This window comes from Clarias gariepinus, chromosome 26, assembly GCF_024256425.1.
Source record: "Clarias gariepinus isolate MV-2021 ecotype Netherlands chromosome 26, CGAR_prim_01v2, whole genome shotgun sequence".
In the NCBI taxonomy this organism is placed as follows: domain Eukaryota; kingdom Metazoa; phylum Chordata; class Actinopteri; order Siluriformes; family Clariidae; genus Clarias; species Clarias gariepinus.
The window spans coordinates 23,789,997-23,844,146 of NC_071125.1; the positions used below are offsets into that span (position 1 = coordinate 23,789,997).

At 40.2% G+C, this 54,150-nt stretch overlaps 3 protein-coding genes across 3 annotated transcripts; 1 reads left to right on the plus strand and 2 right to left on the minus strand.

Annotated features, from left to right (window-relative positions):
- Positions 1-5,552: 5,552 nt before the first annotated feature.
- On the minus strand, positions 5,553-9,015 carry LOC128514436 (uncharacterized). Its single transcript, XM_053488289.1, has 5 exons — positions 8,910-9,015; positions 8,401-8,625; positions 7,020-7,095; positions 6,673-6,825; positions 5,553-6,204 (listed from the first exon to the last, which is right to left on the minus strand). The coding sequence occupies exons 1-5, from the start codon at positions 9,006-9,008 to the stop codon at positions 5,930-5,932; spliced, it is 828 nt and encodes a 275-aa protein (XP_053344264.1). The 5' UTR covers positions 9,009-9,015; the 3' UTR covers positions 5,553-5,929.
- Positions 9,016-16,762: 7,747 nt separating this feature from the next.
- On the plus strand, positions 16,763-34,581 carry dap (death-associated protein). Its single transcript, XM_053488167.1, has 4 exons — positions 16,763-16,970; positions 19,040-19,142; positions 28,041-28,083; positions 33,493-34,581. The coding sequence occupies exons 1-4, from the start codon at positions 16,916-16,918 to the stop codon at positions 33,610-33,612; spliced, it is 321 nt and encodes a 106-aa protein (XP_053344142.1). The 5' UTR covers positions 16,763-16,915; the 3' UTR covers positions 33,613-34,581.
- Positions 34,582-37,032: 2,451 nt separating this feature from the next.
- ankrd33ba (ankyrin repeat domain 33ba) lies at positions 37,033-52,721 on the minus strand. Its single transcript, XM_053487992.1, has 4 exons — positions 51,751-52,721; positions 41,179-41,308; positions 40,146-40,286; positions 37,033-39,864 (listed from the first exon to the last, which is right to left on the minus strand). The coding sequence occupies exons 1-4, from the start codon at positions 52,111-52,113 to the stop codon at positions 39,026-39,028; spliced, it is 1,473 nt and encodes a 490-aa protein (XP_053343967.1). The 5' UTR covers positions 52,114-52,721; the 3' UTR covers positions 37,033-39,025.
- Between the last annotated feature and the right edge of the window lie 1,429 nt (positions 52,722-54,150).

A 54,150-nucleotide genomic window follows, 5' to 3' on the forward strand; every position in this document is an offset into this window, starting at 1 on the left:
AAATTTTACACAAATTCCAACAAACCTTATATCACATTGTTCCGCCACGCATAGCACAGGCCTCTTCAGCTCCAATCCTGGAGAGCCGTCGTCCAGCGCGGTTCGCAATTCTCCAACACCTAAACACACACTAAAACACACATTTAATTATTTAATGAACATTAATTCTACTTTTAGTGATTTATTTAGTAAAGTTTTTTTATATTGTTATAATTTACTGTACAGATACTGCACCAATGAAAATGCTGTAAAATTTTGGCACATTTTTAAAAAAACATATATAACTGGGTTTTAAACAGTGTTTTGCTAAGTAGAGGCTTTTTTAATGAGCTACTGGTATACAACAGGGAGACTTTTAAGAATTAAGGTGCATTTTTGACTTACCATGACTTCAGCTGGTACAGAAACTCTTCCACATCATGATTCGGCTCTGAATCGACTCGTCTGTAAAAAGTGATGCTGGCCTTTGTGTTCTTGAGCGTTACACCTTGTTGTTCAGCATCTCTTGACTTTGGCAATGACACGCCTACCTCCTCAAGATTGTTCTTCACTTGGCTAGATGTTAGAAAAGACTTCTTCTTCACCACGGACAGAAAATGCAGTCATCCACTTTAGTTTTCTTCCGAGGTTTTCCAAGCTTTTTGCTGTTGTTGCGCTCGCCAGTTAATTCCTTCTTGTTCAGAATGTTCCAAACTATTCTACTTGCCATTCTGTAATGTTTTTGCTCACTTTCTGATTTTTTTCAGCCTAATAATGGACACCTTCACTTGGATACACACCTCTTTGGACATTCTTCTGATAGACTCAGAACCACCTCCAGGTCTTTTAAGCAGCATGGTAGTGAGCCTTACTCTTGCCTCCAGGAGCCTCCACCTCCATTTCCCCGCATGTTGTGCCGGGAATGCCGCTCAGACACTCTCCTATGCTCGTTGCTGCCGTTCTGCCCTTTTCCATCTCTCGGTTGTCTTAAAGAGTTGATATCTGACGGCTAACCTTGTGCCTGCACAGCTCCGCACAGCTCTGCACACCAGAGCGAAACCCCATGCAAGATCTCGTCTCACATTCTCCTGCGTGTTTCTCACTGCCACCAGCTCGTAGCCGGGTGCCCTCAAAGTTAGATCGCCTCTTGTTGTCAGAGCACCCTGAAAATTAATTTCCTGCTACACCACAAGAACACATTCACTGAAAGGAGGCTCAAATCAGAATCTGAGGTTTCCTTGCTTTACCTAATCATTAGATTTCTTGGCTCTGTCTGGGGAAAGACCAGCTGGATCTTTCCTAGGCCTCTTCGAGAGAGGTTTCGCAGGCAACTGGTCACTCGGGTTTACGACTGGGACGTGGTACATGCTATATCTTTCTGATACCTACAATGAAAATGAGACTAATTTTAGTAATTCCAAATCTCAGCACGTAGAGTACACTTAGGAACTTAAAGGAGGCCAAAACCAGTAACTGTGGTTTGCTGGATTTTATGTCTTACTTGATCAGTTGCCTCTTGCTCAAGTTTCTTGGCTTTTTTTGAGGAATGACCAACCGGGTCTTTACTGGTCCCCTTTGGGAGATGTTTAGCAGGCAAGTGGTCACTCGGGACTGCCAGCGCATCTTGGTACATGCTATATCTTTCTGATACCTACAATGAAAATGAGACAAATTTAAGAACTGTTGAAAACTCAGAATGCAGAGACTATTCAACTCTATTATGATTTGTGGAATTTTAAAAATTAATAAGGATTTTTGTCTGTCTGTAGTTAGATCTGACATCTACTGTACAGATGTAAGCATTTACTGTATTAACTTTTTACTATATGTTTACATTTACAGCAATTGGCAGACACCCTTATCCAGGGTGACTTACATTTATCCTATTACACATTTAACCTGTGGCAGCATGGTGGTGCTGGAGTTTGAACCTACAGTAGGGCGTTCAACTCAGTAGTCCAGCACCTTAACCACTGAGCTACCACTGCTGGGTTAAGAGCCAAGCTCTGAACACAACCCATTAGTGCACATGACCTTACGATTTTATTTTTATTAGATCATGTCTGTCTCACTTTGATTTTTCCAAGATGGTTAACTTGATCAGAAATTTGTTCAGTGGTCTAATAGTCTATTACCAAATCAATATCTAAGCAATACACATAAAACATACAAAATAACTCAAAAATACCAGATAAAACACGAATTAACTTTTAACAATCTTTAATGATCTGCCTACCAGGACGTCCTCGTGTGTAGATTTCGATCCTGCAGTTTGCTGCCCAGAATCTTGCTGTTCAGGCTTGCTGCCGCTCGATTCGGGAGCGCTTGTGGTCACTATTTCTTCTGTTGGTCTTTAAGAAGCAAATACAGACACATAGTTTAAATCCGGCTTTAGATAAAATACTCCCTCATACAACTCTACTCTTAACTGATGTCGTTAGGTCAGGGAGTTTAGCATCGCTATACTGCCATTGGCCGTTTCTCAGAGTCTAATCTCTGGTAGGAAGGAAACGCACTCATCGTTCTGATTCTCCGGCGGTTCGGGTTCTGTAGCTTCTTGCATCTGTAATATTTCAATAAAAACACGAGCACATAATATTTGCACACTGCTCTGCATTCATGCATTTCAAAAATTTTAAGTGTTTAGAGGGCAGAAGCTTTCTCACAGTTTGATCCTGGGGCGTCTCCTCGAGGTCAGTACTACTGTCCATGGTTAAAACCCGTCCGTTTCCACACACAAGAGAAAAACAAAGTCTGTGAAAAGTAGTACATAGGATACCAATGTAAATGTAAAGTGACTTTCACCATTTCAGTTGCATTTTAAAGGCACGTCAGACCTTTAAATTAGAGTTTCAGTTAATTGGTAAAAAAATAAGCATCATTAAGTATCACTTAGCACAGTACTGCTTAGTGTATGAACTTATTTAGTTAAGCCATGTTCAATAAGTCTGATCCATCGTCCATATTGTTTATCCTGTGTAGGGTGAAGGGGGACCTGGGGCGTCTCCCAGGAGCTTAGGGCACAAGGCAGGGTACAACCTGGGTGGTAGGGTACAGACACACACATTCAGGGGTACAACCACAGGCAATTTGGAACCGTCAACCACCCTACACTTCATGTCTCCATGGGCGGAAACCCATAAAGCACAGGGAGAACATGTAAACTCCTTACACACGAGATTCGAACCCCAGCCCTGGAGGTGAGAGTGACCTTGCTAACCGCTAAGCCACTGTACTGTTCAATAAACTGATCATTAAATTTCCCTTGAGTTTGTGCCATGACTCAGCACACTGTTAATAACATACCAGTAATTAAGGAGTTATTTATTAAACGACTGATTTGTTCATTGGTGGGAATCTGTTATAAAGAGACAGCTGTACCAGGAGTTTATAGTGATGACTTTACCTCTCTGTCCCTCTAGTGTTTTATAGGATGAAGAGCAATCAGAGCTGCACGCTGCGTTTACGTCCTCGCTCCCGTCTCAGTGATTGTGACGCCGCGCGCCGCCGATGCGCGCTCCCTGAGCAGCGTCCAGCACCTGTGACGAGCGCGCGCAGCGAGGAGCACACCTTCATTAAACTGCTTCACTTTAACGCTCAGAAACCCACAGACTCACAGGGAAAGGAGGAGAACATGAGGGCCGAATCATAGACACGATTACATTCAGACATTTTACATCAAATCCAGACGCGAGAAAACATAACGCGGTAAAACTTTCCAAACTGATTCACTCACTTTCTACTGAAGAGTCGATTCAGAGCCGAATCACTTTCCACAGACGAGTCGATTCAGTTCGTGTGTAAAGCTTGTATGAAATCTTGGCGTGTTCTGTTTCCTCCTAAACTTAACAATTCCATTCAGGTGCCAGAGTTCACTCCCCCGCTCCCTTACTCACTCTCACTCACTTCTTTGCTCCCTCACTCTCCCTCTCAGTCACTCCCTCGCTCCCTCACTCTCCCTCTCAGTCACTCTCTCGCTCTTACTCTCACTCACCCCTTCGCTACCTTACTCTCACTCTCAGTCACTCCCTTACTCTCACTCCCTCAATCCCTCACTCTCAATCACTCCCCCGCTCCCTTACTCACTATCAATCACTCCCTCACTCTCAATCACTCCCCCGCTCCCTCACTCACTCTTACTCACTCCCTCGCTCCCTCACTCTCAATCACTCATTCTTACTCACTCCTTTGCTCCCTTACTCTCACTCACTCCCTTACTCCCACCCCCCCTCACTTCCTTGCTCCCTTACTCTCCCTCACTCCCTCACTCCGTTACTCTTCCTCTCAGTCAGTCCCTCACTCTCACTCCATTACTCCTCACTCTCCCTCTCAGTCACTCCCTCACTCTCACTCTCCCTTACCCCCTCGCTCCCTCACTCTCACTCCCTCATTCACAAACTTACCCTCTCACTCACTCATCGTCTATGCCACTTTATAATGTATTCAGGGGCCTGGAGCTTATCCTAGGAGACTTAGGACACAAGGTGGGGTACACCCTGGACAGGGTGCCAATCCATCACAGGGCACACATATACACTCACACACACATTCCCACGCTACAGGCAACAACAATTAGGCTTTGCATATTGCAAATTTGACATGTTAATGTGGCTATTGATTGTGTATTTTGCATTATCACAATAATATCGGTTTATGTGATTATCAGTTGAGAGACAACCAATCTGTAAAAATTAGTTGATAAATTAGACCACCCCAGGCCTCCGAGTGGTGCAGTGGTAAAGTGCTCGCCCTATCATCCGGAGATCGCTGGGTTGATTCCCGGGTGATGCTGTAACCTCTCGCAGCCGGAGGTCTAGAGAGAGCTGATTGGCCGAGCTCTCACAGAGGGGAGGAATGAGAGGTACTTAGTGCTCCCACATTAATCACGGTTCTACAGCCAATCAGGGGCGTCTGTGAGCTCGCGCAAGCGGAAGGAGCTTCTAGCGCTTTCCTCCGAGTGTGTTACTCCGCTCCTAACGGTGCGTGAGCATACAGTTCGAAAAGATGCGGTCCGCTGGCGTCACACGGTTTCGAGGAAACACGGGATAGTCTTCGGCCCTCCCGGCTGAATGCTAGTAGTAGCCTTAATGTGGGAGCCCCCTAGTGACGGGGAGGAATTGGCTACAACTAATATTGTGGAGAAAATCTGAAAAAAAAAATCCAAAAAAAAAAGAAATAATCAATAAGACCACCACAGTACTGTATCAGTACTATGGACTAACATATCTAAAATGCTAGACTTACCTCGGTAAGATGCCACCCTGGGTTGTGAGTCATGACCAATAAGAAGCGCATTCTCTGTTCTCAGTTTTGGGAGAGCCCTGACAAACAGTCCAAGGGAGAGGAGGGTTTTCCTTTGTCTGTTAACTGAATGCTTCTTACACAAATCACCCTGTCTCAGTAGTCTAACCTGTAATATTTTTTTTCCTTAAAAAAAATTTCTTTACTTTGGTGGTTATTATTCGAGTGTTCTTTGACTTATAGCTGTCTGTGGTAAAGGCTAGATAGGCTGTGGTTCTCAAAATTCTTAAGGCACAATGAACAGAAGAATTTTTTATGTGCATATGCTTTTCTTTATTGACAAATAAAGATCATCCACTCAAAACGCACAAAACGAAAGGGTTCATTAATACATGTAAATTTAAATATCAGTTATGTTATGTAATATAATCAGTTAGGGGACAGACATTTTAAAAATCATGTCGGCATGCCAATAGTGGGGATGAATTTGTTACATTGATCATAAAAAAGCAAGCGATTCAGCTCCTTAGTTTCCACTGTTATGTTGATGTTGTACAGTTGTACAGTTTGTTTCAGCAAAGCCAGATGAGAGACACCAGCTTAATAAAGTTTAGAAATGTGTAAATCACTTTAAACTGGATGCTTACTAACTTCTAACTCAGCTTCTACTTAGAACTCTCTAATATTCTTTGACAGATATTTTATACATTCATGTCACACACTCTCCATTCAGGGCCATTGAGAGTAACAAGTTGAGTTTTTGGGATTTAGTTGGGAACATGGCTTGTAACTTCTCCTTATCTAAGCTTAGAACTTTTCTCATGTGACTCTGCAAAAGAGTACGCTTGAGTAAATCATGTTTCCTCCCCGCTCTGGTCCTTTCTTTCCTCTGAGGTTTGGTATGAATGGAAAATGTAATGTTCCTTAATGGTCTGGCCATTACTGCATGATACAGCCTTTTTCTGCCAGGTTCTCTTGGGTAGTCTACAATTTGGATACAAAAAAGAACAGTGTGAAAAGCCTGTGAATAGAAGGTTCGACCTTTGCCAAGCTTAAAAATCAAATAAAAATGTAACCCAACACTAAATAGTTAGCACTGCCACCTTGCACCTCCAGGGAGCAGTTTGATTCCTGCCTCTGTGTGCATGGAATTTGCATGTTCTCCCAATGCTTGGTGGGTTTCCTCTGGGTATACCAGTTTCCTTCCACAGTCCAAAGACATGCGGATTAGGCTATCTGGCGTTCCCAAATTGCCTGTAGTGCAGTGTGTGTGATGAGTGTATGTGAGTGTGCCTTGCCATGGACTGGCACCCTGTCCAGAGTGTACCCCGCCTCATGCCCAAAGTCTCCTGGGATAGGATCCAGGTCCCGCGAGACTGAGAGTGACATATCCATAATCTAATGTTCTAATGTTATACATAATTGTGCTTAATTAAATGAAGATTTCTTTACCTGGCTTTGCACTAGCAAGGGATGGAGGGACAAGGTTAGTAGATTCCAGGTGTCCATCAACGGAAAAAGAAGGAGCTCCAGAAGAAGCTTCTTCGTCATCCAGAGGAACCATGTTTTTCTTGTACATGTCAGGAGAGGGACTCGCAAGGCTTTCTGTAGTTTGATGAAAAGAATGTGTCTGACGATCTGCTTTTTGCTCTGGCTAACAGTACTTGTTTGGATCTTTGCTGAAGATCCTTTAAACAACACATACAATTAGCTTGTATAAATTATTTGAAAACACACAACAGTTAGTTTATAAATCATTAAACTTTTAGTCTAATAAAAGATACTATTTCAGCTTATACCAGCTACTTCCTTAGTGGGCACGTGGTCACTCGGGTTCGCCATCGCTTCAGGGTGCATGCTGTATTTATCTGATACCTGAAATAAAAGTAAAACAAGTTTTAGATTTACAGTATCACAAACTCAGCCTGTAAAAAAAGATATCCAGATTTGTAGAATTAATTAAACAACTTCAGTGTTATTGGTAAGATTTTTTTTTTTTTATGAAAAGGATTATGGTCTTGATTATTTCACTTGTTCGTCGTTACATTTTGATAAGTTAATCTATTTAAAGCCTGTGTTTGGGTTTGGCTTTTGTCTTGACAGTTGTGTTCATGCCACTGCTAATCTATGCTAATCCTGATACTTAATCCTAGCCCCAGTTCCTGTTTTTTAAGCCGAGTCCAGCTTTTCTTTTTTGTTCACTTTTCATTATGTTTAGAAAAAGTTTATCTGCATATTACACATTACCTATTCAACCCTGACAATAACTAAATATACACTGATTAGCTATGACAATAAAACCATTAACTTGCTGTGTAGGACGACTTTCACACACACACACACACACACACACACACACAAATTTACCAAATAGAGAATTACCCTCACACAAGTGGGCGGGTGAGTCTTTTTCGGTAAACTGGTGTGTGTGTGTGTGTGTGTGTGTGTGTGTGTGAAAGTCATCCAACACAGCAGCTTCTTCAAGCCACACACATAAAAACACAAAATTAAAGATGCTTTATGCACACGCACCCATGTGATCAGTGTTATAGCGGGTCAGTTGCAGCAAGTTGCTGCTAAACATCAGTCTGTGATTAATTGGTCATTAGCAGGTGTGCAGATCTCTATAAAAGCAGTTGTTTTGGACATTCAGGTGTGTTTTAACGCAATGCCAAGAGGGAAAGCCATAAGCAATAGTCTTAGAAAAGCAATTGTGCTGCACATCTCTCTGGAAAGGGTTGGAAATCCATTTCCAAACAAGTTAAAGTTGAAAGATTATTATCTAGATAACTGGCTGTACCACCCTTGGCTGAAACAATCACAATCAAACATTTGCGATAACTTTTGGCCCACTCGTCTTTGCAGAATTGTTTTAATTCAGCCACATTGGAAGTTTTTCGAGCATGAACGGCCTGTTTAAGGTCACAGCATTAAGTGCGGACTTTGACTAGGCCACTACAAAAACGTAATGTTGGCATGATGTTCTTTTCATGAAACACAGTTATTTTTACACCAGATGTAACGGGACACACACCTTCTAAAAAGTTCAACTTTTGTTTACCTCTCATCAGTGCACCCAAGGGTAGGATAATTAAGATGTTTTGTTTTTTGGCAAATGTGAGCCTTTGTGTTCATTTTGGCCCCCAGTTTCTTTCTTAGTATTGACTCATGGACACTGACCTTAACTGTGGCGAGTGAGGCCTGCAGTTCTACAGATGTTGTTCCGGGGTCTTTTTTGAGCTCCTGGTTGGGTTGTAGTTGTGCTCCTGGAGTAATTCCGGTAGGGTTGTCACTCCTGGAAAGTTTCACCACTGTTCCAAGGTTTTTCCACTTGTGGATGATGGCACTCACCATTTGCTGGCATCCCAAAGCCTTAGAAAGGCTTAGTTTGGACAGCTTTTTTCCCTTAATAAATTAGATTATAATTTAAAAACTGCATTTTGTATTTATTTTGATTATCTTTGTGGAATATTAAAATAATTTTGATGATCTTATAATTTACGTGTGACAGATATGTAATAAAATTTACCCATAAGGAAGGGAAAAATATTTTTTTACTTTTTTACTTCTGCACTGTAAGATTAATGAATACAATGAGTTATATCCCAATTAGAATTGAACATGCCTGTTTCTTTATGGACAATTGTATATATTTTTGCGCAAAGCATTAATTACTAAGATCAGCTGACCCGGACATCCTCAGGTGTAGGTTTACATCCTGCTGTTTGCTGCCCAGAATCTTGCAGTCGAGGCTTGCTACTCGATCCGGGAGCGCTGCTCCTCACCATTGTTATTATTATTCTTTAATAAACAATTACATTCATGTAAATTATAACAAACTTCAGATAAAAGACTTTCCAGACATTTCACTTCTGCTCTTAAATGATGTCATTAGGTCAGAGAGTTAACGATGCTAAACTGCGGATCTCTACGTAATGTGTGTGTAATGCTCGTCATTGCACTACTGTATATTCCACCCATATTTATTCTGTATATACTGTCCAATTTAGAACTCACACAAATACATTTGTATATCCCTTAACTTTGTGCATGTAATCTTCCAGACATGCCAATATACTGCACATTACCATATCACTATATACCAAAACTGTATTACCTACTGCATCTGCATTATATTGTTATTTATTGTAAATAGGCCACTTATGCACTTCTGGTTAGATGCTAACTGCATTTCATTGGCTCTGTATTTTGCACAATGACAATAAAATCTGATCTAATCTAATGATGCTACCTGATTACTGGTCGCAGTTCGGTTCCAGTTGCTCCATGTATCTGTAATATTACAATAAAAACATGATCACATGATATTTGAACAGTGATTGCTCTACAGTCATCCATTTCAAATATTAAAAGTGTTTAGAGGGCAGAAAACATCGACTTTCTTACAGTTTGGTGCTGTGGCGTCTCTTCGAGGTGAGTACTTCTAATCATGGTTAAAATATGCTGGTTTGCACCAAAAACAATAAAAAGTCTGTAAAAAGGAGTACATAAGAAACCAATGTAAATGTCAAACGACTGTTTCACAGTGTCATTTACATTTTAAAGACTTTTAAATTTAAGTTTCAATTATTTGGTAAATAAAAAAGCGTCATCACGCACACTACCTCTTGCTGTATTAACTTACAGTATTCAGTAACTCACGTTGCTGCTCACGTTACCTGCGGATGGAGTGTGAGGGCAACTCGCTGGTGCTCCTCACACTGCTCCAATGTTTCGGCTGCTCTTATTCCGCCTGTCGTACTGTACTTTTGACACATTGCAGTCTGATTCAGGGTTGCAGCAGCTATGAGCTCACCCTGACATACCCGGTTTTGATACTGTTACAACGCCGGTGACACGCTCACAGACTGGAGTAAAAGTTGACGGGGACGCTGACTACTGTTCCTCATCTTATTCTTATATTTCCTATACACTTTTGTTGGCTTCTGTAACGTCACAGAATGACATCACAAACTGATGTTACTGTTACCGGTCAACTGTTACATTCAGTAAGGAACGTATTTGTGACACGCCTGCGGCGGAACGACCTGTGCAAACACACAATTAAGTCACAAAATCTCGTATCTCAACATTGAGTGACATCACAGTTTGATGCTTTTATCCCGCATCCAGGGCTTTTTGGAGGTCTAGTATATTGACATCAGCCCTATGTCATCGTGGTGCGTGAAGGACCCTCGTATTCTTCTGAGGATATTTTTTACCCGCATCCAGGGCTTTAAGATGCCTGAGAGTTTGGGCCCAGTGCGTGGCACACACAAGCTTTTGCTGCATAGCTCATACACACTTGCACATATGCAGGCCAAACCCGGTACACAGTTATGGGCTCTACTAAACAGGTCCGTTTTTTGGGGTCATTTGCAAAACGCACCCAATGGATTAGGATGTACTCTTTTTAAAAGGTTTATATGATCTCCAGGAAACCAGGCTGATGTGATCTCAAACTCTTAGGCATCCTAATGGCAGCAGATTCCAACCTCTCTGCCAATTTTCAGGAATTTTGAGCATGTTAAGACCCCCAAAAAGCCCTGGATGCTGGAAAAAAAAACTCTTAGAAGAACAAGATGTTAAGGTGCTTGGACTCTAATAGCAAGTGGTTTTTTTCAAAATCAACACAAAACTTAATGACTACCACTACAGTATAAAAATTATTCAACCCTCTAATGAAAAACACCTTCAGTACATATTATAGCTCACCTAAGATCTTATGATCTGCTGCAAATGTAATGTATAGCCAGACACTAGCTTCTTTTCTGATGGATCTTCGTCCATTCCTCTTGGACAATAGCCTTTATTTCAGTAAGATTCTTGGTTTTGCGTGCTGCAACTGCTTTTTCTATTATCTATTTGGATTCAAGCAAGGCGACTGTGATGGCCCTCTTTAACCCTCAAGTACATCTGAAACCAAACCTAGGTGTTGACTGAAGTATGCTTGGGGTCATTGACCTGTTGGAAGGTCCAACAGCACCGAAGTTTTAGCTTTCTCACTGATGAGATGACATTTGTTTTAAAGCTACTTGACTGACCCCGTCTTGCCCTCTTGTCCCAGAGCAACACCATTCACATTTTGTTTCATCAGCCCATCAAACAGAATTCCTAAACTTCTGTATCTTTTTTAATAAGGTTTTCAGCATATTGGAGCTGAGTTTTTCTTTCAGTGGTGGGGTATGTCTGGGCTGACTAAGTCAAACTTCAGTGCTGCTGATATTAAATCTTTCTGTAGGTCCTTCTGCAGTCAATCGAGGGCTTTTTAACACTTGCCTCCTCATGAATCTGGTAGCAGCAGGTGATTGAAGAGTTTTCTCTTTCTGCTACGTCCAGGTAGTGTAAGCCACTGTTCCTTTAACCTTAAACTTACAAAATAGGCTTTTTACTTTATTTCTAGGAATATTTAATACCCTTGTCAAACATCCTGTCAAACATCACCATTAACAAATCTCCAGGTATTTAATGTATTCTTAATCAAGTCCGAAGCTGAACGCTGCGTTTACATCCTCGCTTCTGTCTCAGTGACTGTGACACCGATCGCGCATCACAATCACTGAGACGGGAGCGAGGACGTAAACGCAGCGTGCAGCTCTGATTGCTCTTCATCCTATAAAACACTAGAGGGACAGAGAGGTAAAGTCATCACTATAAACTCCTGGTACAGCTGTCTCTTTATAACAGATTCCCACCAATGAACAAATCAGTCGTTTAATAAATAACTCTTTAATTACTGGTATGTTATTAACAGTGTGCTGAGTCATGGCACAAACTCAAGGGAAATTTGATCAGCAGTTTATTGAGCAGCACAGTGGCTTAGCAGTTAGCAAGGTCACTCTCACCTCCAGGGCTGGGGTTCGAATCTCGTGTGTGAGGAGTTTACATGTTCTTCCTGTGCTTTATGGGTTTCCTCCGGATACTCAGGTTTCCTCCCATGGAGACATGAAGTGTAGGGTGGTTGACGGTTCCCAATTGCCTGTAGTTGTACCAATGAATGTGTGTGTGTTTGTACCCTACCACCCAGGTCGTACCCTGCCTTGTGCCCTAAGCTCCTGGGAGACGCCCCAGGTCCCCCTGCACCCTACACAGGATAAACAATATAGACAATGGATCAGACTTATTGAACATGGCTGTTTTTTTAACTACTAAAGAAGTTAATACACAAAGCAGTACTTTACTAAGTAATACGTAATGACATTATTTACCAATTAACTGAAACTCCTAAAGGTCTTACGTGTCTTCAAAATACAAGTGAAACTGTAAAACAGTCACTTTACATTTAGATTGGCTTTACATTGGTCTCCTATGTAATTCTTTTTACAGAATGTTTTTCTATCATGCGTGCAAACAAATACCTTGATTTGAAGTACTCACCTCAAAGAGACGCCCCAGCAATATTACAGATGCCTGGAGCAACAGAAACCAAACTGCGACCACTACTCAGGTAGAGTCATTACACCACACACACACACACACACACACACATACACACAGGAGAATCAGTACGGTGGGTGTTTCATTCCTATCAGACATTCGACACAGAAACAGCCAATGGCGGTGTAGTGATGTTAAACACTGTGATCTAATTATAGGACACAATTTAATAACAGAAGTGAAAAAGGTTTTTTTTTAAAGTTTTCTGAAAAATGATATTTTAAGTGCATATTAATTTAAGTTAATGACTAAAGATTTTTCTTCTTAAAGAACAAGAGTTGGAGTGGTGAGAAGGAAAGCTCTACACCCTATGAAGGTCTTAGATAAGGAAGGACCCTGTGTTGGTAAGATATAAAATATTACCTTTTATCAGATGTAAATTCAAAGCATTAACACAAAGCTAATTTCATTTGTGCAGCAAATATCGAAACGAGGCCCATTAGCCAGTGCAAAGAAGACGTCCTCAAACATCTTTCACTAAGTGACAAGGTCCACGGTTCTGCTGAAGGTTTTTGTGTAACCCTTGATGGGCCACAAGAAATTATCATCCTTGTCCCTAGACCACCCACTACCGAAAAGCCAGGTGAAATAAATCATGTTACTTAGTGTTTATAACATTTACAATATATATCAATGACTGACAGAAACCATTTAGTGTTGTCCTACCAATGTGTTAAATACTTATTTATTTTTTGATAAATTTTTGAACAAATTTGACCATTCCATTTACAGTTTTTTTTTCCATCCTGTTCTCTCTTCGTTCTAAATAGTAGACTACCCAAGAGGACTTGCTCGGAGAAGGACTCATCGACCGGCTTGTTAATAGACATGCCCCTATCCATTCCCAAAAAAGAAAGAAACAAGAACCATTAGCCGGAGGAAAGAGGACATGCTCATGCATAAGCTTTCGCTAAGTGACAAGAACCAACGCTCTTCTGGGGGATATTCTGTAACCCTTGGTGGAACATCAGTAGTTTTAGCCCTGTCCCTACAGCCACTACTGAGAGCCCAGGTAAAATTAATATTCATATCACATAGTTCAATTCTGTACGATTTTGGAATATTTAATTATAATGTGTGACTTATAGAGTCAAGTCAGGGCTGAAACGAGGAGCTTGAGTGTCAAAGGAAGAGAACTAATATTCAAGTTAACAACATTCACGGGGTGTGGTTCATAACCAGTCACAAGTTTAAAAAAGTGCTGTGTGCTGGTCGTTGAAAACATTCAGAATGGCTGAATCAGAGATGGGATGTGATCAGAATGGGATGTGATCAGATCCAACACTTGTATTTGTGAAACAATGCAAAAGATCGAAAATGGCTGGGAACTAGTCGTCTGATCTGTGAAACATAAAAGGTGGGATTTATCCAGCATATAGCTGCAGGCTGACGCAACCTAACCTAGGTGATGGTGAGTAAGCCAGTAAACCTACAGTGGGGATCACGATGCACCCATCATGCATAGTGGCCACTGCACAAGCCTCTGGAAGCAGCGTTACGATCTCTTTAAAGTCTTCAGTGCTCAAGATTTTTGCAGTTTGGTTTGAGAGAATGTAGCCTAGTGACGTTCAGCACTAAAATTAATTACAATTTTTGACACAAAGATCCTCAGATGAATTTGGACGAATAAACCTGATTATATGAAAACATTAGGCTATATTTAAAAGTATATCAGTTAATATTTTTATGTGACCCTTTCTTCATATTGTAATGTAAATGTATCTCTGATTCATACAAAGACATTGGATGATTACATGCTTCCAACATTGCGGGAACAGTTTGATGGGAATGTCCCCTTCCTGTTCCAACATGACCGCGCACCAGTGGTCCATAAAGACATGGGCGAGCGAGTTTGGTGTGAAAGAACTTGACTGGCCTGCACAGAGTCCTGACTTTAACCTGATAGAACACACACACACACACACACACACACACACACACACTGGCAATACAGTTTAGAAAGAGAGGTTTGAGAGATATTATGTGTCAGTTGTACCAACAGGATGTGTGTGTTTGGGTCATAGATTTAAGAAAAAGATAAAAGTAGAATATATTTAAGCTATCAGATTATAACAAACTATAACATCTAGTACTGTAGTGTGCACTATGTTTTATTTTAAACATTATATGGAACTTACAGTAGATATGAAACTACTATGGAACTTCTTAAAATTTTTAAATATACTTTATGTTGTTTTATAAAATCTTACTTTATACCATATTACACAGAGGAGGAAAGAGTAATAAACTTTTGTACTCAAGTACAAGTACTGTACTGTTACTTCAGTGAAATTTTACTGACGTACAAGTTACCATTATAAAAATATACTCAAGTAAAATTAAAAAGTAGCTTATTAAATAAGTAAAAGTTACCGAGTTACTTCTTATAACAGCTCGGGTGGGATGGGAGATTCTAGTGTAGTTTAAAATAGACAAGCAGATATAAATCTCAAACTAGTTGTATTTAATTAAAAAAAAAAAGTTAAATGACAAAAATCAGTTTTATAAAAAAAAAATGTATAGGGAGGTCATTCTACAGAAAAGGTGGAATTTGGGTCATAAAAATCTCCTGAAATGTATCTCTTCTTTCACATCTAGAACTTTTTAAAAAGCAATAACTTTTTTTTTTTTTTTTTTTACATATTTAATAACTGATTTTATTTTATAACACCAATGATGGTAACACCAATGACAATTGGTGACAATACAGAAAAATCATAATTATTTACAAAATGGCATCTATGGATCTATCCTTCCTCTATAACTAAATAGCTTTCAATTATGCGCACACAGTCACACACACCAGTTTGCCAACAGAGACTCTTACTCACACAAGCACGCGTGAACACACAAAGCGTAAAAAATAAAAAATGCTTTACGCACACACACGTGGTCACAGTGTTATAGTGAACAGTATATGCACACACTGATTGAGCATGGGAGACGATTACCCACAATACTGCGCGCATTTTAAAACTTTGCTTGTTTACTGAGTAAAGATTTTACTCAGTAATTAGCTGACAAACCAAATTTACACCATAAATTATGAAAAACTATTTTAAATTACTATACAAAAGACAACACAAGAAGACATAAAGTGCATGTACAAATTTGCAGCAACACGACAACGTGACACAACAAACTGTGATATATATACACTACCGTTCAAAAGTTTGGGGTGACTTTCTAACTCCATGATGGTTCCTGATTTTTATTTCTTTCTACATTGTAAAGGAATGCTGAAGGCGTCCAAAAAATGCATTAATCTCCTTTGAACAGTTAATGGTGAGATGTTTCTGCTACTTCTGCTCTGTAAAGACTTCATAACGCCTCTAATCTGAGGTGCTGTTAATTAGTCATTTTTCAGGCTGATAACTCTAAATGAACTTCTCGTCTGCGGCAGAGGTAGGTTTTGGTCTCGCCCTCCTGGGACGGCCTTCATGAGAGCCAGTTTCATTATGGTGCTTAACGGATTTTGCGAATGCACTTGACAATACTGTTCAAGTCTGACCTCTGTGTCTTATAATAACAACTAACTGTTGTTTTTGTTGTTGTTACATAATTACCTAATCCCATATGTGCTATTTGGAAGAAATAAGAACGAAATTTGCAAGTGACCCCAAACTTTTGAACGGTAGTGTGTATATACTGTGTAGTATACTGAGATCGTAAGTTGAGGTAAGTGCAGTTAGTTAATGCACTACCTCAACTAAAGTTAATGACATGATATATTAGATTAAAATTATGATGTGACATAATCTGGGTGCACAAACATACAGACAGACAGGGATTTTTTTTTGGCTTCTGGTCCTCCAGTGTATGAAACGTACTATATTTTTAGTTGTGTTAATTTAAATGCTGTGGCATCATCTAAACTTAGTGACAGCACTTTCCCTCAGCTTTGTAAAGTGACTCGTCTCGACCTGTGTTAACCCAGGAAACAGGAAACAGGCCTGCCAGCGCCAAAATGGCGGCCGCATAGGCGTCTCACAGCAACGGGCGGTTGTCTATGGAAGCGCTGACTCTACGAACGTGCCCACGTACATACGTCAGCACGTAAAGCCCGAGGCGTGCTCCTATTGGCTGTAGCCCCTGTTACGTCACTTCGCAGCCTTGCCAAACAATGGGCAGGAAAAAGCCACGTTGACGAGCTCGGGTTGAAGTCTTAGGGATTTAGTCGCTGTGGATAGATTTTTCCCCAAACACGGTTGAAGGTTATCTTTTTTTTTTTTTTGGCATTTTTTGTTCGAGATCCGTCATGTCATCGCCACCGAAAGAGAGAAACGAAACCCGAGCTGGACATCCCCCTGCTGGTATTAAACCGTCTTGTTTTTATTGTAATGTAAACACTGTGTCCGTGCATTAGGCCAGTTATTCACAGAGTCCTGCCTGAGGGGCAGATCCACAACAAAATATAATACAATACTGCAGTGATTTAACTGTTAGAAAGTTCTCCTGTTGTAGCCAGCCTGTGTGTTTTGTTTTATTCTGTTGTTAGAATTGTAAAACTGAAGGTGGCAGTGCAATGTGTGTGTGTGTGTGTGTGTGTGTGAGAGAGAGAGAAAGAGAGAGAGAGAGAGAGAGCTGGTGCAGTGTAAAGTACACAGACAATCAGATAACCTGAGTGCAAAGATCAAACAACACAATGTAACATTTTACAACCGAGTTTCTTAAAATGCCTGTTTCTGAGATCATTACTCAGATTCGACTCAGAGAGTCCTGAGTCAGTGTTTAACTCAGGGGAGACCGGGGCGGTGTTTAACTCGAGGAAGACCGGGGCGGTGTTTAACTGAGGAAAGACCGGGTCGGTGTTTAACTGAGGAAAGACCGGGGCGGTGTTTAACTGAGGGAAGACCGGGGCGGTGTTTAACTCGGGGAGGACCGGGGCGGTGTTTAACTGAGGGAAGACCGGGGCGGTGTTTAACTCAGGGAGGACCGGGGCGGTGTTTAACTCGGGGAGGACCGGGGCGGTGTTTAACTCGGGGAGGACCGGGGCGGTGTTTAACTCGGGGAGGACCGGGGCGGTGTTTAACTCGGGGGGGACCGGGGCGGTGTTTAACTCGGGGGGGACCGGGGCGGTGTTTAACTCGGGGGGGACCGGGGCGGTGTTTAACTCGGGGAGGACCGGGGCGGTGTTTAACTCGGGGAGGACCGGGGCGGTGTTTAACTCGGGGGAGACCGGGGCGGTGTTTAACTCGGGGGAGACCGGGGCGGTGTTTAACTCGGGGGAGACCGGGGCGGTGTTTAACTCGGGGGAGACCGGGGCGGTGTTTAACTCGGGGAAGACCGGGGCGGTGTTTAACCCGGGGAGGACCGGGGCGGTGTTTAACCCGGGGAGGACCGGGGCGGTGTTTAACCCGGGGAGGACCGGGGCGGTGTTTAACTCGGGGAGGACCGGGCGGCGTTTATCTGGGGGAAGACCGGGCGGTGTTTAACTCAGCATGTAACTCAATGTTATCACGATACCTAGATGCCGATTTGATTTGTATTGCAATTTTGCAAATATAATTATTTTATAAATATCTCATTTTGATATTAATTAAAATATATATTTTTTTAATTCTAAACAAACTTTGAAAAATAATTTGCTCCACACAGGACGCTGTACTGTTTAAAAGCACACCACCGTAGGATTACAGAAGAACAGCAACAGTTTACTACCTCAAACACTAACATGTATAAATTAAAAGTTAATTTCTAAAAATGTATATTGGTTGCTACATGAATTGCCACAAGAATGAATTGCGATATATAACTGAGATGATTTCCATCTCATTTATTTCCATATTTCATATATTTTCATGTAAAAATTCACTTCTTAAGTGTGTTTCTTATATGGTTTGTAGAGGACTGATTCAGACACGTCTGAATCATAAAACCAGTTTATCTGAAATCATTTATTTTCAAAACCTCACTCTGCGTGTTTGTTCGAGTCTCTCACAGTGCGAGCCTAACGCTTTTTGCAGTCGTCCTTAGAATTTACAATTTGTAGAAAACCTGCCCTCTCTCCTAAACATGTGCATTTATCCCATCTGTAACGCGCTCTCTCGCTCTCAGCGTTATGGGACGATCACATCTGTATGTTTTCAGGATGTAAACTCTTATAAGAACTTTTAGGTTTTGATTCTTTTTAGCTGAAGAGATCACATTAGGTTATGCAAACCAATTCCCTGATACTGATCTTGTCTGTGCTCTGAGGAAGAACAATGTGATGTAAAGTTTATTAAAGTAACATCATAAGCAGCTTTGTACATGACCCTGCATGACTCTGTGACTTCTCTTTATGTGTCATACAGTAGACGTGTCAAAGGGCGTTAAGTGTGTTGAATTATCGTTCCCCTCATTTATAACTGAGGTTTTTTGTTTTGTCGTTTGCGATCAGTGAAAGCAGGAGGGATGAGGATAGTCCAGAAGCACCAATCTGCTGGAGACTCCACAATGGACAGGAAGGAAGACAAGGACAGTAAAGAATTTGAGAGCTGCAGGTGAGATGAATATTTCTTTTTTTCTCTTTCTCACATGAATCACTTACTTTCCTGCCTTTAGCCTATACTCTGCTCCATACGCACAGACTGCGTGCACCGTTACTGTTACAGTGATACTGAGGGAGGGAGAGCATTGCAGGGTGAGATTATGGGTAAGCATGGCACAGACAGCTCACGTCTTCGAATCAGTATCGGTTATCAGACAGTGTTTAAGGTGCTTATGGTCTAGTCTTTTGGAAAAAAAGTCCTAAAAGTAGAGATTGATGCATTACTACTGTTCATAAAAGTTTATCAACTAAACAATACAACACTCTCAATTATACATTTTTACAAATAATGCATTCCTATTAAAGTTTATTTTCATTCTGAAGTCACTTTTATACAAATATGAACCACTGAGTGTTAGAGGTACGGTACGATAATCAAATAACAAATGCGGCTCCTACATCCACGAAAGACTGAGACCAAGGTGAAGTTTTGAGCGCACGTGCATGTTTAAAAATGTTTATTATAAATGAGCAATAAAATTAAACAAGTATATCCTCAGAAGTATTGATTTTGTTTGTTTGTTTCGATTTTTGTTTCCTCAAGACATATATAATATATTGGTGTCTGTAACACTAAAGGACATTTCTGCCAAGATCTGAAGGCTTTAGAGATTCCATGTTGTGTATGGTCACTGAATGTTTAAAAAAAAAATGTTTTCATTTTCAAAGTTAAAAAGTCCCTGACTTGTAGTCCCTGACTTGTAAACAAGTTTAGTTCCGGGAGCACGTTCGTAAGTTGGATTTGTTCTTAAGTCTGACAAAGTGGGTTTCGTATGCTTTTGACAAAACCATACAGTGTAAAGCTTACTCCACTTCACAAAATATGAGTGGTGCATTTGTCCCCTTTCCCGACACTGCCAGCATGTGGTCAAATACCATAACTGTACGTAAGCCTTTATAAACATTCCTAACGAGTCAGCGGACCTTGTTTAAGTTCAATCCAGGAGGAAGGACAACGCTACATGGTGTTTACACTGAGAATGAGACAATGAGAATATTGTATTTAATTGTAAATATTAGTACCGAGTGCACAAAAAAAACGGTCCAAAAAACTCCTCTTTCGTAAAGATGTTGGAAAATTTATAGTTGAGACTGGAGACTCGTTCCGTAAAGACAGTTATTATGAAAACAGTAACATACTTTAAGGATTGTCTTAGCGCAGTCTTTGTAACTTATTCGATTTGAGAATCATAATCTCAAGTTTTAGCCAGTAAAAACTGGATAACTCTGTCACAGGTGAACAGTTCTCATCAAGTTGCCTGTGTGTGTGTGTGTGTGTGTGTGTGTGTTTCCAAAAAAAAAAAATCCACCTGCTGTTATTTGTCATTTTGCTCTCTAAGCTGCAGGGCAGATAAGATAAGCTTTCCACACGTCTACGTTCCGAACGTTTCTCTCCGAGGCAGCTCCGTATACATTTCCGTCGCTCTCGGGACGGGGCCTGGCTTTCCTGGTGGAGCGCACATGTGGCCCAGCTTTTGGGTGCGCTCTCTTTCTGCCCACACGACCACAACTTCTTTTTCCTTTCTGGTGAAGCGTTTAGTCGGGTTTGTGCTTTGAGAAGGCAGTGAGTCACATTCCGCTATTTAGAGCCGCCTTTGTTACATCATTAACGATGTTTGCCAGCTCTGTGTGTGTGTGTGTTCACTTTCTCCTTTTCCATTAGCGCTGAACTAAGTGTAGTGCCAGCTCACCTTCCTGCCCCGTTTGCCCTTCGGCCCAGCACCTGATTGCTGATCCTCATCTCCTTCGGAGCGGTGCTTTCGGGTCGGGCCTTATCAGTTCCTCGAAGCTATTTGCCCTCTCCGCTTGCAGGAGAGTCCTGATTACTCTACCACAGTGAAAAGATACCGAGGTGACCTTTACCTGCCTCTTACCGCGCTCTCCCAGGATCTGAGATTCATAGTTGAAATGCCAAAACTGTGCCAAATATGTCCCGACACACTCGCTGTTTTTGGTGTTGGCAAGCGGAGCGGGAAGTTCCTGTGTATTGTGTGGTTTTTTTTTTTTTTTCTTTCCCTCGTAGGCCTTTTGTGGTTGGGTGTGTCATCATAGCTTGGTGTTTAGTTTAGCTTGTGTTGAGAGTGTGTGTGGTGTGTCTGTCTGACATGCTGTACGCTGATCCTCCAAAAACGTTGGTATGTTCAAAAATAGCAGGTCGGCATTACCATGGAAACCTGGTCATGCTCAACTCCAGGATCAGTCATGCGGTTTAGACTGGTGGAACAGCTAACAGAGGGGGGAATGAAGCCAAACCCAACTTGTGTTGGCTGTTTTAAAGCAAACTCACATGATGACGTGGATTCATGTGCTCAGTTCCTGGTCTATGACTCGTGCGCTCTCTCTCTCTCTCTCTCTCTATGAAGTAGGATTTCTTCCTCAGAATGTCAGGAACTTCTGAACTTCTCCACTCTTCCGTCAGACTACAATATCATTTACTGTAAATCGATCCACACGCAGCCACAGAAGCTGCTCAGAGCTCAGATATATAACTTTTTACCTGTTAATATGATATAAACGCATCATTGATTAATCCGAAGACATGCTTTAAAGGAAGAGACTAGTTTTTTACTCTGACTTTCGTTGCTCAGAGTCATGACTTCCTGCGACTGATGGTCGATGTGAACTCGAGCTGTGAGTCAGACAATTCAATCTGATTCAGTAGCGCTGATTTGTCTCTTCTTATAGGATTTGAATTTTCTTTTAAAAAAAACAACAACACAGAATGTATTTAACAAACACTTTAATGTTCATAATTTTACCAAAATTTATAATAAAACTATACCATAAAATAAAATAAAAAGAATCAAATACCGACCCAACAATTGAATGAATATTAAAGGATTGATTAAATTGCATAATCAGTTTTATCACAATAAACTGCTATCAATATTGTGACTTTTTTTTTTAAATGAAATTAATATTTATAAATAAATAATAATTATTTGTAATCAACTCCTAAAACGTATCATCGGTTTACTCGTGTCCACTCATAAGAAAAAGTTGTAAAAGTTCATAAGCAAGTAAGTTAGAACTTGTGAGTCATGTGACTGTGGTGGGCGGGTCAGTGTGACATCAGGGGTTTTAGGGGCGGAGCTCCTGTGAGATGTCTCTCTGTGAGATCTTCTTTCTCCTGACGAAAGCTGGTACCCGATGTGAGAACAGCGAACAGGTGGGAGAAATTGCGCGTTTGTCGCAGCTAGTGGAGCGAGGTGGCCTGGGGAGAACCTGCCACGTGCAATCTGGCTTCTTCAGACAGGCAGCAGGGTGAAGTGCAGTCGCCCCAAACGCATGCTGATGTGATGAGCCACGCACCCGCTGAGCAGGAACCGCGCTCCACCACGCTACCTGAGACGAGGGACCGAGCGTTTAACCCGGAGTGATTTGTTTGAGGCTTCGTGCTGAGCCGGAACAGCCAGACCTCTTTAATCGCTTTTCAGGGGTCACAGACTCCCCGAGAGACGTCGCTGTGAAGTACAGCAGAACATTTCCCCCTTGCTTTCAGGTTCTCTTTATCTGATCACTAATGTAGGACGATGTCTGATTAGCAGAAATCGGAGTAACGCTGACGCTAGAGGACACATCCCGCTTAGGTTGTATTTTTAAACAAAATTATGTTACAATGATATAAACATTAAGGTGTTATTAATGTAGTAATGCGGTCTCTCTGGGATATAAAAAAAAAATATACCGACAGTGAAATAAATCTGCTGTGTAACGTGCTGTTTAAAACGCGCCCATGAATGTCCTGGAAGAGTCATGAAAAAGCAGGTTAATCCAAAACTACACGCATGTTATTAAGGGTGCGACTTCTGCACACTATGATTATGATCATCCGTGAGCTTCTACACAAGCGTAGCATTTTAGCATTGTACAAAACGCAATTAAATCAAAGTATCGGAGCACACAGGCTCAGTAATCCCCATATTGTTTCTGATTTTATTTCGGTATTTTTACCCCAAATAATAACTTTTGATATCTAATTTTTCCTTTTAGTTTTGTCTGATTGTTAAGTCTTTGTGTCTGTTTATTTGTTTATTTTGACGTCAATCAAGCCGTCTACCTGTCTGTTAGTTTAGTTGTTTACCAGTCAGTCAGTCTGTCTGTCTGTCGTGCCGTCTGAGCCAACCTGTGATAAACGATGCTTCTCAGTAATTGTACCAGTCGGAGGCGTGCTGTTGGTTTTTATCAAACAGATCATTCGAGCATGTCCTGCTCCGTGAGGGAATTAAACAGTGCGGCGCGAGCGTGACGAGACTCGGAGAGGAGCGCGCACTGACGGCCTGATCGTTATTTTCATGCTAGTTTCCTCCCAGTGTGAGAAGCGCGCCAGAATAGTCACGTGTCAGGTTTGTTGATGGTTTTAATGGAACAATGAGTGTCAGGTCACTGTAGCAGGAGTGTGTGTATAGTGTGTAATGTGCTGTGTGAAGTAACGTGCATGTGTGGTGGGTAGAGCGTAATGTGTGTAACGACTACAAAGATTTAATATATATAGTGTGTGTGTCGGTGTGGGAGTGTAGTATATAAAGTGTAATGTGCAGTGTGTGTGTGTGTGTGTGTATAAAGTGTTTGTGTGTGTGTGTGCAGGTAGTCCCCGATTCACGAATGAGTTCTGTTCCGGAAACACGTTTGTAAGTCTGATTTGTTCTTAAGTCCGCCAAAGTAAGTCTTGTACGCCTTTGACACGAATATACAATGTAAAACACACTGATCCACTAAATCTGTGTTGTCTCTGCGCCTTTAAACCGCGAGAGGAATTCCGGACGCCATTTTATTTCAGAGCTGTTTTTCACTGTATTAGACTGTGAACTATGTTCCGTTGAAGATTTTCTAAAATTAGGATTATTTATTACAGCTTTACAGGACAGACATTTTCTATCATCATGCTTCCGGACTGATTTACTCACAATATAGTGGATTTTATACATTTGCTTACACACTGAAAATATTGTATAGAATTGTAAATATTGGTATCTGGTGCACTGCAGTGTTTTTTTGTTGTTGTTGTTGTTGTACAATACACGTTAACTAGGTCTGTGATTGAATCGAAAATAGAACCGCGGTCCATTAGTATCTGCGGAAAATCGTAACAGTGTGTAATTTATGAAGTGTAATGTGTGTGTATAGTGTGCAAAGTGTGTATAGGGTGTAGTGTATTGTGTGATTGTGTATCACATTGTCACCTTATGTCGTCTCGTTGTCACCTTGTCACGTCACCGTCATAAGACACCCAAAGCAAAAAAAAATGGTTTCTATGGCGATGCAGGGTTGCCGGGGTCAGCGATAGCTTTTAATAGTGGATTACATCACTTTCCAAAAATGAACACCCAGCCAGTCTCTCTCTCTCTCTCTCTCTCTCTCTCTCTCTCATGTGTTTCCTACATCTATTTTTCTGTTGAATTTTGTCTGTCTGTCTCTATCGGTCTCATTCTCACACTCTGTCTATCAGTCGATCTCTCTCTCTCTCTCTCTCTCTCTCTCTCTCTTTCTTTCTCTCTCTCTCTTTATCTACACACACAATCTCCTCCCTGCGTGTTTTTTCCTCCGTGTTATCTCCCCAGTGCGTGAGGTTAAATATGTAAATTGTGTCATCATTATGCAGAATGCTTTCTTTCTCATTAGAGTCGTTTAGGGAGGTTCAGCTCCATCCCTTCTTCCCTCGTCCGCTCCATCCCTCCGTCTCTCAGAGCTGTGAGATTTCCCACTCTCCACCGTGCGTCACTTCAAAGACAAAAAAAAAAAAAAAAAAGCCCTCCCATGTAGCCCAGAGCTAGTTGTCCTGGTTATTAACCTTGGCACTGGCTTTATTTTTGGGGTTCTTCAGCTTGCTCTTGTCCTCTGCTGAGTGTCGGTGCTCAGGCAGAGAGGATGTTTCTCAGCCAGTACACTGCTGCCCCCTGCAGGAACAATGTGGTATCGCTTATGTCTGATTGAGTAACTTTGTTACAAAATAAACTGATTAGTATCAGATAAATTTAAACATGTTCTGAAGTGTGTGTGAGTGTACTGAAGTGTGTGAGCATGAGATTATAGACTGACATGTGGAGCAACATAATGAGCCGTTTTGAAAAGCGAACAGTCTAATCCAGAGATCAGAATGAAATGATTAACGGAATTCAATATATTATCGAGGATTAGCTCAAAGTTAATCCAGTTTATTCGAGTGATTTCTTTTTTTTTTGCGACTGATTGGCCAGGGAATAAAAAAATATACAAAATAAAAATTCTATGTCATTCCCAGCTTACCTTAAATCATTTTGTTAATTCCAGAAGCTTAACTGTAAAACCAAAAAACACAGACAGCAGCACTTTTTAAAATAATCCACTTCCTGTAGGATCACATTTAAAAGCCGTACTGAAATGATGTCACCTCTAGAAGAGCCGAATTATAAACATGACTGATCAAAACAGATTAAAGAACTAAAATTAAGCAGCTGTGTCTAATCTTCATCATCTAATCCTTCTACTTCGGCCATGGACTTCCTTTGCGTCCTTAAAACCCGCGTAAGCGTCTTCCGCGCTCGGGACGCTCCTCCGCTAGAGCCACCGGCGGCGCAGAGAAATAAGGTCTTTGAGATCTTTTCCCTCGACTGATAGATTTAGTAATTTCATTCTGTACGGAGACGGGATCATTTTTCACACCGAGGTCAATCATGACACCTGACCCTCTCCCGTGTGCTGCTGTGACGCCGTGGCGTGCTCGCCGCGCCAGAAACAAATGAGAGTCATTTCAGGAAGTGACAGCGGCCGAGGCCTGGAGTCACAGTTACACCACACAGCACTCACATGGAGCTACGCTGCTTCTTTTATAGGTCACACACACACACACACCTTGTACAAAAACGGTCAATTATGAGGGGCGTTCAAGTCAAAGCGAGACTTTTAATTGTGTAGAATCGAAGTAAAAACTCCCTTTATTTGTCTCTATAATCCCCTGCTACACTAATGCACTCATCTCAGTGTCCATCAATGTAGAACGGTTTCTCAGCCATCATCTGAATCCCCCGGCCTCCCAGGAACTCCTTTAGCGGCCCATGTCATCTCAAGTCCCGGTTTGACTGATAATTTTTCTAATGTTCTGAACAACTGAAAAAAAATGTGTTTCTGATCTGTTGCTGATCAAATTTTTTTGTTTGTTTTATAATGTTTGTTAAAAGTCAAAATTTGGTTGAACAGTTCTCACACACACACACACACACACACACATACACACACAATGTAGTTAATAGACATCTGATTGGCGTATTGGTTTAATGTGTGAAGGTCATGTGACCTCTGTCCTCCCGTAAATGTGACGTTCTGTGTTGATTAACGCCGATGTTGGAAGTGGATTCGATTATTCGGCCGTGCGTGTTGACCTTCAGCTAATCAGGAGCGTATCTGTGTGATTAGCCTGAGCTCCGCCTCCTCGCTGATGAAGGAGAGGAAATGAAACCCAGAGTCACTTAACATCTCATTCCAGTTTACGTATTTATTAATACTCAATGCCTATTTGTGCGGTTTATAGAGTGTGTGTGTGTGTGTGTGTGTGTGTGTGTGTGTGTGTGTGTGTGTGTGTGAGAGAGAGATGTGGTGCTGGAGTGGTTTTATACCTCTGTGGTGTTTGAGAGCTTCACAGAGCTTCACTTTTCTCTTTTACTGCTGTGAAAATCTATCATGTAGTGTTTCGTCCCGAAGTTTTTCATTTCCTCGTCAGTGTCTCAGAGTGAGCGCATTCGGGTGTGCTGTGGAGCCAAATTATTACTTTTTTTTTTTTTTTTTTTTTTTTTTTTTATATTTATGTTTTTATACATATAGGGTTTAAAAGTTTATTTATTTTTACATTTTTCATAACTAATAATTGAACGTGTTTATAGTCAATAATTGATTAGTGATTAATAAGGAAACACTGGCAATAAAAATACGGAGCTTTGCCTGGATAGCAAGTGCGTCCTCTGGTGGTGATTAAGTTCTCTGCGAGCAACAGAGAAATATTGTGCAAAACATCGTCTGTAAATAGTGTCATTTGTTAAAGCGTTAATTACAATCCAGAATCCAGATTCACATCACATGTAAATTATAATGCAAATATTTAACCTTTTACTTTTTTTTGTTAAAGATTTATGTTAAACAACTTAATTATCACTTTTATTTATTTTATTATCTAGTTTCATAATATTAGTTAGTTTGTTGGTTGTAGCTCAATTTTACCCTACGTCAGTGTTCAATTGTGTATATGTTATGCTAAACAAACTATTTTTTAAATAAATTCTTAAATGCGTAATCATTAATTATTAATGTTTCTATTGAATATACATGAGTTTCAAAAACTACACAGTTAGATTGTGGACCACAGGTGAGTCAGCCTTATATATTTATTTGTGTGTGTGTGTGCAGGTGTGTGTTTGTGTGTTTATTGGCTAAAAGATGTGTGTACGGTGTTCAGATTGTAAATCACTTTACTTTTTCTGGATAACACGACTTTTTTCGGACGTTGTTGAAATAAGTCTTAGTATCTTATACATTAGTTTTTCTTGTTTTGTGCTCATTATTAAAGCATCTTATATGTTACGTACTTGAAGTCAGTGATTACTTTTATAATAAACATTTTTATGTTTTATTGTATTATTCTTCCTCACGTCTTTCTGCACGGCCCTCCTGAGCAGCAGTGGGCGCTGTGTCGAATTAGTTTTTCCCCGATTTTGAAAGGTTGTATTAAGTCGGTTTAACTCCTTCGTACTCCTCAGCTCAGAGTTTTCGAAGAGATTTTACCGAATCGTTAAATAGTGAAGAATCGTAGACCCGACTGTGTGCACATGTTCCATTAATTCTCTGTATTTTTAACATGTGATGTTTTTTCTCCTCTTTGCAGCCCACCGAAGATGCCAGTCGTGGTTTCTGGAGTAGTTACAAAGGTACGACACACACACACACACACACACACACACACACACACACACACACAGGTTGATATAAGCAGTGTGTTAAGGGGATGTGGTTCATGGAGGTGACTCTGTTTATCGAGGCTTCACTTTGTATCTGCGGCTCCACAGACAGATGCTGACTGACTGCACATCATGTATAATTCACATCCTGTCTGGAGCCCTCTGAGGCCCTGCTGGAGTGTGTGTGTGTGTGTGTGTGTGTAAATCAGTGTGCAGGTAAGGGTTCTCTCCTCCCTCTGGAGAGTCCACTTTCTGACATGAAAGAAGCGAGCGAGAGGCAGCGCTGCTCCTGAAGCTTCAAACAAAAGCCCACGGAAAGATCCGGGAACAGATTCACACCGTCAGAGCCACAGATCTCTTTCAGGCATTTTTCCATTTGTCCCGAACACACGATGTGAAAGGAAGCAGATAGATGGATAGAAAGATTTCCTTTTTTTTTTTTTTTTTTTACAAAACATTAACAACGCGTCCCTGAAGTGTTTTATTCCTCTTAAACAAGTTATTATTTATCAAAGAACAAAACATCATACGTCGTATCTATTTATAATTGATTTTATTTTACATGAAACATAAAAAATGCGTACAAACATCTCTACTCTGAAGTTACAGCTTCACCTCTGACACTGGAGACTCCTTCCATAGACGTTTTAAATAAATTTTTATTGTGATTAAATTTCACCATGTTATCCTTTATTGTGAATGTCGACTGTATAGACGTCTCTGGGAATCAGCTGTTACCATAGAAACAGTAACTTATTAACAGTAACGAGTCTGTTAATGTGAACCTGAAGTCATTATGTGTAAACTTTTTCTGTTAGAGCAAAAAGCGTCAAAAACATATTCTACATCATTTCCACAAGAGACAAAAAACCGTTTCAGGATGCAGTGTTTAGAGTTTCCTCCCCCACCACCTCTCTCTCTGTCTCTCCATCCCTCCCGCCCTCTCTCTCTCTCTCTCTCCCTCTCTTGCTCTCCCACCTCTCTCTCTGTCTCTCCATCCCTCCCGCCCTCTCTCTCTCTCTCTCTCTCTCTCTCTCTCCCTACCTCCCTCCCTCTTTCCCCTCTCTCTCTCCGTCGCTCCCTCCCTCTCTCTCTCCCTCTCTCTTTCTCTCTCTTCCTCTTTCCCTCTCCTTTTCTCTCTCTCTTTTTCTCCCTCCCTCTCTCTCTCTCGCCCCCCTCTCTCTCTTTATCTCTCTCTCCCTCTCTCTCTCTCTCTCTCCCTTTCCTCCCTCTCTCTCCGTCTCTCCCTCCCTCTCTCTCTCTTCCTCCCTCTCTCTCTCTCTTCCTCCCTCTCTCTCTCTCATTCTTCCTCTCTCTCTCTCTCTCTCTCTCTCTCCCTCTCTTGCTCTCCCACCTCTCTCTCCCCCCCACCTCCCTCTCTCTCTCTCGCGCTCTCTCACTCTCTTTCCCTCTCTCTCTCTCTCTCTCTCTCTCCCTCTCTCTCTCCCTACCTCCCTCCCTTCCTCTCTCTCTCTCTCTCTCCCTCTCTCCCTCCCTCTTTCCCCTCTCTCTCTCTCTGTCTCTCCCTCCCTCTCTCTCTCTCATTCTTCCTCTCTCTCTCTCCCTCTCTTGCTCTCCCACCTCTCTCTCCCCCCCACCTCTCTCTCTCTCTCTCGCGCTCTCTCACTCTCTTTCCCTCTCTCTCTCCCTATCTTTTTCTCTCTCTCTCTCTCTCTCTCTCTCTCTCCCCCTTTCCCCCCTCTCTCCCTGTAAAATTCGCTCTCTGCTATTTATTTCTATTCTGTGTCCTGTAACTGATCCCTTTGTCCTCCTGTGGGCTCCTAAAGAGACCCGCTGTTGTAGAAAATTGCAATTTAGAGTTAAAATGCTGTAAGTGTTTAACTGTGAAGCGAGCAGCATGTAACACATCAGATTTCACTTTATTAGCCTTTTATTAGTCCCCGGGGACGGGGCAAACCTCGGCTTCATTCAGAGCAGAGGGATCGTGTCGAAACCTCCATCATGACCCTAATCTCCAGCTGTAATGTGGGATTGGCCCGTCACTGTCACCTCCGCCGCGTCGTGATGTAACACACACATACATACCGTTATGAATACCATACAGAAATGTCCTTTTGTAACTGTAACGTTCATGCTTAATAGGGCTGTAGCTATCGAATATTTTACTAATGGAGTATTTAATCAAAAATTTTTTTTGATTATTTAAGTAATCGGATAAAATGTACTTTTGCTTAATTAAACAGCCTTGTAAAATTTATAATAGAAACAAAGATTAATTGCTTTTCTTCTTATAAAAATCTAATTCAATTTTTTAAATGCATACAGCATTTTATCAAAAATAAACACTTATTTCACTTATGTCATTATTTACAATACAAGGAGGAGCTTAAAGTTGACTGAGATGAATTAAGTGCATTACAGTGCCGTACATTCTTATTTTAAAGCCTTTTCTCAAATGCAAAAACTAAAAAAAGCATTTCAAATGACTATAAGTGTCACAAAAAAACTAAGGCACACATTAAATAAAATAAATAATTATAGAAGAACACTAAGTTGTGCAACTTTCAAAACTAAAGTTTCTAAATCTACATCTCAGGGATAACATAAACCTTTACTGACAATTTCCGTCGTTTCTCTTGCTGGTTTCTTCTTCTCTTGACTCGCTGATAACTTCATCGCTCCCGTCCATTTTGCAGTCCGCAACAGAACGCTCCCTCAAATCAACACACAGCTAACTGTTTGCGTCTCCTTCCGCTTTGTGGGTGACGTAAGTACAAATTGTACTAAAATTAATTAAAAGAAGCTTCGATGCAGAATATTTTGTTTTAATCATTTTTATAATTGAATTACTTGAGTTACTCGAGGAATCATTTTAGCGCTAATGCTTAAACATTAAATAGGAAGATTTTGGGGAACAGTTACGCCCTTAAAGAAGCCAGAATGGAATAAGTATCACTGGACACTGCATGAGATGAACTGGTCACGACACAGAATACATTATTATCGACTGTGAGGAATTCTTCTTCAAAGTGAATCAATATCCTTAGAATATTTTTGTAAAGCTTCTCTACACAGAGTTTCTACAGAGCTGTGGATCAGACGTAGACCATCCATTAGATTAGATTTTTTTTTTGGCATTGAGATTTTCAATTAGATTCAACAGAAGCGCTGGATACTCTAACACAATTACAGTTTTTGCAAAAGATGCAACCACTTCCTGGTTTGTGCAAAAACCTGTGATATATATATATTTTTAGATTATTATAAATTCCATTTTATGCATCTTAACGTTTGTAAGTTTATAAAAAAAAAAAGTTAAAATGTGGATTGATTCTGAATCAATCAAAAAGGAAAAGAAAAAACAATCATATGCACCAACAGGTAAAGGAACAGACCTCAGTACCTGGGAAGCATTAGATTTTGAAATGGACAAACAGTAAATGGATGGTTTTTGCTTTTGAGGAACAACTGGAGAGTGGTAGAGTAATAGAAGAAGAGTAAGGAAAAATTGTTGCAAAACCTTATGCCGCCCACTGCACCGCTTGCACATTACTTTGGAAATATTTCTTACTTTTGCTTGATTTATCTATATAAAATGATTTCTTTTAGGCAACACATCACCACATTGGGATTAAGAGCGCCGCCCTAATGCAGAGAGAGAGAGAAAGAGGGAGAGAAAGTGAGAGGGTGTTTTTTCTGGTATCTCCGGGGTATTTTTCTCCCGACCTGAAGAGTTTCTGTGATGCTCCTCCCTGAATGCTTGTGAGAACTCGGGCTGTGTTATAGATTCCTGCTGAGCTTCAGATGAATTTCATGTTTTATTCAGTTAGAGTTCTGTAACTTCTGCTCAGAAGTGTGAGGTTAGACAGGATTGGGGGAATGACTCGAAGCCCCTTGTCTCGCTCGTGGGCTGGATCAGAGATCTCTCATGGCTGTGCGGAGTTTCCTCAAAGCAGCACGTTAGTGTTCAAACTGCAGCGGCGCTAAAATCCAGTACCGTTTTGCTGTTTTTTTTTTTTATTTCTCTATTTAAGTCCTGTTTTTTGTTTCATATTTTAATGAGAAGTACAGATGCACAGTATCTGTCAGTGCTTCAGTTTGTTTTTCTGCTTTGGGGATTTCCCTTTGATGATTCTACATAAAATCATTTACCAATAGGTCATCTACAGACAGGAAACTGTTTTTGGAAACCAAAATTCTGTTTGTTCTGCATGTTGTTACATAAAAAGGAAAAGGGTGGGGCTGGAAATTTACTCATTTGTTTACTCACTTTCATCAGAATCAGAAAAAGCTGTATTGCCAAGTGTGTTTGCACATACAAGGAATTTGTTTTGATAACAGAAACTTCTAGGGAATAAAAAAAAAGAAAAAAAGGAGTTTTGGGGTTTTATCGAATAAGTTGAATAAATATCAGTAGTATTGTTGAAGAAACTGCTCTTGTGCTTGACTGTCCCGGTGTTCGGTGCTCTGTAGCGTCGACCTGACAGCAAAAGTTTAAAGAAAACGTGGCTCGGGGTCCAAAGTGCGGTTCCGAGCCCGTTTCTTCACTCTGGATATATAGTTCTTGCAGCGTGAGCAGGGGAGCGCAAATTATTCTTTCAGTAGTTCGGACCGTCCTTTAAAGTCTGATTTTGTATCTGAGCCAAACCAGACGGTTACTGAAGTGCACACAACAGATTTAATGATGACTGAGTAGAACAATGTGAAGAGCTTCTGCAGCAGATTAAACGTCTTCAGCTGGTGAAGGAAATCCAACCTCTCATGGGCCTTTTAACAGTGGAGTCAATGTGATCGTCCCACTTTAGGTCCTGAATGGTGATGTCATTCTCAGGATTAGGTACTGTAAAGCATATCTCACCTGTAAGCCCTTCTCATGGGTTCAGAAGATGAAGAGCTGAAACATGACGCAGTTCTGTTGTTTTTTTTGTTGTTATTTTATTTCCCCACACACATGTGCATGGCGATGGAGTTAAACACTAGATGCCCTTTAAAGGCGTATTGGTCACAGGAAAGCATGAACATGTGAGTTATGTAAGTGATGGACAGGGACACGGCCAGGATCCAGCACAGTGTTTAAGTGCTATTGATTTCTGCTGTAAGTTTCTACCGAGTGAAATCGTCCTGATATCTGATTCAGTGTCAGTGTTCGTGGTCCTGAACATCTGCTTGTATAGCGTAAAACATTTGCTTTGTCCTTTTTATGTTTTTATTCCAGCATAATTTCAGTAGAAACCTACAGTCACTGTGTTTTTTTAGTTTCAGCAAGCGGAAAGATGTCGATATTCTCAATGCGAAGTACGAAATTAGAAAAATATACAAAAATTTCAGTACGAAATGGAAATGTGTAAAATTTTTGGTTTCTGTTCTCTAACCCAAACTTTCTGTGTGTGTTTGTGTGTGCACTCTCGCGCTCCTCAGGGCGATAAGGACTTCACCCCAGCCGCAGCCCAGGTGGCCCACACGAAGCCAGTACCCTCGGTGCAGAAGCTGCCGCCGTCCCACCACATCAACCAGCACATCCACCAGCCCCGCAAGTGAACCTTCTCCGCCTTCTTCCAGTGCACGAGGACCACACCAAAACCGCCAGCCGATTCTCAAGCGATTCCCCACACCTTCTCATCTTATTCCCATCTGATTCCCAGACAGTCCCCAGCCACTTCCCAAATGGTTTTGTCAGTTCTTTGCCAATTCCCAGTCACTTTTGACGTTGCCCAACCAGTTTACAACCAATTCCCAATCTGATCCCAGCCCACTCCTGACCCATCTCAAACGACTTTTCTCTGATTTTCCAACCAAATTTCAACCAGGTTCCAATCAGTTAACAGCCGCTTGCCTACCAGTTTCCAATGATGTCCCCCAGTTCCTAACCTATTCCCAAATAATACCCAGTATTTATACCCAGTTCGATACCAATTTCCTAACCAATTTCTAACCAGTTTCCAGTTCTCAACCAATTCCATCAGAATTCCATCTAAATGCCAACCCAAGCGAGTACCCATTCCTTCCCAACCAGTCAATCCCCCAAGTTTTGCCAACCAGCACCAAAATGATCAACTATTTTATATCTAATTGCCAAACACCTCCTAATTAGTTCCCAAGCCACTACTCAGGTTCACCAGGGGACTCGCAGCATTCCTCACGGCCCCTTTCTGTCTGTGCCTGCCAGCCTTCTGCCTTGACCAACATCCTAAGAACCTCGTCTTTCTCTCTCTTACACACACACACACTCACACACACACACGATATAAACAAGCCCAGTTCTGTTCTCTTGTTCCTTTTAAAATCTTATACACTAAATCCGTCACGACCACAGATGTGCCGAGTTAATTCTACAGCTGTACTGAATGAACGGTTAATTGAGGTTTTTTTTTCCTATGCTCTTGTTAAAAACTCCTGTTATTTCTGGAATTCTGTAAAGTGTACAAATCGGTTCATGTAAGTCGATGATGTGATGTTAGAAAATAGGCGTGGCTGTCTGAATAAAGAGTTAATATAAAATCATCGTTATCGGGTTGTTATGTGGCTTTGTTTTCTATCTGGGTTAAGAGATGTTTAATCTATCCCCAGCTTTACATTTGTTCAATTTAATTCAATTTTATTTTATTTCAATCAATCAATCAACATTTATTTATATAGCACTTTTTTAGCAACCTAAGTTGAACCAAAGGGCTTCACAGCACTAAAAATGACAATAAAATGGCAATAAAAAAACAAAAACTAAATAAAACACAATTTTAAATAAATAAATGAAAAATATAATAATAGTAATAATTATAATTATAAAAAATATTTATAAAACGTGTATATGGTCATTGCCTCAAAGCAGCTTCACAAAATCAAAAGAAATTAAATTTGTCAATTTTTTTCTTATATTTTTGTTTCTTTGTCACTTTTTCTGTATTTCTCTTTTTCTGTATATGTCTCTCTCTCTTCTCCTCCATCGTCTTTTTTTCTCTGTCTCAGACTCTGTTACACTGTCTCTATCTCTCTGTCCCTTTCTTTTTGTTTCTCTACTTTTCTCTGTTCCAGTCTCTCTCTCTCTCTCTCTCTCTCTCTCTCCCTCTGTACACACCAGGTGTCTGAGAGCGCACTGTTCGCTCTCACTCGGGATTAAAACCTCATACGTTTTGTAGAAGTGGAATTTTTGGAGCACTGTTGCATTCAGGTCAAGGTCTTGCTGTTCCACAGTGTGTTATCAGGTGTTTACCTGGACTGATATGGAAGCAGGTACAGGGTCGTCGTGACCCTGGGTCTCTCTGATCTCACGCAGCTTCGTCTTTAACCACGTCATCATTTATCACACAGTGAGTGCGTTATTACCAACTTCTGTCAGAACTGCTGTTAAGGGAAATGAATCAATACCTCCTGTCAGAATCCTGAACTTAACAGCGTTCTGATATATAAGTAATAGATAATAGAATTTTGAATCATAGAGCCGTAACACCCATCATTTTATATCGATTCAGAGATTTACTTAGATTTACTTTTCACATCGACCTCATTGTGAAGCTGAGGTTAGAGTGTAGGGTCAGACAGGATACAGCGCCCCCTAGAGCAGATAGGGTCAAGGGCTTAATAGTGGTGCCTGGGCTTCAGCAACTCAGAAAGCCACAGACTTAACTGCGTAAAGCATCTTTTTTTCACAAGGATTTCCACTTTAAATTGACTATTTTTCAGTTTTGGGCAACTAGTGGACCGATTTAAATGCCCAAATATAATATTTTTACACACACACACACACACACACACACACACACACACTGCAATCAGCCATACATGGGGCAGTGGTGGCTCACGGGGGCAGTGGTGGCTCAAGTCGGTTAAGGCTGTGGGTTATTGATCGGAAGGTCGGGGGTTCGAGCCCCAGCATTGCCAAGTTGCCCTTCACCCTATCTGCTCCAGGGGCGCTGTAAGCTGTCTGTACATGTGACAAATAATTGAACATTCTTCTGAACATTCATCTACATCAACACTGCCACCAGGTAAACTAAACAACATTAATAAAGTAAACCGGTGACAGATCACAGACTCCGCAGGCTCACCCATGCCAAAGGCCTGCCTTCTGCTCCGATCCAACAGAAACACAATTTAGTGTAAATCAACAAAGAAAGTAAATCCTGGCTCTGATTAATATGCACCTGAACATCCAATGGTCTACAGCCTGATGTGCACAGGGCCCAGAGGGCCCATGGGAGGCCCAGGACAAAGAAGTCCGATCCATGGAGACCCCACCCCGCAACCCACAGCACCCAAAGGATCCACTGGTACCAGAGACCACAGCACACCCCCAGAGGTCCCATGGAGCCACACCCCGAGGCACAAGGGGAACCCAATACCTGGGTGGTTTTAATGTTGTGGCTGATCAGTGTATATTACTCTAATTTCCACTAGGGGCACTAAAAAGGGGTCAGGGGTAGCTGAGTTTTTAAGCCATTGAACTACGGTTGTAAAGGTCTCGGGTACAAATCACACAACCACCAAGTTGTCCCTGTTAACCCTCAACTGCTCAGATGAATAATGAGATAAAAATGTAAGTCGCTTTGGATAAGAGATAAAAAGAATAAAGAGTCGTGTGTTAAGAAATAAAAAATATATTTAATGAATGAGAAACATTCAGAGGACTTTATATTTGATTTGTAGTATTAATGACTATTTATAATAATTACATTATCTCTCAGTTTTAATTTCTATTTAATTCTTGCGGGGTTTTACTCGCCATATCACCAACATCCACAATTTATCTATTTCAGTTATTCATCCACTAGAAGGTGCTGTCTCTGTGCTTCCTTCTTATCTTAATTCTTCAATGTGTTAGGACAAAAAAAGGATGACTTCTGCAGGAAAGCTAAGTCCCCCAGCATCTGTCGTCCCGCTCCAGTGACCCGAGGGCTTAATAAAAGCCTCCGTCTCTCCTCATACAGCCCCCAAGGCTTTGATGAAGAAAAAACGAAAGCAAAATTCATCCTTGAGTTACAGCATCACGCTGCAAACTTTATTCACATTTCATCAGATACAGGTTCCTCAAACATCACTGAGTATCACATTTCACACAGTCCTATTATTCGACAGGTCATGTGACTTCAGGTCACGTCGCCTGACCTTTAGCTGAGGGTAAATCATACACACTGCTCTCCAGAATTATTGGTAGTAAATGTTTTTGCTTTTCTTTATAATTAATGCATTTATTTGATAAAGAAGCAAAACGTGATCGATGAAGATTTAATTTGGGAAATGTTAAGAAACAGGGTTAATATATCTCATATTGTATGTTATACATAATATATATATTTTTGCTCTTTTTCATAAGAGGGTGCCAATAATTCTGGAGATATGTGAACACTGGAAGATAGGAAAAGAGGCACAGTGGTCAAGGATGAAGGGGGAAAAAAACACAAGTCTTCTTTGATCTGAATAGAGCCTGAGATTACGGTGATGATGATTCAAGTGTTGAAAACAGTTCCAGAGGCTTTTTATTTGATAAGAGCAAAATAGAGTTAAAGTTAACACTCAAAATTTAACCACTTTCTAATAAGGGCGTATTCAAATTCTTTTTATTTTTATTATTGCTCTCATACCCCTGCAACATCGCTATCCCTTCATTTATAGTTACGTTTATTGCTGGTGAATCAAGTTAGTTCCTGTTGCTTCTTCTGTTATAGCAGCTATAAACCGTCGTTTCTTCCCCATCCTGTTTTGTTCTCTTTAGCTTGAAGTTACTAATACAAAAAAGAGCAGCTCGACATTTTATAGAAGAACTGCAAAGAAGCAAAACCTTTTAAAATTTAAGTTGCGTTTAGCTTTGACTGTAACAGAGTCCTGGTACTGGAGACTCCTTTAGAAAAGGAAGTAACACTTTCTGGTTTCAATAAGCAGCGCTGTGGCGTAATATCGCAGTAATGTAGTGGTGTTATTGGGTTTTCATCGAAGGGAATCAACTCAAATTTTATTCAATTCTAGGTAGTGTTTTTTGTTGTTGTTGTTGTTGTTGTTGTTGTCACGCACTATACTGCATTTTTCTTAGTTTTACTCTTTGCACTGCCTGGTCCAGAATCCGAAGCGTTCACACCTCTTTATCCCATACATTAGTGGAAAGAGGGCGCCACTGAGCAGATACACGGCCCAGCCCCCCCCAAAAAAAGTCACCACTTTTATTTAAATAAGCTAAAAAATAAATACTTTAGTTGAATAATAACTGCAATGATTAATTAACGTTCTAACTACAAAAGTTATTTTAACCCTAACTGATGCATTGAGCAGCTTCTCATTCCTTTAACAGCCATGTGAGAAGTCGTGTCCCGCCCTCGTGGAAAAGATGTTATTGTGTTTCAGGAGAGTCAAATAATTCTCCTGCATTGGGCAAAGAAAACAACTAAGGAGATTGTTGAAATGAGTGGAACTGGGTTTACGACACGTTATTAAACCTGGACGGATGGTGATAGAACAATTAACGTTTGTGACTTTTTTTTCGACAGATAGTGTGAGTCAGCATGCAGTACAATGTTGATGCACCTTATAAAGTCGCAACTCGTGTTTTTTCATGTTTAGAATTCTGCCGGCTTCTCATTTTTTTTTTGCTGTGCTGATATTTTGTGGTTCTGGGACATTAAATATTTAATACCTGAAAGGTTTGTAGAACATCAGTGAGGTGTGCACCTTGTTTTTTTTGAATGTTGCTTTAAAAAAGGATTTTATTATATAGTTTTGATTTAATGTTTATGCTGGTAGTGCAGATGTTCCAGCTATTAACAGCTAGGATGTTGGTCCTACTAGGTATCTATTTATTTATTTATTTATTATAGAAACGTTTGACCCTCTGGATCTAAGATTACTCGATCACAAAAAGTGAAAGTTGTTGTTAAGAATAAATAAATAATAATAAAAAAATTTCATCAACAGTTTCAAGTAACAAAATTCCCATGCCAGGACTCGGACGTGTAGTGCACATGTCACGCTAGAGTTTCTTCTGTTTACCACCAGGGAGGTGGCGCTTAGAGATCGCCTCCAGACGTTTCTTCTCGGCTTCCTCTGCCTTCTTTCGTTCTTCTTTTAGCTCTTTGTATCTCCACTTGGGAACCTGAAGGAACTGGCCACTGTTGCAGCTACTTTTGCGCCGCTCCTTCTCCGGCTTGTGCGTTGGCCCTGAAGCCTTGGTGATCCGCAGCTTGGGCACCACCAGGCCCGGTCTCACGCTGCTCCGTCTCGCCAGGTGGAGCGGGAGGAGACTTCCTCTCCGTAGAGGTGAAGAGTCCTTAGCAGCCAGCGGTTGAAGGCTAGCACGCCTGTCTTTAGCTTTAGGCACCAGAGTGACGCGAGAGTTCTGGAAGAGGCGTCTGTAGTTCTCTAGGCGTTCAGGTCCGAGTCCTTTGAGCTGCCTCGTGCGCTGCTTTTTTAGGATCTCCTGGACAGAGTAGCGGCGTTTCCCGACACAAGGAGGACTACCGGGACACACCGTCCGACAAGACATGGCGACGAATGGACTGCCCAGAGCTGTTGTCATCTGCACCATGTGGTCGAAGACGCCGTCCTCGGAAGCTTCTGTCACGTTGCTGATGTTGAAGAAGCTGCGCAGGGACTCCATCATTTTCTGGACACAGCCTTTGCGCTGTTGCGATTTGGCCACCAGGGCGGGTAATAAGGGCCACTCGGGCTGGTACGAGTCGGAGCACTGTTCAGGACACGGCCGATGGATGAGTCGCTGTATGACGAAAGCCGTCTCATAACGTCCGGTGAACAGCGCCCACTCACGAGGAGTCAGTTTACGCCCGCTGTCTCTGGCTTCCAGATCAGCTCCTAGCACAAACAAAACGGATTATTATCTACCTGCATAAAGTGTCTAGTTTGATTTGTATTAACTTTTTGGCATCAAGCTCAGGTCATAATATAAAACAACACAAAGGTTTTTCGACAACTCATCGACAAGTCTCCAATTTGAAGCTGATCAATCAGGTTAGTGTTTAACTCATGCGCGAAACCTTTCCTGTGTTAATGATTTACGCTCCTGTTCGGACCTCCATGATGGACGTATAGAGAGAAAAGTGAAGGACCCTTATATCTTCAAAAGGGTTAAGTACCTGCCATGATCAGCGCTCGGACACAGTCCACTCGGCCCTGCATGGCAGCTTTCATCAGCGCGGTGAAGCCGTGACAGTTCCTCTTCTCAAGGTCAAGGCCAGGGAAGTAGTTCAGCAGGTAGTTAGTGACTGTGATGTGGCCTGCAGTCATGAGATAAAAAAAATACACAACCTTACATCAGACAGGTCGCAGGTTCTTTTTAAATTGGAAAAAAAAAATGTGAAAGATGTTACCTGATGTTGAAAAGAATTAATTATTTAATACGGAGTACAATAGTCTGTAAACTCTGTGAATATTGGTAATCTTATTTATTTGCACATGGTTTCAAAATCAGCCAAATTTAGTACACTGTATAGTAAAACTTTAAATACTCGAATGTGCTTCTATTCAATTCATGACGCCTCCTCATCTCTTGCCTGCTGATTGGCTAAAATGATGACATCACAATAATACTTTTTTCAAAGGGTGACATCATTTAAATGCCCGATCAATGGATGGATTGAATTTAACTTCTTGATCCACAAAATGAGTCTTTTATTATATATATATATATATATATATATATATATATATACTATATTTTTATTCTAAGATCTAATATAATATTTGGTACTAAACTAAAATTGTATTGTATTCCATTTAACGACAAAGTTAAATGGAATACAAACTTTGGAATACAAAGTTTTGTTACAGTGTCGTAAAAAGACATTTTTCTCCACCACGTTGTTGTGTGTGATTCAAAACGATTCGACTTTTTACAAATTTAAATTTACATTTAGGGATTTGACTCTCCTATCCAGAGCAATTTAAACGCTCCTTTATTTTTCTTGCTTTCTCTTCACCATCGTAGACGCTGTTGATATTTATCCATTCCTACATTTCTTGGCAGTAGTTGCGTAAACTCTTAATCCTGTTTTAACATCTTATCTGATTGTTAGTCCCTGAAAGAGAGCTGAAAGAGTCAAAGTATAAATTCCCAGAATTCCCAGCACGATTCTCGCCGCACAGTGTCAGAATCGAGGTGAAACCCACCGGCCTGTGCGGCTGTGATCAGGGCCGTGTTGCCCTCCTTGTCCTGGGAGTTCACGTCCAGGTGAGGACACAGTGAAAGTGCGATGACCACGTCCACGTAGGCATGATAACACGCCACCATCAGCCCAGTCTGCAATACAAACGCAACATCGATTAAACTGAGCAAATACCTGACAAGACTGCAGGAACAACACGGTTTAGTGGATATTCCAAATGACAGCCGGTGCTCAGTGCTCTTAATTATATCAAAGATGTATTTCATCATTTTTATTTCAAAGTACATAATTCTAATATGAGGTTGTTAAAATAAATGTTAAAAACATTAGTGCTTTTTTTAATAACAGATCTTGTTTAGTTCCTGCAAAACTGAACCTTAATATAGCACTTGTTGAAATGAGGACGATGTGAGTGATTTTAAAACCATAATAATAAAGTCATAAGATGGTAAATGCTAATGAAATCAGAGCTGCAGTAACTTAACCCAGAGACTTAACCTTCTTTAAATTCTTAATAATGCAGGTATTTTTTGACTAATAATAAAATAAAGCAGAAAAACTACAGAATGAGATCAATTAATATAACGCTGTGATTTTTAGTTCCATACTGTTACAGCTGCTGTTTAAAAACATATACACACATTCTGACCAATCAGATTTGGGAATTCAACAGGCCTGGAGTATAAAAAATAATAACAAAAAAATGTTTGTATATATTGATTCTGTGCAACAGGAGTTCAAGTCATTTGGGAGGAAAAAAGCGCAGTTGCACTCTCGAGTGTTCCCTCTCCAACCTTACATGCTAGGTGTGCTAGAAGAGGGTTAGACTTTCACTTTGTTACTGTTTATTTTCGTGTTATGATTAATTTTATTTCTGATTTTCAGGCATCAGATTAAAAAAAAAAATTCTAATCAGACTGAAAGCTCTGTTCTTACAAACCGAGTGTTTTCTCAGAGCCAGACACAATGCAAGCAAGGCACTTAATTCTCAGTTGGTATGCAGTTATTCACTTAAAGTAAAAATATTAGAAATAGAAAATGTTGCTGTTATAGGAAATTGTGATGAAGTGCAGTTACTGTCCCTAATCCAGTGCAGATTATTTTCCTATAACGATACATCCATGTTGTAACTGTTTTATTATAAACAACCTTTTTTCATCTTTCAGTTTCGTGAAATGTCCTAAAACGCCTGTCTTTTTTCTTTCTCTTGTAATTAATAAGGCAAAAAAATTGAGCTTCATGTGTTGCAACTTGCTAAAATGTCAAATGTTCATCTCTGACTGATACAAAGGTGCTGGAACTGGAGACTCCTTACAAACATGGCAGAGCCGTGGCAGGTACCAGGTTTAAGTGATTAAACCAGGTGGTTAGACACTAGGAGGCCTGTGAGAGAGTGGGATTTTTACAGAAACTTTACAGTGTATATACAGACGGTGCAGCAGCTGTCGCTTGACGTCACTTAGGAGCCCCTTATATTCAGAAACAGCCGAAAATATTACTAATGTCAAATGAATGTTTAAAAATATCAGATTTCTTAACTAAAATCATGAATAAGAAAACAAATTTACCAGTTTTGACCTTTTAACGTGCGGCAAAATGAAAAGACCCAGACTGTGGTAATGACTTCTGGCATTTGTAAATATCATCAAGCAGCAGGACGAAATCTGTTCACTCCAGAAAACACCACTGTGCTTTCAGTCATAATAATAATAATAATAATAATAATAATAATAATAATGTAATACCTCCTAATATCATAAAACATGTTAAATCTGTTGCTGAACTGAGACTCCTTGACTTTATGACAGCGTGGTCTTGCCATAATTTGATTTTTATCTTGGAATAATATTAGGAATCTTAGGATAATAAAGATATGTGCTATTTGTTATGTTTCTGTATGATTAATATCACTCGGTTTTTACTAGAAAATACTGAAAATAAGTTTACTGAAATAACCAGATAATGTCTTGAAATAACAAGTAAAATTAATTAGATACTTTGGGGGGGGGGGGGGGCGGTCAAAATAAAAAAAAATTGTTGTAAAGTTGTAATAATCATATCCCGAAATTGACAAAACAATGATATTAACTTGTAATAAATAAATTCATACGTACATACATATATACATAAATAAGTAGTCAGAAATAATTGCATTAAATGAAAATAACTTTTCAGTCAGAGTAACGAGGTCTTATATTAAACCCATGTGCAAAAATAATGCTTATAAGTCCAAATCTAGAGACATTTAAGTAAAAGTAAACATTAAGTAAAAATACTTGTAACTTAAAAAGTCAAAATAATGAGATGAAATCTTGATAATAGAAAAGTCAAAATATGTACTTTATTAATGCCAAAGGGAAATTGTAATATATATTTTTGTCACTATAAATATAAATGTAATTGTATTAAGTCAAAATAACTAACCAAAGCATATAAACATAGTGTCTCATTTAAATCAAGTCAAAATAATGTAAATGTCAAAATCAAGAGATAGGTATTATGTTAAAATAACAGGTTATTAAGTCAAATAACGAGTTGGAAAACAAAATATTATGTTGAAATTATGAGCGATTGATCTGAAATATGAAGGATACGCCTTTTTTGACGCCTTTTTTTCACATGGGTGTCAAAGTTTCTGTGACCTCACATGGAGCTTAGATTCTATAGAATTACAGTAACAATCTGTATCTTTAGCTACGGAGACAAAATCCTGTACTGCTGACTCTCTTAAGGTTTAATCTGGAGGATGCCGCGACTACTAGAGACAGAAGCCTGTGCTTGGACTGGATTTGCATCACATTGAATTTACTGTGACAAAGAAATATCTTTAGAGTGACTATAAATATAAATATAAATGTAATGTAAATATATGCAGGTGGCATTTTGGGGCATCAGCTTTAGGGTGTGTTTTATTCCCCTCTCAGCTCAGACTCGGATATCTGTGTCGTCTAATCTGTGGCCTAGTCAGCTCCTGAAATAGAAAGGATTAGCCTCGAACGAGTGACCTAGCCGCCGGGGTTTATACCTACTCCATCACTCGGCCTTTTTAAAGGATTCAGGGCTTCAGCACGAATTCACTGTAAACTTTATAAGTCAGAGTGACTTTTAAAAATATATATATATAAATATATTCTCAAACATATAAGGAATTTAAGAGATTTATGTTTATATTATTAGCCACAAGCTACTATACATAGTTATTCTTTTTTGTTGTTGTTGTTAGCATTAGCAGGGTATTCGGGCTGAGCGATAAGATGAACATGTATCATAATTCTTGTAGGTATTTTTACTTTGTATGATTTACCATGTACAGTATATCACGATATTAACAGCCGGAAAGTTGGTCATAAACCGCCCTGGTTAGTATTAGCAATCCATGGCTAATAGTTACCCGCTACCCGCTAATATTACCTTACCAGAAGAGCAAATTAATTCCGTTTGAAAGTGAAATCATTTTTAATAGTGTTTTTCATCATTGCAAATAATAACCACGACATATATTTTATTTGTAATACAAATCTGTACAAGCGCTGGAAATAACCAGATCTTAGCAAAACTATTTCTGATGCTTATATTGTTTTAAGCTTTATATGGTTTTTTTCTATTAAAGGATCATTTCATTAAAGTTAGCAAAAGGTTTATATTCAGATAATTGACTTACTGTAATCTTTTTTATAAGAAAAAGTCCATAAACCTGTCTATCTTCAGGATATTTCGGCTTGCTTAAACACAATTTATTTTGCAATCTGCTTACTATTAAATCTCAATACTACAAATTAAACTGTTTCTATCAATGATAGAATTATTATTATATAAAAACTATCAATTATTTTTTAATAATCAATAACTGTGTGCATGTACAGTGGGGGCCAAAAGGATTGCAATAAAAGTGAAATTCAAGGAAATCCTCGAAAGGATTTTTAATCGAGATATAATCAAGGTAATAAGAATAAATTTCTAAAATGATATTAAACAACAACAATTAATATTCAGTCCTTTATTAAACATATATATATATAAAATGGCGGATCCAGCTGGGGATAGAGTTAAGGGTATATCTGCTGGGCAATATGATGATATAATATCGATATCACAGTTAATTTTGGCACAGGATGCTTTTCTGAGATGTAGTCGACATCAGGATATATTTTTATTTTATAACTGTCATGATTAGCATTTAAAAGCAGCTGATTAGATATTGCACAGAATCTTTAACATTTCCTATAACGGACTTACTTAAATTTATTATAAATTTCATATTTACTCTCAATTTTCTTTCCAGTTTCCTACAACACACAGCGCGGCCTGAAGTCTGGATCCACAAGCATTTTCTCTTACAAGAAATGCAAAAACGCATTTTTATTTTTATTTCAGACCGAAGATGATCTTAATACTTGCAATAGAAGATGAAATAGAGACAGACCTTACACCAGTCGACTTTTCTGAACTCAGTAATCTATCAGAACAACTGCGGCACTAAAGAACTCGATCGTCTGTGCATGGAGCAGCATCAGTTCTGAGCCCTTAGAAAACGTTCAGCGTTTATGTGCCGTAAAATCAAAGGCTGTCAATCTAAGCATTTGCTCGATCATAATTCATACTTTTAAACATTCATTTTTGTCCATCGATCTGTTTATAAGCAAGTCACCAAACCCAGTACTTTATAGGTTTTACCTCGACACTGTGCTAGTGTTTAACTTACTGTGCATCGTAGAATTGTCTCCAAGTGTCATGATATATATTTTATTACTACAGTTTTAATCTCATATTTATTATGTTGCACAGCTGATGGATGATGTGTTTGGATGTAGTCTTCCTTCAGATTCACATGATTGATTTTAACTTCTAATGTGAATTAAGTAGTTAAATAACAGTTGTGTTTGTGCGGGTGTAAGAGGAGCGGACAACTTGAATTGAGTGAAGATTTAACACAGACGTTTGATAAGCTGTTATATCAAATCATGAGCACTTCATTATTCGTGTAGTGTCATGTACTCAGTGCTAATCACATTTTGGAGAAGGGTGTGTGCGTGTGTGTGTGAGAGAGAGAGAGAGAGAGAGACTGATGAAGTGGGCCTTAATGAGTCATGACATCCTGTTGCCGTCTTTTTAAATGAGAGAGAGAGAGAGAGAGAGAGAGAGAGAGAGAGATGAGAATAATGAAGTCTGTAAGTGAGAGCTGGTGAAGTAAAGCAGCCTTGGTCTATAAATGATTCACCGTGTAAAAATCCCTTCTTGCCTGCAGTTTGTTGTGTCCTAGAGGTGTGCATCAGGACTGGGATGCCACGAGACCCAACGAAAACATTTGTGGTTTTTACTGTCATGTGGCTGCGAAAAAAAGCCCCCAAAAATCCATGTTTCTGAACACGTGTTTCTGATTGTAGTGACACTGAAGACGTCTTCCGCTCTTTACACTGTTTATTCATTTATCCATAGTAACTGCTTCATCATGTCCGTAAACAATGAACACACATTTCAGATGTGCTCTTCACACGTGGAGTGCACATGTGATTTTTACAGAAGAGAAATACTTTTCACATCTTCAGTTGATGATATTTTTAATTGTGGTTTTCTTACAGTAATGACTCTTTTCATGTGATCATATCTTTCACGCTGTGTCATTTGTTTGCTTGAGTTCCTGTGCAGCCGTAACTTCTCCATCTTCCTCTTTTTTTCTTTTTTTTTTTTTTTTTGTCCCTACCTGTTTCTTATCACCAGACAGCTACCGACTTGTCACATGTTTTCAAGCTGTTCCTCGGGTCGAGGCTCAGAGCAGCGTAACGCGTTTAGAGGAAACCTCTTCTGCATACATTAAATCAAAGACGGCTATAATAATTGTGTATGATCACTGTGATTGCTAGAGTCGCTCTGCATAATCAGTTTGCCAAATGCCTAAATGTAAATTTAGAGAAAAGAGAGTATGCCCCTCTTACCTGGAAAGCACAGACAGTTTTGCTCTCTTGGACTCCTCACCATACAAGGATGGATAAGGATACTTTTACACTTAAAGAAGTCGCTTGTTTAAGAAGCCCCTATATATATATCAGGCAGTTTAAGTGTGGCAGAGATTAACGGTGCCATGTTTGAGAAAGTCTGGATTTACACAACGTGATTGCGACACACTCAGCTCGCCTTACGCAACACTAAAGCTGATACAGTAAAATGCGAAAGCTTGTAAACACACTGTGTGTTGTGCAAAACTCCAGAAGTATTTGTTCTGTTTGTTGTTCTGTTTCATGCTGGTTTACGTCCTCTTTGTGTGCTGCACTACAGGAAGGCGTGTTACGCGACTCAGCTCTGGTGTTAATGGCTTCATCTCTATAATGCCAAGAGGAACACGTCTGTCCCAGCACATGCAGGACTCGGTCCAGATGAAACTAAAAAATGTTCTAGTCTCGTGTATGTCAGATGCGTAGAAAGTGCATATGGTTGAATCCCTTCCCAAATTAAATCCAAAACTTGGCTGCGCGTTGGGAAACAGTACAAAGCTTCTTTATATCCTTATCTTTTTAATCCAGTAAACAGAATGTGAACAGTGTTTGTTTGTTTGTTATCAATCTGCACATCAGTTTTTTAGCCACAAAGCACAAAAACATGTCATGTTTTTTCCTTCCTAAGACTACGTTGCTTTATCCTGATAAATAGCAAATGAGTTCTGGCCCACGCCTGCCGCGTTCATTTGGCCCACAGAGCGCTGTGAAAGGAAGGTGATGAAATCCTCAGACTCTTTACCGCCAGCCCACAACTCAACCTTTATGAGACGTATCTCGGGAAAAAGACCAGAAATTACTGCTGAATCACTTTAAGTGAAATGCTGTAAGTGAGAAACATTATATGCTTGTTTATGACTGAAACGCTTTTGGCCCACACTAATTGATTGACCCTTTAACACGGTGTTGTATAAATGCACATGATTCTATTCGTATAAAGACGGTACATCGGGTAAGGTTAGGGTGCAGGACTGAGGGCGTGTATATTTTCTTACTCTCATGCATTAAAGTAAAAGTGAATTCTGAATACATCAACAGTTGCTTTGCTTTAAATTTGTACAAAGTTGTTGTAAGAGATGTTTGGATCCTGGACATGTGAGGACCTGACGCCCTGTTCATGGCGAGTCCTTTGCCAGGATATAGATATCAGATCTAACCAGGATAAAGCCCTCACTGAATGTGAATGAGTGAGTGAAAACACCATGCAGCACTGCACAGTAAAGGAATATATACTAAAGCGTACTCTTGCTCGTGACGAGGAGGATACCTTTAACAATGCGTCTTTAGAAATCTTGTAAATCCTTCACCTGTAATAAGGAATTAAGATCTAATTAGACTAAGGTAGGCCTTAGGGTCGATGGTGGTACCTTAAACATGTTAAAGATGAACTGTATTCACTCTTCTAGATAACAGACGTATTCCAGAATGCAAGAAGTCCAGAGACGTCCATAGTGATGTGGGAAAAAGTAAGCAAGAAATGTGTCTGCATTATTATTATTACTGCTGTTAGTTTTCAGATAGGAACAGATCCATCCTTAAGCATGCCTAGAAGTGTAATTCTAAAGAAAGTTTGGATTGGATTATTGCTCAGGCTGAGAGTGGACTGTTCCGGAGACATACAGCTGAGAATATCGAAATACCCCTTTTTTTTACCCTTAACAGAATTATAGTTAAGTTTAAAGAAGAAGAAAAAGTGAGTGGTGATCTCTGTGGCAGTGGTAGCTCAGCGGGTTATGGAAAGCTCTGTGTTACTGATCGGAAGGTTAACAGTTCAAGCCCCAGCTCCACCAAGTTGCTACTGTTTGGCCCTTGAGAAAGTCCTGTCCTGCTCCAGGCTGCCAAAGCTTCAAACTTGGGATATACAAACAAAAAATATACAGACATTTTACTGTGCAGTAAGGTCTATTTGTCAGATAAACTTTACTTAAACTAAACTTTACCTTACTTAAATTAAAATCTGGTTGACCTACAGAAACAATTCTTCATGCTGCTCAAACATGTCTCGTGTCTGTGTATATTAAAGGCTTGCATAAGTATACGTCATTGACAATTAAAGAGTTTGTAGAAATTGTTAAAAGGTGAAAGCTAAAACTAATCTGCTGATCTTTAATGTAATCAGTGATATTATTTTTATTATTATTATTATTATTATTATTATTATTTGAGGTTTAAGCCCACGTCCATGTCTGTGTGTCTCTCTGTACAGCAGAACTCTCTGTCTAACTTATTAATACAAAGAAATCCCATTCTGTAAGGTTGAGTATCTTACGCCTTGTTTACACCAAGTTGTCCTTCTTTGGTGGTCAAACAAATACACTCCCTGTTCGGTAATCGGAGAGTGAATCACAGATGAGAAATGGAAAAAGTAGATCAAAGGATAAAGATGAAGTTTTGTCTTAAAACCACTCCAGCACATTAACATTGAATATAAAAGAACTAATCCCAGTAAAAATATTCAGTTTAGCTTTTCTCAATTCATATCTATTGGTGCAGGTGTTTGTTTACGTTCAGCAGGTAGCACATTAGTAGCTTATTTTAAAGAAGATTATTATAACTCATAAGATTATTATAACACATAACTGTTCATCGCTTTCACTCAACATTTTGATTTCATTTATGGTGCAGGTTAAACTTTAGCCAGATGTCTAAGCACTGCAAAAGTTTCACTATATTCTGTCCAGACAGTTTTGCGTGATGCTGGGATAAAATTTGGCTGGACAGACAAACAGACATACAGAAAGTATTCAGACCCCCTTACATTTTTCACTCTTTGTTATATTGCGGCCATTTGCTAAAATCATTTAAGTTCTTTTTTTCCTCATTAATGTACACACAGCAGCCCATATTGACAGAAAAACACAGAATTGTTGACATTTTTGCAGATTTATTAAAAAAAGAAAAAGAGAAACATCACATGGTCCTAAGTATTCAGACCCTTTGCTGTGCCACTCATACGTATATTTAACTCTGCTGTCCATTACCTCTGATCATCCTTGGGATGGTTCTACACCTACATTCAAATCCAGCTGTGTTTGTTTATACTAATTGGACTTGATTAAGAGAGCCACACACCTGTCTATATAAGACTTTACAGCTTATACAATGCATGTCAGAGCAGATAAGAATCATGAGGTCAATGGAACTGTCTGAAGAGCTCAGAGACAGAACTGTGGCAAGGCACAAATTAGGGTTCCTAAGAGCACAGTGGCCTCCATAATCCTTAAATGGAAGACGTAAAGGACAACCAAAACCCTTCCTAGAGCTGGCCGTCCGCCCAAACTGAGCTATCAGGGAGAAGAGCCTTGGTGAGAGAGGTAAAGAAGAATTCAAAGATCACTGTGGCTGAGCACCAGAGATGCAATCAGGAGATGGGGGAAGTTGTAGAAAGTCACCCATCACTGCAGCCCTCCACCAGTCAGGGCCTTATGGCAGAGTGGCCCGACAGAAGCCTCTCCTCAGTGCAAGACACATTAAAAAACATCTGAAAGACTAAAAGATGGTGAGAAATAAGATTCTCTGGTCTGATGAGACCAAGATAGAACTTTTTGGCCTTAATTCTAAGCCGCATGTGTGGCGAAAACCAGGCACTGCTCATCACTTTTCCAATACAGTCCAACAGTGAACCATGGTGGTGGCAGCATCATGCTGTGGGTGTGTTTTCCAGCTGCAGGGACAGAATGACTGGTTGCAATCGAGGGAAAGATTAATGCAGCCAAGGGATTTCCTGGACAAAAACCTTATCCAGAGTGCTCAGGACCTCAGACTGGGTCAAAGGTTTACCTTCCAACAAGACAATGACCCTAAGCACACAGCTAAAATAACAAAGGAGTGGCTTCACAACAACTCTGTGACTGTTCTTGAATGACCCAGCCAGAGCCCTGACTTAAACCCAATTGAGCTGGAGAGACCCAAAAATGGCTGTCCACCAACGTTTACCATCCAACCTGACAGAACTGGAGAGGATCTGCAATGAGGGATGGCAGAGGATCCCCAAATCCAGATGTGAAAAACTTGATGCATTTTTCCCAAAAAGACTCCTGATCAAAAGGGGGCTTCTACTAAATACTGAGCAAAGGGTCTGAATACTTTGGACCATGTGATATTTCAGTTTTTCTTTTTTAATAAATCAACAAAAGTGTAAAAAATTCAGTTTTTTCTGTCAATATGGGGTGCTGTGTGTACAGTAATGAAAAAAAATGAACTTAAATGATTTTAGCAAATGGCTGCAATATGACAAAGAGTGAAAAACTGTACAGGCAGTTTTTTTTTCTGAGACTGGTTTCGGGTCCTCCAGTGTATGAAACATAAAGATATCATTAAAAGAGTGAGTTCTGACCAATATACAGCAAAACCTTTCTTTATATAGATACAAAACACAAAAAGGTAATAATTCTGTGCTAACCATTACAGCGGCTCAGTTCAGAAGCTAAAACCCCTTGAAGAAGTGAGTATACCTTTCATATTCTAAGAAAACTTCAGATTAGGACTAAGAGTTACTCTGCCATACTGTAGCTGCACGCTGTGAATCGATTCTCCTGCTCGACTCACTGGAAAGAGTTGTTCAGAATGAGTCGACTCTTGCTTACCCGGTTGTTTCTGTCTGTTTCTCGGACCTCTTCCTCCGTCACACCCTGCCTGATCAGAGCCTTGACCGAGAGCGCGTTGTTGCTGCTGCAGGCTCGGAACAGGGACGTGACCTCCGGACATGGTGCGCACTCCGACTCCTGGAGCTCTCCATCGGGCGGGTAGAACGAGTCATCCGAGGCGATGCTGTGTGTGTCCGAGTCGTAGAGCTCATCGTAGTCCTCGTAGTCCTCCTCAGAGTCGTGACACTCGTCGTAGTCGCTGTGCGTCGTGGCGGGATGGATGTGCGCCGAGCTGCCGAGTTTGGGTTTGAGTTTGCCCGGTGCGGAGTCTCCACCATCCTCCCGGTCCCTCATCAGCAACATCTAACCCTTCAACTCACCCCGCGACGTGTTAACTCATTTGGCTTGACGTGGTTCGCCAAAAATGATAATAATAATACCAATAACAACAATAAGTTAGGTCTTCCCTCGTACCTCGGTTCATCCTGTCCCGTCCTGGGCGGTCCTTCTTAACTTGATTTAGTTCCAGATTGTTGTTTTGTCTTCATGTCTCAACCTAACGCACGGATTAATCGCAGTTGAAAGGCTTAAAAAGGTGCGCTGTCTGGTCGCGCGCATCCATCCATCTGCGGCTCTCAGACCCGCGCGCGCCTCAACTGGAGCTCTATAATCCGATTAGATTATCTCTCTCTCTCTCTCTCTCTACTGTATCTCTCTCTCTATCTCTCACTCTATCTCTTTCTCTCTCACTCTATCTCTCTCTCTCTCTCTATCTCTTTCTCTCTCACTCTCTCTCTCTCTCTCTATCTCTCCTATTTCCACTTGCTTGCTGTCTGGGGTGAAATAATCCAGTGCTCTATTTTCTAAATAACACGTGTTAATCAGCGGGCTTTGCGCAGTTACGCATTACGCGCCTTTTCTGGTTAAGTAAAATACATGTTCAGGGGAATTTTAGTTTCGTTTTATTACCCTGTATCAGGGTTTTCCACTATGCTGTGAGTCATGAAGTTGCCCCTCCTGCTTGGAAATCCCCCTTCAGCCATCATCCGATGCAGCAGATATCTATACAAAAATGAAACCACCAACTAAGCGGGGTTTATTCAAATGAAGAGAGATATTAGCAAAGATAAGCAGGCGCATGATCTGATCTTTTGATCTTTTTTGGTAAGCACACCTCTATGGGCTGAGACTCCAAATCCGTACACTGTCAGGAGGTACAGTACTAAGCTCTACCTTTCTGGAAAGGTGCACCAAGTCTAGTTGTAGTGAAATTTTATTAAATTATTACTTCTTAAAGAGGGCAGTTATTTTCTTTAAAGGTACACTTTATTCACCTTGATATGTAAAGGATATACTAAAAGATGAAATGTGTTTGTGGCTTAAATTGTGCTCATGTCGCAAATAATTCCATCCATCCATCCATCCATCCATCTAGGACCCTCTGTAGTCCAGCGAGGGAAAGAGACTAGAAAGACGAAAACTGGTTAAGAAAAAGGGGGGTGGGGGGGTATTTGACCCTTTAACCACTGCTACAAACTCCAGTTAAAAAGTGAAACATTTTATTTTTTAATATCATTAACAAAATTATAAAAAAATTTTATTATTATTATTATTATTATTATTATTACTCACTCACTCACTCACTCATCTTTTATACCGCCTTATCCTGTATTCAGGGTCGCAGGGACCTGGAGCCTATCCCAGGAGGCTTACTGCACGAGGCAGGGAACACCTTGGACAGGGTACCAATCCATCGCAGCGCACACACACACACACTCACACACTCATTCACACACTACGGGCAATTTGAAAATGCCAGTTAGCCTAACCTGCATATCTTTGGACTGTGGGAGGAAACCGGAGTACCCGGAGGAAACCCACCAAGCGCGGGGAGAACATGCAAACTCCATGCACACAGAGACGGGAATCGAACCTGGCTGGGAATCAAACCCGGACCCTGGAGGTGCAAGGTGACAGGGCTTATTATTATTATTATTATTATTATTTATATGTTTTCACATAAATCAAATGTTGTGCAAAATTTTGTCATACTCCTTCTCATTTCCAGTTAAATTTTTCTTTAAACCCTAAAATAAAGCCGCATCAGATTACTAGAATGGTACATTTTACATTATTTGTTGGTTTTATAAGAATCTGGTTAACCTGTTTTCTTTGAATTATAGCTACTATACAAATACTAATAACTACTTGCAAAAAAGAAAATGTTCATGGTATGTTTCTAGCTAAAGGAAAAGCCACTTTGAGAACACTTGAAGAACCCCTAGGAGACCTGTGCTATAGCTTAGTAACTTTATTTTAGGAGAACTGCGCATGAATCAGTTCAGAGACTTTGAAAGGGCTTGTTGAAAAATAACCACCCCATATTAATTTATACTGAAC

What these genes read in the sequence shown, in the direction of transcription:
- LOC128514436 (XM_053488289.1), bottom strand. Translation starts at nt 9,008, where the DNA reads ATGGTGAGGAGCAGCGCTCCCGGATCGAGTAGCAAGCCTCGACTGCAA. An exon ending in CCTCACTCGCCACAGTTAAG is followed by an intron (nt 7,096 to 8,400) that starts GTCAGTGTCCAT and finishes CTTTTATTTCAG; the next exon opens with GTATCAGATAAATACAGCAT. An exon ending in CCTTGCTAGTGCAAAGCCAG is followed by an intron (nt 6,205 to 6,672) that starts GTAAAGAAATCT and finishes TCCAAATTGTAG; the next exon opens with ACTACCCAAGAGAACCTGGC.
- dap (XM_053488167.1), top strand. Translation starts at nt 16,916, where the DNA reads ATGTCATCGCCACCGAAAGAGAGAAACGAAACCCGAGCTGGACATCCC. An exon ending in AAAGAATTTGAGAGCTGCAG is followed by an intron (nt 19,143 to 28,040) that starts GTGAGATGAATA and finishes TCCTCTTTGCAG; the next exon opens with CCCACCGAAGATGCCAGTCG. An exon ending in TTTCTGGAGTAGTTACAAAG is followed by an intron (nt 28,084 to 33,492) that starts GTACGACACACA and finishes CGCGCTCCTCAG; the next exon opens with GGCGATAAGGACTTCACCCC.
- ankrd33ba (XM_053487992.1), bottom strand. Translation starts at nt 52,113, where the DNA reads ATGTTGCTGATGAGGGACCGGGAGGATGGTGGAGACTCCGCACCGGGC. An exon ending in GATCACAGCCGCACAGGCCG is followed by an intron (nt 40,287 to 41,178) that starts GTGGGTTTCACC and finishes TCATGACTGCAG; the next exon opens with GCCACATCACAGTCACTAAC. An exon ending in CCGAGCGCTGATCATGGCAG is followed by an intron (nt 39,865 to 40,145) that starts GTACTTAACCCT and finishes TGTTTGTGCTAG; the next exon opens with GAGCTGATCTGGAAGCCAGA.